Source organism: Arachis hypogaea, chromosome 11 (assembly GCF_003086295.3).
Source record: "Arachis hypogaea cultivar Tifrunner chromosome 11, arahy.Tifrunner.gnm2.J5K5, whole genome shotgun sequence".
In the NCBI taxonomy this organism is placed as follows: Eukaryota; Viridiplantae; Streptophyta; class Magnoliopsida; order Fabales; family Fabaceae; genus Arachis; species Arachis hypogaea.
In genome coordinates, this window is record NC_092046.1 from 49,531,531 (window position 1) to 49,603,619 (window position 72,089).

The 72,089-nt window shown below is 39.7% G+C and overlaps 1 protein-coding gene and 1 non-coding gene across 2 annotated transcripts; one reads left to right on the forward strand and one right to left on the reverse strand.

Moving 5' to 3' along the window:
• The first annotated feature begins 1,985 nt into the window (after window positions 1–1,985).
• Window positions 1,986–2,089, forward strand: LOC112724238 (small nucleolar RNA R71). Its single transcript, XR_003163411.1, has one exon. It is a non-coding gene; the product is annotated as a small nucleolar RNA R71 (small nucleolar RNA).
• Window positions 2,090–14,972: 12,883 nt separating this feature from the next.
• On the reverse strand, window positions 14,973–15,710 carry LOC112721350 (uncharacterized). The gene is made up of 2 exons (XM_025772417.1): window positions 15,540–15,710; window positions 14,973–15,245 (listed from the first exon to the last, which is right to left on the reverse strand). Exons 1-2 carry the CDS (start codon window positions 15,708–15,710, stop codon window positions 14,973–14,975), a joined length of 444 nt encoding a protein of 147 aa, XP_025628202.1.
• Window positions 15,711–72,089: the final 56,379 nt, after the last annotated feature.

Consider the following 72,089-nt stretch of genomic DNA (forward strand, 5'->3'; position numbering starts at 1 on the left):
TGATTGTGAACACTTGAGGGAGCTGGGAAGGAATGGTTTTGAGGCCAGGTGGGATTGGCAGATAATGACTTGATATCACTTTATCTCCCGAAGAGAAACCTTCAGTGGGAATTTTCTTGTTTCTCCACCCTCTTGGCAATTTCTTTACAATTCTTCCCTTTCTCTTGAGGATTTCTTCATTGACCCTTATGCCAGGAGGATCCTTCTGATCTGTTTCTATTGATTCTTGTGGCTTTAACTCTTGCAATTCTTGTTTTCCTTCCAAGGACTGTTTCAGAGTTTCAGCTGCTGGATTGCTTTCCTCCAAACACAGATGGCTACTATCATCCTTAGGCTTTTCAGGTTCTGGTTCAGGCTCAGATGCATGTTTGAAAACATTGAAAATGAGCTGTTCATCATGTATTCTCAAAATTAGCTCTCCTTGTTCTACATCTATGAGCGCTCTAGCAGTGGCTAGAAATGGCCTTCCCAGAATGATAGGGTGTAGGTAGCTTTCCTCCATGTCCAAAATGACAAAGTCTGTGGGGAAGAAATAATTTCCCACTTTCACCAGCACATTCTCAACTACCCCTTCAGCTTGCTTCTGAGTTTTGTCAGCCAGTTGTATGATTACATCAGTGGATCTCACCTCATTCAGTTGTAGCCTCTTCATAAGAGTCAGAGGCATCACATTTATGCTAGCTCCTAGATCACAGAATCCTTTGTCAATTTTTGTTTCCCCTATAATGCAGGGGATATGAAAACTTCCTGGGTCTGTTTTCTTAGAGACTATGTCCTTCTTGATGAGGGCACTGCATTCTTTGTTCATGATTACAGTTTGTCCTCCCTTCAAAACTCTTTTCTTGCTCAGCAATTCCTTTAAATACTTGATATGTGTAGGCATCTGCTGGAGAATCTCAAGGAAGGGAATATTGATATGGAGAGACTTAAATGTCTCTAAAAACCTTGAATAGGTTTTCCCTTTCTCACCTCCTCCTAACCTCTGAGGAAATGGTGCTTTTGGTTGGTATGTTTCCAGCATGCCTTTTTGCAGTTCCTTGGCTTGCTCAGTTTCACTTTCCTGCTTAGCTTCTTCCACACCTTCCTTCAAGATTTCTGGCTCCTGTTCTGAGGGTCTGATTCCTTCTTCTTCTGAGACTTCCTTCAATATGGTGATGACCTTGCATTCTTCCCATCTCACTCCCTTTTGTTCCCCTTTAGGATTCTTTTCTGTGTCACTAGGGAACACTGCAGTTGATTTGGGGGCCTGTTGAGATAGCTCTCCTACTTGAGACTCCATCCTCTTGAGTTTTTCACCATGGTTCCTTAAGGTAGATCTCACATCATCCCTAAAGCTTTTCAACTCACTTATGTCCTGACCCATGTTTGCCAGCATTCCTTCTATCCTGTTTAATTGATCTTGAAATTGTTGGTTCGGATTAGGTTGGGTAGGTTGATTATTTTGGCCATGATATGATGGTTGGGAGTAAGTGTTTTGTGTGGCTTGGTATGATCTTTGGTTGGAGTTTTGGTATGTGGACTTGTTATGTTGGTTTTGCTGGTTTTCCCACCGAAAGTTTGGGTGGTTTTTCCAGCCTGGGTTGTAAGTGTTGGGATGTGGATCATATGGTTGCCTTTGTTGATTTCCTACATAATTGGCCTCTTCCCAATCACCTCCTTCAGTGCTTACTTCCTCCTGATCTTGTGTGTGTATTGCAGCCACTTGCTTTGTTTCTAATTTCCTGGTGAGCTCTGCTAGTTGCTTGGCAAACACCTTGTTTTGGGCTAAAATTGTATCAACATGGTTCAGCTCCATGACTCCCTTAGTGTTGTGTCTCTCTGAAGCATAGTAGTACTCATTCTCAGCCACTGTCTCAATCACTTCAATGGCTTCTTCCACAGTCTTTTTCCTGTTCAATGAACCTCCTGATGAATGGTCTACAGCCTTCCTTGATTCATAAGAAAGTCCATTATAGAAAATATGCAATTGCACCCAGTCATGGAACATGTCTGGTGGGCATTTCCTTGTCAAATCCTTGAATCTCTCCCATGCCTCGTAGAGAGTTTCACCATCTTGTTGTCTAAAAGTCTGAACCTCAGATCGAAGCCTATTGACCTTTTGTGGGGGGTAGAAACGTGCCAGAAACTTACTTTCCACCTCATCCCAGGTTGTTAGGCTCCCCTTTGGGAATGATTCCAGCCACTTAGCTGCCTTGTCCCTAAGTGAAAATGGGAACAAGAGCAGTTTATAGGTATCTTCCTGGACTCCATTGGACTTCACAGTGTCACAAATTCTCAGGAATTTTGTGAGATGTTGGTTTGGATCTTCATTAGCACTCCCACCAAATGAACAATGATCCTCCACAAGTGATATTAGCTGTGGTTTGAGTTCAAAATTGTTGGCTTGAATGGGTGGTTTCTGAATGCTGCTACCACAATTCCCAGAGGTTGGGTTTATGTATGAACCAAGAACCCTCCTCTCAGGAATGGCATTGTTTCCATCAGCCCTCTCATGGTTGTGAACTTCTCTATCCATGTTGAGATCTAAAGCTTCCTCAAAATTGTCCTCAGATTCTCCTTCAGATTCCTCTTCTCTCAGTACTCTCTTCCCTCTTGCTTCCCTTCTAAGTCTATGAAGGGTCCTCTCTGGTTCGGTATAATGAGGAGTTGATGTCTCTCCTCTCCTACCTGTCATACAAAAACACAACACAGGCAACAAACAAGTGAAATACTCTTGGTTAATGGAAGAGTATGGTTAGAGCAGTTGAGGAATTAATTCAAATAGTTAGTGAGTCAGTGAGTTAGTTGCTTGAATTTAAAGGCATAAAGAAAGAAAGCATGTAACAGAGTGCAGAAATTAAAATTCAACAAGTAACTTGAACTGAATTAACAAAGCAAGAAAGATGCTCAATCTAGTTAACTTCCAATTTGAGAATTGTCAATCGAAAACCAATCCCCGGCAACGGCGCCATAAACTTGATGTGCATAAACTTGATATGCTACGATTTAGGAAATTGCACGATCGGCAAAATTCCTTCCGGCAAGTGCACCGGTTATCGTCAAGTAAAAACTCACAATAGAGTGAGGTCGAATCCCACAAGGATTGGTTGAGTGAGCAATTCGGATTAGAAGTATGTTCTAGTTGAGCGGAATCAATATTTAGATGAGAATTGCGGAATGTAAAATTGCATGAATTAAAGAGCGAGAAGCTAAATTGCTGAAATTAAAAGGGATGGGGGTGATTGCATGAATTTAATTGCAGAATGTAAAGAGAAAGTGGTAAATCAGGAATGGGGAGTTCATTGGGTGTTAGGAGATATTGAGATCTCCGAATCAAAACAACTCTTATCCCTTCCTCAACCAATGCATTCATTGAATTTTGCTTGGCAATCTTATATGATTGGATCCCAATCCCTTGGCTCACCAATTCTCTCTAAAAACAAACAAATTCCCAATCCCTTGGTTTAAATGTTCATAAGAAGAGATGATGCTCGATCACTGATTATACCACACAGTTTCATGAACCACAATTTGGTAGGATTACATGTCACAATATCCATCCAAACCCCAATCCAATTCACTGTGAGAAAGCTTCTCTAGCATGAATCCTCCATTCCTTTCCCAAGGTTCCGAAGGATTTCAATTATGGGTAGTTTCTTTCCCAAGACAACTACCCAATGGAATTTGATCGAGAAGCTTTCTAACAAAATTCAAGAGAAAAGATTGAAGAAGAAGATAAAACTATTATTGATTCATTGAATTACAATAGAGCTCCCTAACCCAATGAAAGGGGTTTAGTGAGTCATAGCTCTGAATTCAATTCCAAAACTAAAAGAAAATGATCCAAAGTTCTCTCTCTCTCTCCCAGTCCCAACTAACTTAAATTCTATCCTATTTATACACTTTCTAAATTGAGCTTCTGTTGTGTTTCTTGGGCTTTGAGGCCTTTCCCTGATTTCCTTTTGCTTTGGGTTTATGGTCCATAATCCTGATGAGGCAGTGATCCAATTCTGTAACATTCATTGAGCAAACTTAGTGATAAATAAGTAATGACACAAGACTCAACAAATTTAAGCTCCAGACTCATCAATTCTTCAGGCCCAATCCCATAAACCATGATATTCAATTGGGTTTCATACCATAATACGTTTAAGTTAATGTTTGTGCTCAAATGCTAACTTAAACTTCAATATATTTGGCCCAGAAACCCCTTTCAAAAAGTGGCGTTTAAGTTGAAGTTTAAGTTTCAGTTTAAGGTTAAACTGAAACTTAACCGTGGAAATGAGAAAGCAACCCTGGAGGAGAGAAATAGTCGAACACGTTTAAGCTCCAGTTTAAGGTTAAACTGGAGCTTAAATGTGGAAATGCTCCTGGTGCCTTTCTTACTTCTGGCGTTTAACCTCCAGTTTAAGGTTAAACTGGAGGTTAAACGTGGAAATGCTTCTTGGTGAGAGATTGTGTCGAACACGTTTAAGCTCCAGTTTAAGGTTAAACTGGAGCTTAAACGTGGAAATGCTCCCTTGGTGAAATTCTCATTCTGGCGTTTAACTTCCAGTTTAAGGTTAAACTGGAGGTTAAACGCCAGTTCCAGCATTTCTTAGCCTTCATGATTCTGGCGTTTAAGCTCCAGTTTAGGCTTAAACTAGAACTTAAACGCCATTTCCAGCATTATATGGCTTGGTAGTTTAAGTTCCAGTTTAAGCTTAAACTGGAACTTAAACTCCACATGTGATATTCAAACTTCCTTTATTGATTTTGTTGCTTCCTTGCCTAGCCTCTTCTTCCCTGAAATCATCCAAACAATTGCATCAAAGTCTTGCAAAATTTCATGAGAAATCTTCCATTCATAGCATTCAAGTAATATAACTAAAAACTCATGGAATTTGCATCAAAATCATACTGTTTGGATGGTTCATTGCTTTGTTATTCATTTAACCATTCTTGGTTACTTTAGGCTCAAGAAAATGCATAAAACAACTAAAACTAACAGAAAAATGCTAGTGAAACTAGCCTAAGATGCCTTGGCATCAATATACCTTCAAGTAGATTTTCAATCCTTGAGATTCTTTCATCAAATGATGATAGGTCAGGTGGAAGAGGTTGTTCTGGCCTTGATATAAATGTGGAGAGGTGTTGTTATTGGGATGTTGATATGGTCTAGATGTGAAGTGTTGGTGGGCTGCATTGTTTGGATTTGGGCGTCTTTGATCAAGGCTTTGGTCTTGTTGATTTCCCCACCCAAAGTTTGGGTGATTCCTCCATCCAGGGTTGTAAGTCTTGGAGTATGGATCATGGTTCTGCCTAGGTGAATTCCCAATGTAGTTGGCTTGCTCCTGACTACCCTCTGCTTCTTCATTCACTCCTTCTTGTGTTGTTGATGAAGTGGAGATTGCTGCTACTTGGTTCCTCTCCATCTTCTTGGTGAGGTCAGCCAGCTACTGGGTAATGAGCTTATTTTGGGCCAGCAGAGCATCTACATTGTTTAGCTCCATTACTCCTCTTGTGTTCCCTCTTTCGGAAGCATAGAAGTAGTCGTTCTCTGCTACTGTTTCAATGACATCTATGGCTTCCTCAATAGTCTTCTTCTTGTTCAAAGATCCTCCGGATGAATGGTTTACGGCCTTCTTTGACTCATAAGACAACCCTTCATAGAAAATGTGCAGCTGCACCCATTCATTGAACATATCTGGTGGGCACCTCCTTGTTAGGTCTTTAAACCTCTCCCATCCTTCATATAGAGTCTCACCATCTTTTTGCCTGAAAGTTTGGACCTCAGCTCTCAGCCTATTGATTCGTTGAGGAGGGTAAAATCTTGCTAAGAATTTGTTCACCACGTCTTCCCAAGTTGTCAAGCTTTCCCTTGGGAAAGATTCCAGCCACTTGGCTGCCTTATCCCTGAGTGAGAATGGAAATTAGAGCAGTCTATAGGCGTCAGGATGAACACTATTAGACTTCACTGTGTCACATATTCTCAGGAAGGTGGTTAAATGTTGATTTGGGTCCTCTTGGACACTTCCTTCGAACGAACAGTTGTTCTGCATAAGGGAGATGAGCTGTGGCTTCAGTTCAAAATTGTTGACATGGATGGTTGGCTTTTGAATGCTACTTCCACAGTTTCCTGGGTTTGGATTGATGTAAGAGCCTAAAACTCTTCTATCCTCCCCAGCATGATTTGCTCGACCTCTTCCGCCATGGCTGTGAGCCTCTTCTTCGTGATGGTTTTCCATGTTTTCTTCCATGTTTGGTTCAAAGTATTCCTCAAAGTGTTCCTCCTCTTCTTCAGCACCAACTACACGTTTGTCTCTTGCCTCCCTCCTTAGTCTAAGGAAGGTTCTCTCAAGTTCAGAATCAAAGGAAGTTGAAGCCCCGCTTCTTCTCCCTGTCATACAACCAACAAGTACAAGCAAAGAGAATAGGTGCAGAAAGTATATCTGTCAGAATTACTGTTAGTGTGAGTGATGCAATATATCAAACAGTTAGTGGGTTAGTGCGATGAAGTGTAAATAACAAAGAAAAAGTAGGGGGAAGGGAAGAAATTAACTAAAACAGGAAGTAAATGACTCAAACAGAAATTTAAATCAAACAAAAATAAAATGCTCAATCTAGTTATCCTCCAATCTAATCATTGTTGATGTACAATCAATCCCCGGCAACGCCCCCATAAACTTGATGCACAGAAAACTTGTCTCATAACAAATTTCCTTCGGCAAGTGTACTGAATTTGTCGTCAAGTAAAAACTCACAATAGAGTGAGGTCGAATCCCACAAGGATTGATTGATCAAGCAACTTTAATTAGAGGAATATTCTAGTTGAGCGAATCAGAAATTGAGTTGAGAATTGTAGAAAATTAAATGGCGGAAAAGTAAATGGCAGAAAGTAAATTGTAGAATCTTAAATGGGAATGGGGAAATTGCTCATAAATGTAAATGACAGAAATTAAAGAGAATGGGTAAGATCAGAAATAGGGAGTTCATTGGGCTTAGGAGATGTTGCATTCTCCGGATCAATCTCATTTTCATCTCTTCCTCAATCAATGCACTCATTGATCTCCTTGGCAATCTTAAGTGATTGAATTACAATTTCTTGTAATTGAATCTCTCAAATCTTGATCAATAGCCAATTCCTTGGTCAATTGCTCATGAGAAGAGATGAAGTATGGTCACTGATTATACCACATGCATTTCCCAAATCAAGCATTGAGAGGATTATAGTCACATATCCATCCAAACCCAATTTGGTCCAGCATGAGAAAGCATTTCTAGCTTGATCTCTTCATTCCTCTTTCAAGGTTCTGAAGAGATCCATGTATGAATAGTTTCTTTTCCAAGATCACTACCCAATTAGATGAAGATCAAAAGCTTTCAAGTAAAATCAAGAGAAAAGATAGAAGAAGGATAATGAAAACTAGTATTGATCCATCAAATTACAACAGAGCTCCCTAACCCAATGAAAGGGGTTTAGTTGTTCATAGCTCTGGAAAATGAAAACAAAGATGGAGAATACATGATGAAAACTAGAAGTACAGAGAAAGTAAATACAGAGAGTAGTTCTATGCCAAGAGGCTCCCTATAATTTCCAACTCCCTGGAACTCCCAAAATAATTCAAAGCTACTCCTATATATACTACTCTTCTCATCTTCTAGTTGGCTCTTCAAGTCTTGGGCCTTTGGATCTTGAGTTTGAAGCAGTTCTTTTCTTCATTTGGGCTTGGCTTTACTTGCAGAGAGAAAGTGTGAAGTGGGCAGAGACTTTAGCTTAGGGCGTTAGGGGTGTTAACGTTTAGTGAAAATATGAGTTCGAGAACGGTAGTGACAATCAACTTTCTCACTAACATTCCTAAGTAAAAGCCACGTTAACTTCAATGTTAGTGGCACAAACGTTGCCACTAACGTTGCCTCTAGGTCCTTCGCACACGTTATTGGGACTTAACTTTCCCAATAACGTTGAAAAGCCCCCTTTGCTCCTACGTTAGAGCCCACGTTAACTTAGTTAACGTGGCTCTTTAACGTGGGCTTGCCATCCTTCGAGAATGTTAGTGACATTCAACATTGTCACTAACGTTCCAATGTGCCCCCATGTCTCACGTTAGAGCCCACGTTAACTTAGTTAACGTGGCTCTTTAACGTGGCATTGCTTAGCCATCCCCAACGTTAGTGACAATGTTGAGTGTCACTAACGTTGTCTCATCATTTACTCATCCACATTAGCTTCCACGTTAACTAAGTTAACGTGGGAGTTAACGTGGCTCACAGTGGCTTGTGTGGCTCCTTCTAACGTTAGTGACAATGTTGAGTGTCACTAACATTGGCCATCACCTTCTTCTTTCACGTTAGCCTCCACGTTAACTAAGTTAACGTGGAAGTCAACGTGGCTCCTTGGGGTTGTGTGGTTGCTTCCAACGTTAGTGACAATGTTGGGTGTCACTAACGTTGTTGACCACCCTTGCCTCTTCACGTTAGGTCCCACGTTAACCAAGTTAACGTGGGAGTTAACGTGGGATTGTGCACTTAGGCCAACGTTAGTGACAATGTTGAATGTCACTAACGTTTTCTTCCTTTCCCCCTTTTAACGTTAGAGGCCATGTTAACTAAGTTAACGTGGACTCTAACGTGGCCACTTATGAGCATTGGCCAACGTTAGTGATAATGTTAAGTGTCACTAACGTTGGCTCGAATTTCCTTCTTCACATTAGAGTTCACGTTAACTTAGTTAACATGACTCTTAACGTGGGTAATGATGGCTTCGAGAGCGTTATTGGCAGTCACTTTTCTCATTAACTTTGCAAGTTACCTCCCATTCCTTGCTTCCTTTGGTCCTGAAATCAGGCAATAGAGTGCATCAAAGTTCTAGTCCAAGTCATGGGTAATGCAGCATATAATTTGTCACTAAACTCATGCAAAATCCTCATGAAATCATGTAAAATGCACAATGTATGCTTGAATCCAGGTGTAAGTGAATATCTACCCAAAACTAGCTTATTTCCTAAGAAAATGCATGAAACTACCCTAAAAACAGTAAAGAAAAGGTCAGTGAAACTGGCCAAAATGCCTTGACATCATACCCATGGACCAAAGAGGCAAGATTAAGCCTTCCCTTCAAGCTAATGGATCCTATAACACTACAAGAAAATAAGCTTTCTGCCACGCTTTTAAAGCGTGCCGAAAAGTGCTAAAAAGGGTGCCGACAGCTTTTCGCCACGCTTTTTGAGCTATCGGCACGCTTTTAAAAGGGTCACATCTGCGAGCGTACCGGTTGCTCTATCGCCATGCTTTTGTGGATCTATCGGTACACTTTCTTTTTTGCCACACTTTTAACTCTCGCCACGCTTAAAAGCGTGGCCATATGTATTAACCTATCGGCACGTTTTAAAAGCGTACCAAAAAGTAAAAGATATGACTACGCTTTTGAAGCGTGCCAACAGTAAAAGATATGGTGTTGCTTTTGAAGCGTGCCAATAGTCAAAGAATCATGGACCTATTGCCACGCTTTAAAAGCGTGGCTATATCTCTATCAAATTAAAAAAAAAAATTTTATGCTTTTACAGTACTCTAATGTACTCCAAAAATAATTAAAAATATTAATAAAAATCTGTGAATATCATTTAAAAAAAATTAATTAATGAAAATTAGTATTACATTAAGAAAATTCAAATCAAATTAGCTATATCAATCTCTTATAACCAAAGTAGTTATAAAATACATTGGGATAAAAAATTATCAATACATATAAAACTTATTAAAAGTCATTAACTTATTCTATCTCTTTGTCATTTTTTGTGTAGAAATAAAGAAATTAAGAAATAAATATCAATAATCCAAACATAATATTGTTGAGTTTCGCAGTTTATAGTCAAAAAGTCATGATGTTGAATCTTGTAGCTCACAGCATTGTGCTTTAGAGAAAGGAGATGGCCCTCTTGGAAGAACTTCTATCATTTTTGTAGCACTTGAGGATTTTATATTCTTCATGCATGACTATCGATGCAGTTTCTTTACTTCCCATTCTTCTTACCTGCAACAAGTTTAAAAGAAATGCCATGAAAACACACTCAACCATTTTATCTTCAATAATGATTTCAACAAGTCTAAGCACAATTACACAAAACATACTACAATTTTGTATTGTAACTATAAGCTTGAAAATGTTGTTATACCTTCACAACTATGCAGGAGCAACCAGTTACCTTCCTAGCTTTTCCTTCTGAATCAATCTTGCATAACTGCAAGGAGGGCGAAAAAGATTTATTTAAAGGAAACAGAAGTTTGAGAGGATATGAATTGCACGGCAGAACAAAGTTTCAAAGACTTATCCCAGCCTATTCTCCAAGAGTCTTTGCACTTGGAACTGTCAGCAAACTAACATTATGCTCAGCAGGAGCTGCTGGCTCGGTAGCCACAACAGTTTTCAGATATGAAATCTATGAAAAAAGTGACATTTTTTATGAATCTATGAGAAAATTGAATAAATAAGACATTAGATAAATAAAATGGAACATACCCAGACATCCTTGTTGATAGAAAAAAAGAGCAATCTCTTCTTCACTGTACAGGGAAACAAAACAACAATAATATACCGAAAAATCAAATCTTGTGCTATGAAGCTTTACAACAAATATTTTCGTAATTTCCACAGAATAAACATTGACAGTACAAGCATATGATAGTACCAGCTACTCATTCAGGACTTGACAAGAAAATCTGAGTCAGCAGAACACACTCCTAATAACTCATCATGTGACAAAATAAAACACAGGTTTTCATTACAATTTTCCAAGAAAATATGTATGTGCATCATTGAATTTTCTGACATTTTGCAAAAATGTAACCATTTTGTGACAGTTTCTAGCATGTATACACAGGTATGGCACCTTGGAGCCATAACTTAGCTTTATAGCATGCATGCATCAATTATGGAAATCGATAGAATTAACACCTAGTATTTCTCCAACAACCAAATTAATCCATAGAATTAAGAGCTATATAGTTATATATACTACAAACAAGCCAATGACAACTGTTTCTCAATCAAATAAGAATTACTAAGATTAAATTTAATCACAAAATAGTAGTGTTAGTCACATATTGAGACAATTACAATTCGGTATTAATAGTCTCCATTGAACAATTCAATTACTACGCATGAATCAAGAACAAACAGAGAAAGACACACCAAAAAAAAGAAACATACATACAATGTAGTATGTATACCCCATATACATGCTTTTCATAAAAAGAGGTTCGCTTTTTACAAATGAAATCAATGAGAAAAAGTTAAGAGAAAACCAATGCTACTACTTTTTCTTCAATTCCATAGTGGAACCTTTAATTAATTTGGACCCTGTTGTGTGCACATATGCTTCTACTATCACACATATTTCTATATATACTAACAAATATTACACTAAACTAAATATATAAAATCTACCTGCAAGACATCTTGTTGTGGAGAAGAAGGCAACATAGTAGAAAGAAGCTCAATGCTATTTCTAGCAACATCAAAAGCTTCCTTAGTTTGTTCAGGAGTAAAACTCTGCACAGGAATATCATCATGCTGAGTCTGGTGTGGAAGATCAAGTTCAGCCTCAGACACCAAACGTAGAGGAGTGAAAATAGGCGCCAAGCTCCCGTTGTCATGGCTAGGGAATCGAATACCCCTTGATTTCAGACTCTGAACCACAAAATAGAAACAAGCAATCAACAATAACACTAACAATAACCCACACTAGCAAATTCAACAGCTAGAGCTAGTAACTAACCCAATCAATTTAGCCTAGGAAAAAGAACTTTGTATACCTATATATACACACAGAAAAAGAACTCAAAAAAACCAACCAAATTTCACAGAAATAAAAAAGAGGAAGTAGAGGAAAATAGAGACTAGAGATAAGCAAATGCAAGCAAATTAAGAAGACCTCTTTCTCATTGAACATTGGAATCTAGATGAGAACCACAGGGAAATTGGAGCTTCCAAGTTCAAGATCATCCTGGATGGGTTCATACTTGTAACGCTACTCTGGTTTCTTCCAGAAGAGCTTGACCAAGATGATGATGATTCCCATGTACAGTCTCTCCAGATGCAGCTGCTCCCTTCTTCCTTGGTGCAGCTTCAGTACCTAGTTAAACAGAAACAAGATTGCATTAACGAAATGATGATTGACGGAAAACACAACTACTAAAGATCTGAAAATAGATCGTGGAGGTACCTTCTCTGAAGCCGCTCTTGAATTGGCAAGGCACGTGACGGAGGTACCTCATCCTGCCAGTGCCGGTGGTCTTTCTGCGGATGGCCTTCACGCTCCAGTTATCTGTAATAAAAAACACAGACTATCAACTACAGTCAACAAGTCTCACATTGAAGGAAACATCATTTCAGGTTCTGTGATTAACCATGATTGAACTACTAATCATAGACATCCCAATATATATATAATTTCATTACAATTTACAAAGTACAAACAACACACCATAGTAATTTTCCATACAATGAAGCCTCAATTTTCCACCAAAAACACCAAACGAAAGAAATCTCAATTTCACCAAAAACACCACACACAATGAACACCAGAAACCCTCCAATTTTCCACGTCACATGAATTTCACCAATTGAAACCACAAACACAAATTACTAAAAAGCAGTATTCATCAGAGATACACGCATTCAAATAATAATAGCAAGAAGAAGTGAGATTAGGATGAAGAAAAGAATACCTAACAATATTCCTATGTTGCATTTCCTTGAGGAGAGAAATCTCGCGAATTGCAGTGCTAGGAACGCCTTCATCCTCATGCTCAAGGTGAATCTTCTTGAGAGCGATGGTCTCATTGGTAACGCGGTCGCGAGCCTTGAGAACGACGCCGTAGGTTCCTTCCCCAATCTTCTCAACCTTCTCGTACTGCAATGAATGAAGCAAGCAAAAAGCGATGAATTGGAATATGAGGAAAAAGATAGAATCGGTGAATGAAGTGAGGATTAAAACTAAAATGTGTAGAATCAGGAATCATGAATGGAAGAAATTAGGGTTTACATTCATCTTGCGTGCAGTGGGGGAACCGCAGGCGGAGCAGCGACTCTTTTGGAGGTGAAAGCTGCGGTGGCCGCACCTCACACAGAGGGTGTGAGTCTTGTTCCTCCTCTTCAATTGACTCGTGGTACTTCCTCTTCTTCTCCGAAGCTTCGATTGCGGAATCGGCGGAGGGCTTCTCCTCTAAGGTTTTCCTCTTCCTCTTCTCCTCCCCGATGGAGGTTCCGAATCCAACGAGGGTGCGTAGACAGAGCAGCGCCGATTCCTGGGTGCGTAGATGGAGCAGCGTTGATGGTGCAAGAGACCGTTGAGAAACAATTAGGGTGCGACAGAGAGAGGGCTGGGTGTGAGGGTTAGATGAAGGCGAGCTGGGTGGTGCGACGGTCATCGCAATCGGCAGTGATGAACAGCCGCTGGGTGCGACGGCTTCTAGCTAGGGTTAAAGGAGATTTGGAGATAAAAGTGAAATGTATGTATGACGGCTGTTATCACTTCTGCTAGGTTAAAAGTGAACTTAAAAAAATGTTTAAGTGTGGAAAAAAAAAGGTGGGAAATTAAAATTTTGGGGACCTCTATTGGTATGTTTTTGAAGGGTACCTAAATAAATATGAAAATTAAATTTTGGGGGATAAAACTTTACCGGCACGCTTTTGTAGGGTGCCAAAATAAACACAGCATATGGGCACGCTTTAAAAAGGTGACTATTGAAAGACAAACTAGCCACGCTTTTTAAGCGTGCCGGTTTCTCTCTATGGCCACGCTTTTCAAGCGTGGCAAAATAAAGCGTAGCCAAATTTCAAATCAGTGGCCACCCTAAAAAAAGTGCCGATTTCCTTCTATGGCCACGCTTTTTAAGCGTGGCAAAAAAAGCGTGGCCAAATCACAAATCAGTTACCACCCTCGTAAAAGCGTGGCCATTGACCACTTTTGGGCACGCTTTAAAAGTGTGGCAAGAAAAAAGGGTGCCGACAGGCCTTTTTTCTTGTAGTGTAACATCAAAGTGCCCAAAATCTCAACATTTTCACCCAAAAATTTTGAAATAAAGGGTTGGGAAAACTGGAAGGATATTGTGGCTTACCTCTTGAACAATGTTATGGACTTTGTAGAGCTCGATGCTGTGGTTGCGTGGCCGTAAACGGTGTGGCGATCGAAACTCTGGATCGAAAGTTATAGTGGATTGAACAAAGAGCAAGGGTTTGAACTTTGAGAGAGTTCTTCCCCCTTTTCTTTGCTATGTTTCAGCGTGTTTGGCTTAAGGGAAGGGGAAGAAGAGCTGTGCTCTTTTTGTTTTAATGGGTTAGGTTGGGCCAAGGGCCCAATACGGGCCCAGTTGGTCCGGTTTGGCCCGTTCGGCCTAATCTTTGGCCAACTTCTTTAAAGTTAGTGTCGAAATTCTCGTTTTAATTTTTTCTATCATATTAAATCATAAAAGTCACATTTCTAATTTTCTAGAATAAATTTTAATTTATGAATTAATTATCCATTAATTAACCGGATTTTACATTCTACCCACATAAATAGGAATTTTACCCACAAAATTCGGATTTAGTTACCTAAGAATAGGTGCGGGTAGTTTGTTTGCATTTCCGATTCAAGTTCCCATGTATGCTCCTCAATACCGGCTCGACTCCACGCCACTTTAACTAATAAAACCACTTTTCCTAGTAACTGTTTAATACTCGTGTCGTCAATTCTAACCGGAGTCACCTGAAGTGTCAAATCTTTCCTTAACTAAACCGATTCAGGTTCTAACACATGGCTAGCATCAGGAGTATACTTCCGAAGCTGCGACACGTGAAATACGTCGTGCATGTTCGAAAGGTGAGGTGGTAGAGCTATCTGATACGCCACCGGTCCAACCCTCTCAAGAATTTGAAACGGACCGATGTATCGAGGATTCAGTTTCTTCGTCTTAATCGCTCTACCTACTCCTATTATTGGAGTAACCTTAAGGAAAACATGGTCTCCTTCCTAAAACTCTAAAGGTTTCCACCTCTGATCTGCGTAACTCTTCTGACGACTCTGAGCAGTGACCATACTATCTCGAATTTTCTTAACTTGTTCTATAGTTTCAGCTATCATCTCAGGCCCCAATAAGCTATTCTCCCCAGCTTCATACCAGCATAGCAGAGATTGACACTTTCTCCCATACAGAGCCTTATATGGATCCATTTCGATGCTCGCATGACAGATGTTGTTGTATGCAAACTCCGCTAGCAGCATATACCGATTCCAGCTCGTCGACTGGTCCAAAACACAAGCCCTCAACACATCTTCTAAGGTTTGAATTATCCTATTAGACTAACCATCTGTTTGAGGATGGTAAGCTGTACTCAAGCTTAATTGGGTTCCAAAAGCTCTCTGAAATGCATCCTAGAACCTTGAAGTGAAACGAGGATCTCTGTCAAAAAATATAGTAGCAGGCACACCATGAAGTCTCACAATCTCCTTTATGTATAAATGTGCTAGCTCCTCAAGGGTATAGTTCATCCGAATGGGCAAAAAGTGAGACAACTTCGTCAGTCGGTCAACAATCACCCAGACAGCATCAAAACTGGCTCTAGTTCTCGGCAAGCTCGATACAAAGTCCATCGCAATGCTCTCCCATTTCCATTGCGGAATCTCCAAGGGTTGCAAAGTCCCGGAAGGTCTCTGGTGTTCAATCTTCACTTTCTGATAAGTTAAGCACTTTGAAACATGTTCCGCCATGTCATTTTTCATACCAGGCCACCAGAACATACCTTTTAGATCTTGATAATCTTGGTGCTTTCCGGATGAATAGAAAACTCACTACTATGTGCTTCCTTCAAGATATCCTGCCGTAAGGTTCTGACATCCGGCACAATAATTTGGTCCTTGAACCTCCATAATCTGTTTTTATCCTCTGACACTCTCTATCGCATTCCTTGCTCAATATCCTGTAATACCTTCTGCAATTCCTTGTCATCCTACTGAGCTTTTACAATCTCAGATTTAAAATTACTTGAAATTTACAGCTGACCCAAACATAGAGTACTGGACACTTCTTGAACACCTATCTTCAAGATCTCGAATGCTTTAGGTAACTCCTCTTCTCTAAGCATCATCCAAGCAGCACACAATGATTTCTAACTTAAGGCATCCGCCACAACATTTGCTTTTCCTGAATGGTAATTCAGCTCAAAGTCGTAGTCTTTCAACAACTCCATCCACCTCCTTTGCCGCATATTAAGCTCTTTCTAATCAAAGAGATATTTCAAGCTCTTATGATCAGAAAAAACTTGAATTTAACCCCATAGAGGTAATGCCTCCACACCTTCAATGCAAACACAACCGCAGCAAGTTCCAGGCCGTGCGTCGGGTAATTAACTTCGTGAGGTCTCAACTACCGTGAGGCATACGCCACCTCATTACAGTGCTACATCAGCACATACCACAGACCCTTTAGTGAGGCATCACAGTACACCTCAAATGGTTCATTCGGTTCAGGTAATACCAACACAGGCGGAGTGGTCAACTTTTGCTTCAGCGCTTGAAAACTCTCTTCGCACTCAGAAGTCTAAACAAATTGCACATCTTTGGGGGTTAACTTTGTCAATGGCAAAGCTATTTGAGAAAAGCCTTTGATGAATCTCCAATAACAGCCAGCTAAGCCTAGAAAACTCCTTATCTCAGTTACTGAGGTTGGTTATCCCCACTCCATCACTTCTTTCACCTTAGAAGGATCTACTACTATCCCTTGTTTACTCATTATATGGCTCAGAAACCTCACCTCACTCTTCCAAAACTCACATTTGGATAACTTGGCGTACAATTTTCTCTCTTTCAAGATTTGTAATACAGTCCGCAAGTGTTCGACATGCTCTTCCTTGGTCTTAGAATAAATTAGTATGTCATTAATGAAGACGACAACAAACTTATCCAAGAACGGGCAAAAACTTCTGTACATGTAGTCCATAAACACTACAGAAGCGTTCATCAACCCAAAAGACATCACAATGTATTCATAATGACCATAACAAGTCCTGAAAGCAGTCTTAGTGATGTCTTCATCTCTTACCCTTATCTGGTGATAACCGAATCGTAAATCAATCTTAGAGAAAACTCTGGCTCCTTGAAACTGATCCATGAGATCTTCAATCCTCAGCAGTGGGTACTTATTCTTTACTGGGACCTTATTCAGTTGCCTGTAATCTACACAGAAATGCATACTCCCATCTTTCTTCTTCACTAGTAACACCGGCACTCCCCACAGAGAAACACTAGGTCAGATAAAGCGTTTACCCATTAAGTCTTCCAATTGAGCCTTGAGCTCAGCCATTTCTAAAAGCGACATTCTATAAGGGGCAATCGAGATCGGCCCTGACCCAGGTACCAACTCAAATGCAAATTCAACCTCTCGGGTAGGAGGGAATTCATCAATGTCGTCCGAAAACACTTCAGGAAATTCACAAACAATCGGAACCTGCTCTAAGCTTTGTTCACCTCCCGAAACACCCGTAGTTAATAACATAATACCATGACATTTACACCCAGAACAGTTTACTGTCATAGACCTCAAATAGTAACTATTCACCACTACCGGTCCTTCCGATCCTTCCGGCATAAAATACAACACCTTCTCAGAACAATCAAGCAAGACATGATTCTTAGATAACCAATCCAATCCCAAAATGAGATCTAGACCAATCATCGGTAAGCAAATCAAGTCATGAACGAAGTCACATTATTGAACCTGAAATGAGACTTGTGGACATCCTAACCTAGTCAGAATGGCTTCATGAGTGGCATTATGCACCTTCAAATCATAACCTAGGACCACAATTTTTAATCCTAACTCACTAGCCTTTTCAAATACTATGAATGAATGAGTAGCTCCAGAATCGAATAAAGCATTCAAAGTTTTACCGGCTACTTCACATTTACCTCGCATAAGCAGCTTATCAGATCTATCGGCACCTATAGTTGAGGTAGTAAACACCCGACCAGGCTGTTGTGCTCTCTCAGTACCTTGCCTCTGCTTCTCTGGATAGGTTGAGGCTCTATGCCCTGCCTACCTACATGAATAGCACAAGCCCCAACCAGCCTTGCATGGGATTCCAAGATGATGACTCTCGCATCTAGCACAAGCGTGGTCATTTAGAGGCTGCTTCCTAAACCTTCTCCTTGAGCAATTGTTGTTGTTAGACTTTCTGAAACTAGCCTGACATTAAGTCTGCTGTGGTACAAAGCCTCCACACTTGAATGTCTGACCCATAGGAGCAAAGGTCCTTCCTTGGTTCTGCTGGAAAGGTCCCCTATGACTTTATTTTTCTGCCAGTGCCCTTTTCACACAGTCTTCAGCCACTCTGCTCTTATTCACCAACTCTGAGAAAGTCCTGATCTCCATCAGTCTTACTAAATTGAAGATATCACTCCGGAGCCCGCCTTCAATCTTAATGCACTTCCACTCCTCAAAGTCTTCAAGAGCTCCTTGACAAATGCGAGAAAATCTGCATAGTTCCTCGAACTTGTTAGTATACTCAGACACGGACATAGCACCCTACTTCAGCTACTGTAACTCAAGTTTCTTTTCCGTCCTGAGAGAATCTGGGAAGTATTTCTTATAAAATTCAACCTGGAAAGCATCCCAGGATATAGGATCATCAGCATGTTACAGGAGGTATCGTGTAGCCTGCCACCAATGCAATGCTTTCCCAGTGAGCTAGTAGGTAGCAAACTCGACACACTGCCCTTCAAGCACCTGCTGTGCTTGCAGCGCTCGCTCCATGGCCTGAAACCAAGTATCGGTTTCATTCAGATTGGTGGTTTCCTTGAAAACAGGAGGATTAACTTTCAGGAATGCTGACAGTGTCATTGGCCTATTTTCACCATTTCTCCCATTACCATTATTGTTCATTTGCTGCCCCAGCGCCTCAACAGTGGCATGCATAGTAGCAGCCATATTCTCTAATACAGCCATAAAGTTCACCGGGTTATTTGTGTTGGTTTTTGGCCCCTGAGTACTAGAACGACCCCTCCCATGGCTTCAACCGCGTCCACGAGGCGCCATCTGGTACTAATACACACCAAACAATCAATATCAAGTTGATCAGTCTCAATATCGGAAGTCTAGTACTTCAAAGTCCCAAATGCATGCTCATGAACATTTATGCCAGTTATATCAGTCAGATATCCTAATAGCACATAAACACACACATAGAGAATGCACAGAAGCATAGTCAATCCGTCCTTCAGGCTCTACAGGAACAAACGGCTCTGATTCCATAATATAATACCCTACCACGCAGATCCTTATGCTTAAGTCATAAGACAGAGGTGGCGAGGTATTACGACCTCTAAAAGTAAAATTATATATACAACAATAGTGAAAAAGATTTTAACTAAGAGCCTTTGAAGAAAAAAGGGATAAAGCAAAATCGTTAAATTGAAAAGCGCAACACTCACGATGCGATAAAGTAAGCGAAGAAGATAAAGTAAGCTAACACAGATATATGTACAATAGAGTGCCAAAATGCAGATAACGAAGCTCAAAACTCAGTTCGTGAAGATAACTAGTCCGAGCATATAAGTATACATACATACAGACATATATATATATATATATATATAACCTAAAAGACAGAGTTACAGAACCTGTTTCTCCAAAATAACCTCTAAGACGAGTTAATACATCATATACATCGAAGTGGAGATAATAAGTATCTAAACAAATACAGATAGCGAAAATAAAGCCCCGAGAGATAACGATGTTCACTAAGTCAGAAGCTTCCACCATTCCTCAGCGCGGAGCCTCACGTCCTGCATCTGAAAATCATAAAATCCGCATGGGTAAGTGATGAGCGGATAATTTATACGCTTTTTGGCATTGTTTTTAGGTAGTTTTTAATATGTTTTAGTCACTTTTTATTATATTTTTATTAGTTTTTAAATAAAAATCATATTTCTAGACTGTACTACGAGCTTGTGTATTTTTTTGTGATTTCAGGTATTTTCTGGCTGAAATTGAGGGAGCTGAGCAAAAATCTGATTCAGGCTGAAAAAGGACTGCAGATGCTGTTGGATTCTGACCTCTCTGCACTCGAAATAGATATTCTGGAGCTACAGAAGTCCAAATGGTGCGCTCTCAATTGCAATGGAAAGTAGACATCCAGGGCTTTCCAGCAATATATAATAGTCCATACTTTGCTCAAGGATGAACGACGTAAACTGGCATTCAACGCCAGTTCCATGTTGCATTCTGGCGTTAAACGCCAGAAACAGGTTACAAGTTGGAGTTAAACGCCAGAAACAGGTTACAACCTGGTGTTTAACTCTAGAAATAGCCTAGGCACATGTAAAGCTCAAGTCTCAGCCCCAGCACACACCAAGTGGGCCCCAGAAGTGGATTTCTGCACTATCTATCTTAGTTTACTCATTTTCTGTAAACCTAGGTTACTAGTTTAGTATTTAAACAACTTTTAGAGATTTATTTTAGACCTCATGACATTTTAGATCTAAACTTTGTACTCTTTGATGGCATGAGTCTCTAAACTCTATTGTTAGGGGTGAGGAGCTCTGCTGTGTCTCGATGAATTAATGCAATTATTTCTGTTTTCTATTCAAACACGCTTGTTTCTATCTAAGATGTTCATTCGCACTTCAATATGATGAATGTGATGATCCATGACACTCATCACCATTCTCAACCTATGAACGCATGCCTGACGACCACTCCCGTTCTACCTTCGATTGAATGAGTATCTCTTGGATTCCTTAATCAGAATCTTCGTGGAATAAGCTAGAATCCATTGGCAGCATTCTTGAGAATCTGGAAAGTCTAAACTTTGTCTGTGGTATTTCGAGTAGAATTCAGGGATTGAATGACTGTGACGAGCTTCAAACTCACAAGGGTTGGGCGTAGTGACAAACGCAAAAGGATCAATAGATCCTATTCCAGCATGAGTGAGAACCGACAGATGATTAGCCGTGCGGTGACAGCACACCTGGACCATTTTCACTGAGAGGAGGGATGGTAGCCATTGACAACGGTGATCCACCAATACACAGCTTGCCATAGGAGGAACCTTGCGTGCGTGAAGAAGAAGACAGGGGAAAAGCAGAGATTCAGAAGACAAAGCATCTCCAAAACTACAACATATTCTCCATTACTGCATAATAAGTATTTATTTCATGCTCTTTTATTTTTCACAATTCAAACTGATAATCATAATTAATCTCCTGACTATGATTTACAAGGTAACCATAGATTGCTTTAAGCCAACAATCTCCGTGGGATCGACCTTTACTCACGTAATGTATTACTTGGACGACCCAGTGCACTTGCTGGTTAGTTGTGCGGAGTTGTGAAAAGTGTGAATCACAATTTCGTGCACCAAGTTTTTGGCGCCGTTGCCGGGGATTGTTCGAGTTTGGACAACTGACGGTTTATTTTGTTGCTTAGATTAGGAAAAATTTTTCTTTTTGGTTTAGAGTCTTCTATTATTGTTTTTGGTTGAAATTTCTTTTTTAAATCCTTATTTTTTCTTTTTAAATTTTTTGAAAATTTTATAAACTGATAATTGAGTTTTTTCTGTTTGAGTTTAGTTTCATATTTTAAGTTTGGTGTCAACTGCATGTTTTTATTTTCTTTTAAATTTTCGAATTTGTGTTCATTGTTCTTTCTTAATCTTCAAGTTGTTCTTGTTTATTTTCCTTGTTTGATCTTTGGTTTGTCTTGTTTTGTGTCTTTTCTTGTTTTTCTCGTGCTTTTTCAAATTTTTAGTTTCAAAAATTTTTATTTATTAAATACCTTGTTAAAACACGTTAAATTTATAGCTCAATTGGCTAGAGTGTTGTGCTTATGTTCTTGGTAATTGGCTATCTTCCTTTTAAAACTTTTTCAAAAATAATTTTTCTTTGATTAAATCTTGTGTCAATTTTTAAGTTTGGTATTCTCTTGTTAATTTTCCTTTAGTTTTCGAAAATTTCATTGTGGTTTTCTAAAAATTTTAAGTTTGGTGTTCTATCTCCATGTTCTTATTGTTCTTGTGAGTCTTCAAGGTGTTCTTGAGTCTTCCTTGTGTTTTGATCTTAAAATTTTTAAGTTTGGTGTTCCTTGGTGTTTTTCCTCCAAAATTTTCGAAAATAAGGAGCATTAGATCTAAAAATTTTAAGTTGTGTGTCTTTTGTGTATTTTTCTTTTTCATCATAAAATTCAAAAATAAAAAAAATATCTTCTCTAACTATTTTTGAGCAAATATTTCGAAATTTTTTCAAAAAAAATTCAGATTTTTATTTTAAAATTTCTATTTTACCTTATCTTAGTTTTAAAATTTTCAAAATTCAAATTTTTTTCAAAAAAATCATATCTTTTTCAAAATTTTATCTTATCTTATTTCAAATTTCAAATTTCAACTTTCAAAATTTCAAAATCTAATTTTCAAATTTAAAAATTAAATCTTTTCAAAAATTAAATCTTTTTCAAATCCTTATCTTATATTGTTGACTTTTTTGAAAATTCAAAATTCAATTTTCAAATTTCAACTTTCAAATTTCAACTTTCAAATTTCAAATTTCAAATTTCAAATTTCAAATTTCAAAATTTAATTTTCAAATTTAAAATTTAAATTTCAAACATTTTAATTTAAATTCCTTATCTTCTCTTACCTAGCTTATCTTATCTTTTCTAAATCTCAAATCTTAAAATCAAATCTTTTTCATATCTTTTATTTTATTTTGTTTTATTTTCTTACAAGTATCTTTAATTTTAAAACATATCTTTTTCAAAACTTCCTAACCAATTTCTCTCTCTTCATTTTTTTCGAAAATCCTCACCCACATCTTTTTCAAATCTTTTTAATTAATTAATTTAGTCTTCAATTTTCTTTTATTTCTTTTTTTTTTCTAATTTTCGAAAATATAGTCAATTTTTCATTTATTTTATTTTATTTTATTTCATTTTAATTTCGGTTTTCAAAAAAAAAAATTTTGTAATCCGCAGCATCTCCCTTTCTCCATCATGGACCAAAGTGGAAATGAACAGTCCAGAAGGACTCTGGGGTCATATACTAACCCCATTACTACTGCATATGGGAGTAGCATCTGTATACCTCCCATCAAAGCAAGCAATTTTGAGCTAAATCCTCAGCTCATTCTCATGGTGCAGTAAAACTGCCAGTATTCCGGTCTTCCACAAGAAGAACCTACTGAGTTTCTGGCACAATTCTTACAAATTGCTGACACAGTACATGACAAAGAGGTAGATCAGGATGTATACAGACTGTTACTATTTCCGTTTGCTGTAAAAGATCAAGCTAAAAGGTGGTTAAATAACCAACTCACAGCAAGCATAAGGACATGGAAACAATTATCAAACAAATTCCTGAATCAATATTTCCCTCCAAAAAGGATGACACAGCTAAGGCTGGACATCCAAGGTTTTAAACAAGAGGATGATGAATCCCTTTATAATGCCTAGGAGAGGTACAGAGGGATGCTAAGGAAATGCCCCTTTGAAATGTTTTCAGAGTGGGTGCAATTAGACATCTTCTACTATGGGCTTACGGAAGGAGCTCAGATGTCCCTAGACCACTCAGCTGGTGGATCTATACACATGAGGAAAACTATTGAAGAGGCTCAAGAGCTTATTGATATAGTTGCTAGAAACCAACATCTGTACATAAGTAATGAGTCCTCCATAAAAGAAGAAGCCAAAGCAGTGTCTACTGAACTTGGTCCTCCAGAACAAGTTGCTGAAATCAATCAACAATTGTGCTTTCTAACAAAACAGCTAGCAGAATTTAAGGAGATGCTACAAGACACTAAAAATTCGAATAAAAATATAGAGGCACAATTGAATCAGACAAAACAGCAGTTATCAAAGCAGATAACAGAAGAGTGCAGAGCTGTTCAATTAAGAAGTGGAAAAACATTAAATACCTCACTTCAGACCAGTAGGAAGCTAAGAAAAGAACAACTGACAGAGGATGAGCAAAATATTATTCAAAATCCCTCTGAGGACAGTAAGGGCCCAGAGAGGAAAAACTCTAGCGTTCAAACACCAGAAAAGGATGCAAGGTTGGCATTAAACGCCCAACCCACGCGCAGTTCTGGCGTTCAAACGCCAGGAACAGGCAAGGAGCTGGCGTCAAACGCCCAATGGAAGCTCAGTTCTGGCGTTCAAATGCCAGAAATAGGTAGGAAGTTGGCGTCCAACGCCAATCAAGCTTCCAACCCTGGCATTCAAACTCCAGTGAGGGATCAGACATACACAAGTGCTGATAACAACCCCTCTAAAAAGGCTTCTCCAACCACTTCTGTAGGAAATAAACCTGCAGGAACCAAGGTTGAGGAATACAAAGCCAAGATGCCTTATCCTCAAAAACTTCACCAAGAGGAGCAGGATAAGCAATTTGCCCGCTTTGCAGACTATCTCAGGACTCTTGAAATAAAGATTCTGTTTGCAGAGGCACTTAAGCAAATACCCTCTTATGCCAAGTTCATGAAAGATATCTTGAGTCATAAGAAGGATTGGAGAGAAACTGAAAGGGTTTTCCTCACTGAAGAATGCAGTGCAGTCATTCTGAAAAGCTTCCCAGAAAAGCTTAAAGATCCCGAGAGCTTTATGATACCATGCATATTGGAGGGTAATTGCACCAAGACAGCTTTATGTGATCTTGGGGCAAGCATCAACCTAATCCCTGCATCCACTATCAGAAAGCTTGGCTTGACTGAAGAGGTCAAACCAACCTGGATCTGTCTTCAACTTGCTGATGGCTCCATTAAATACCCATCAGGCATAATTGAGGACATGATTGTCAAGGTTGGGCCATTTGCCTTCCCTACTGACTTTGTAGTGGTGGAAATGGAGGAGCACAAGAGTGCAACTCCCATTCTAGGAAGACCATTCCTAGCAACTGGACGAACCCTCATTGACGTCTAAAAAGGGGAGATAACCCTGAGAGTCAACGAGGATGAGTTTAAGTTGAATGTTGTCAAAGCTATGCAACATCCAGACACATCAGACGACTGCTTGAGCGTCGATATTATTGAATTCCTGATGGAAGAGGTCAATATGACTGAGAGTCTCGAATCAGAGCTAGAGGACATTTTTAAAGATGTTCAGCCTGATCTGGAGGAACCAGAGAAGATAAAAGAACCTCTGAAAACTCCTCAGGAAGAGGAGAAACCTCCTAAACCTGAGCTCAAACCACTACCACCATCCCTGAAATATGCATTTTTGGGAGAAGGTGACACTTTTCCTGTAATCGTAAGCTCTGCTTTAGAGCCACAGGAAGAGAAAGCACTAATTCAGGTGCTAAGGACACACAAGACAGCTCTTGGGTAGTCCATAAGTGATCTTAAGGGCATTAGCCCAGCCAGATGCATGCACAAGATCCTATTGGAGGATGATGCTAAGCCAGTGGTTCAACCACAGAGGCGGCTAAATCCTGCCATGAAGGAGGTGGTGCAGAAAGAGGTTACTAAGTTACTAGAGGCTGGGATTATTTATCCTATTTCTAATAGCCCTTGAGTGAGCCCTGTCCATGTTGTCCCTAAGAAGGGAGGTATGACAGTGGTTCATAATGAAAAAAATGAACTGATTCCTACAAGAACAGTTACAGGGTAGCATATGTGTATTGACTACAGAAGGCTCAATACAGCCACCAAGAAGGATCACTTCCCTTTACCATTCATAGACCAGATGCTAGAAAGACTAGCAGGTCATGAATACTACTGCTTTTTGGATGACTATTCAGGTTACAATCAAATTGCAGTAGATCCTCAGGACCAAGAGAAAACAACATTCACATGTCCATCTAGAGTATTTGCATACAGAAGAATGCCTTTTGGTCTGTGCAATGCACCTGCAACCTTTCAGAGGTGCATGCTCTCTATCTTCTCTAATATGGTAGAGAAATTTCTGGAAGTCTTCATGAATGACTTCTCAGTATTTGGAGACTCATTTAGCTCCTGTCTTAACCATCTAGCACTTGTTCTGAAAAGATGCCAAGAGACTAACCTGGTTTTAAACTGGAAAAAATGTCACTTTATGGTGACTGAAGGAATTGTCCTTGGGCATAAAATTTCGAACAAGGGAATAGAGGTGGATCAAGCTAAGGTAGAGGTAATTGAAAAATTACCACCACCCACCCATGTTAAGGCAATCAGAAGCATTCTGGGACATGTAGGATTCTATAGGAGGTTTATAAAGGATTTTTCAAAAATTGTAAAACCTCTGAGCAATCTGCTAGCTGCTGACACGCCATTTGTGTTTGACACAGAGTGTCTGTAGGCGTTTGAAACCCTGAAAGCTAAGCTGGTCACAGCACCAGTTATTTCTGCACCAGACTAGACATTACCATTTGAACTAATGTGTGATGCTAGTGACCATGCCATTGGTGCAGTACTGGGACAGAGGCATAACAAGCTTCTGCATGTCATTTATTATGCTAGCCGCATTTTAAATGATGCCCAGAAAAATTACACAACCACAGAAAAAGAATTGCTTGCAGTGGTTTATGCCATTGACAAGTTTAGATCATACTTAGTAGGATCAAAAGTGATTGTGTATACTGACCATGCTGCTCTTAAATATCTACTCACAAAGCAGGATTCAAAACCCAGGCTTATAAGATGGGTGTTGCTTCTGCAAGAGTTTGATATAGAAATAAGAGACAGAAAAGGGACAGAGAATCAAGTAGCTGATCACCTGTCCCGGATAGAACCAGTAGCAGGAGCATCCCTCCCTCCTACTGAGATCTCTGAAACCTTTCCGAATGAGCAATTGCTTGCTATTCAGGAAGCTCTGTGGTTTGCAGACATTGCAAACTATAAGACACAAGGTTCTCCTTCTGTAACCACGGAGAGGAAGCATGAAAAGCTTCTCTCAATACAGAGTCAAACAAAACTACCACATTCAAACTCTAAGTTTGGTGTTGGGAGGCCACAACCAAACTCTAAGTTTGGTGTTGAGAGGCCCCAACCCTGCTCTGATTATCTGTGAGGCTACATGAGAGCTCACTGCCAAGCTATTGACAATAAAGAAGCGCTTATTGGGAGGTGGTGCACGAATTGTGAATCACACTTTTCACAACTCGTACCACTAACCAGCAAGTGCACTGGGTCGTCCAAGTAATACCTTACGTGAGTAAGGGTCGAATCCCACGGAGATTGTTGGTTTGAAGCAATCTATGGTTATCTTGTAAATCTTAGTCAGGAAGTCAACTATGTTTATCAATTGAATTGTGAGTAACCAGTAGAGCATAAATTAAAAGTACTTGTTGTGCAGTAATGGAGAATATGTTGGAGTTTTGGAGATGCTTTGTCTTCTGAATCTCTGCTTTCCTCTGTCTTCTTGTTCACGCACGCACGTCCCCCTATGGCAAGCTGTGTGTTGGTGGATCACCGTTGTCAATGGCTACCTTCCATCCTTCCAGTGAAAACTACGCTCACGTGCTCTTTCACAGCACGGCTAATCACCGGTTGGTTCTCGATCCGGTTGGAATAGGATTTACTATCCTTTTGCGTCTGTCACTAACGCCCAGCCTTTAGGAGTTTGAAGCTCGTCACAGTCATTCAATCCTTGAATCCTACTCGGAATACCACAGACAAGGTTTAGACCTTCCGGATTCTCATGAATGCTGCCATCAGTTCTAGCTTATACCACGAAGATTCTGATTAAGGAATCTAAGAGATACTCATTCAATCGTATATAGAACGGAGGTGGTTGTCAGGCACGCGTTCATGGTTTGAGGAAGGTGATGAATGTCACGGATCATCACCTCCATCACAGTTAAGCGCGAATGAACATCTTAGATAGGAACAAGCGTGTTTGAATGGAAAACAGAAATACTTGCATTAATTCATCGAGACACAGCAGAGCTCCTCACCCCCAACAATGGGATTTAGAGACTCATGCCGTCAGAGAATACAAAGTTTAGATCTGAAATGTCATGAGATACAAAATAAGTCTCTAAAAGTTGTTTAAATACTAAACTAGTAGCCTAGGGTTACAAAATATGAGTGGACTATGATGGATGATGCAGAGGTCCACTTCTGGGGCCCACTTGGTGTGTGCTGGGGCTGAGATTTGAGTGAGTCACGTGCAGAGGCCATTTGTGGAGTTGAACGCCAGTTTTTATGCCAGTTTGGGCGTTCAACTCCAGTTTTTGATCCTTTTCTGGCGCTGGACGCCAGAATTGGGCAGAGAACTGGCGTTGAACGCCAGTTTACGTCGGCTATCCTTGTGCAAAGTATGGACTATTATATATTTCTGGAAAGCCCTGGATGTCTACTTTCCAATGCAATTGGAAGCATGCCATTTCGAGTTCTGTAGCTCCAGAAAATCCAATTTGAGTGCAGGGAGGTCAGAATCCAACAGCATTAGCAGTCCTTTTTCAGCCTGAATTAGATTTTTGCTCAGCTCCTTCAATTTCAGCCAGAAAAATACCTGAAATTACAGAAAAATACACAACTCATAGTAAAGTCCAGAAATATGAATTTTTACTAAAAACTACTAGAAATAGACTAAAAACTAACTAAAACATACTCTAAACTATATGAAATTATCCCCAAAAAGCGTATAAAATATCCGCTCATCACAACACCAAACTTAAACTGTTGCTTGTCCTCAAGCAACTAGACAAATAAAATAGAAGACTAATAGGTTGAGAAGCAATAATATCTCAGAGTTTTTGATTGAAGCTCAGATTCTAATTAGATGAGCGGGACTAGTAGCTTTTTGCTTCTGAACAGTTTTGGCATCTCACTTTATCCATTGAAGCTCAGAGTGATTGGCATCTATAGGAACTCAGAATTCAGATAGTGTTATTGATTCTCTTAGTTCAGTGTGATGATTCTTGAACACAGCTTCTTTATGAGTCTTGGCCGTGGCCCTAAGCACTTTGTTTTCCAGTATTACTACCGGATACATAAATGCCACAGACACATAACTGGGTGAACCTTTTCAGATTGTGACTCAGCTTTGCTAAAGTCCTCAATTAGAGGTGTCCAGAGTTCTTAAGCACACTCTTCTTTTTGCTTTGGACCTTGACTTTAACCGCTCAGTCTCAAGTTTTCACTTGACACCTGCACGTCACAAGCACATGGTTAGGGACAGCTTGGTTTAGCCGCTTAGACCAGGATTTCAGTCCTTTAGGCCCTCCTATCCACTGATGCTCAAAGCCTTGGGATCCTTTTTAATTGCCCTTGCCTTTTGGTTTTAAGGGTTATTGGCTTTTTCTGCTTGTTTTTTTTTTTTTCTGCAAGCTTTGTTCTTTGCTGCTTTTTCTTGCTTCAAGAATCATTTTTATGATTTTTCAGATTATCAATAACATGTCTCATGTTCATTATTCTTTCAAGAGCCAACATATTTAACAGTCTTAAACAACAAATTCAAAAGACATATGCACTGTTCAAGCATTCATTCAGAAGACAGAAAGCATTGCCACCACATTTAACCAATTAGAATTTGTTTTATTTAAACTCGAAATTTTATTGCTTCTTATTCAAAAGATCTACTATTTTATTCATGTTTAATGATGATGAGAAAAATAAACTATAGCTTAATTGGAGATAAAATCAAAATAGATACTAATTACTACTATATGACTTCTAAGGTACTTTTATAAGGACACTGTCACAGAGTTAAGGCAGAAATTGGAAATTAACAACCTTTATTCTGGGGGTATGGGGGTTCCTCTGATCCTTGGGAGGCTTGGTATCACAGAAGATTTTTGGCGCTTCAGTTCCCTTAAGTCACGTCCCTGCTCCTCTTGTTCTTTAAGCATATGGGTCAGCATTTGACTGTGTTCCTTCTGTTGTTTTATTATTTGCTCCATAGCTTCCTGTATGTTGGTGACAGACGTCTCAAGATATTCCCAATATTCCGCTTGAGGAATCTCTGGGAGGAATTCCTGTGCTCTCTTCTTGATATGTTCCTCCTGTGCTTGTTGTCTCTCCATTGATGCTTTGGTGATTGACTTTTCAATTAGGATATATTCAGTTATTCCCATCTTGACTCCAGCGTCCTTGCAGAGCAGAAAAATCACGCTTGGATAAGCCAACCTGGCCTTTCTTGAATTTTTGTTAGCAATCTTATAGAGCTCTGTTGAAATCAGCTGATGAACCTCCACTTCCTTTCCCATCATGATGCAATGAATCATCACTGCTCTTTTAACTGTGACTTCAGAACGGTTGCTGGTAGGCAACAGAGAACGCCCAATGAAGTCCAGCCATCCTCTGGCAACTGGTTTGAGATCCTCCCTCTTGAGTTGATTTGGGACGCCCTTTGTGTTGGTGGTCCACCTGGCTCCAGGGATACAGATGTCCTCTAGAATCTTATCCAGGCCAATGTCTGCTCTCATCATCCTCCTGTTGAAGGAGTCTGGATCATCCTTTAGCTGAGGTAGCTTTAGTATCTCTCTGATCTTATCAGGGGTGGTATGAACAATTTTTCCCCTGACCATGGTCCGAAATTCGTAGCAGGCAGTTCCAGATAGTCTTTGCTTGTCAGTCTGCCACATATTAGCATAGAACTCCTGGACCATGTTCCTTCCTACTTTCGTTTCAGGATTAGCTAGGACTTCCCAGTTCCTGATTGGAATTTGCTCTTGGATCTCCGGATATTCGTCTTCTTTCAGATCGAATCTAACTTCCGGGATCACTGATCTCAGACCCATTACTTTAAGATAATGGTCTGAATGTTCTTTAGATAAGAACTTCCCTTGATTCCAAAGTGGTTTTGGAACGCTCTCTTTCTTGCCTCTTGGAGTGTATTGTTTCCCTTTGAGAGCCATAATCTTAGTAGTGATCTCGGATAAACACACCAAACTTAGAGGTTTGCTTGTCCTCAAGCAAAAGAAAAGAAAGGAGAGGGATAGAAGGAGATTGAGGTGCACTTGTTGATGGAGGAGGGGGGAGGCCGAACCCAATTTAAAGGGGTGGGGGGTGGATTTTCGAAAAATTGGAAGAGATAAGATAAAAAGATTGAGTTGAAAAAGATAAGATAGAAGATATAGTTTGATTTTTGAAAAGATAGGATAGATTTTTGAAAAAGATAAATCGGGGTTTTTGAAAAAGATAATATGAAAAAGATATTGAAAAGATTTTAGAGTGAAAAAGATAAGATAGAAGATATAGTTTGATTTTGAAAAGATAGGATAGATTTTTGAAAAAGATAAATCTGGGTTTTTGAAAAAGATAATATGAAAAAGATATTGAAAAGATTTTAGAGTGAAAAAGATAGATTTGTTTTTGGAAAAGATTTGAAAAGAGTTGGATTGATTTTGCAAAGAGGGTGTGTGCTTATGAATTAAGATACATTTGATATTTTGAGGGTAGGATTTTTAGAAATCAGGGTTCTTGACATGTTTATGTAAATAAAATCATGTATTGAATCATAAAATTATAAATTAGAATGGAAATACGTGTGGGATTACTGGATTTGGCTCCTCCCTGTCCTCCTGGCGTTTAAACGCCCAAACACTGCCTGTTTTGGGCGTTCAGCGCCCAAATGCTGATCTCCTGGGCGTTCAGCGCCCAGTTGCTGCCATTCCTGGCGTTCAACGCCCAGTGGGTGGCCATTTCTGGCGTTGAACGCCCAAATGCTGCCATTACTGGCGTTCAGCGCCCAGTGGATGCCCATTTTGGGCGCTGAACGCCCAAAATGCCCCTTTACTGGCGTTTTCTTGCCATTGAACTCTTTTACTCTGTTTTGTGTGCCGAGGTCTTCTGTAAATGATTATTTACCTTGTTGTCAATGAACTCTATATAAAAAATAAAGATAGAAATAGGGCAAAATGCTTAGAGGATTGTTGCCCCATGGCTGGGTTGCCTCCCAGCAAGCGCTTCTTTATTGTCTTTAGCTGGACCTTGCTGAGCTTTTAATCTAGCTTCAGCCTTGAGCATTCTTGCTCAGTGTTGCCTTCAAGATAATGCTTGATTCTCTGTCCATTGACAAAGAACTTCTTATCAGAATCAATATCTTGAAGCTCCACATAACCATATGGTGACACACTTGTAATCACGTATGGTCCCCTCCACCGGGATTTCAGTTTCCTGGGGAATAGCCTGAGTCTAGAGTTAAACAACAGGACTTTTTGTCCTGGTTCAAAGATTCTAGATGACAGCTTTCTGTCATGCCATTTTTTTTATTTTTCTTTATAAAGCTTGGCATTTTCGAAAGCTGTGAATCTAAATTCCTCTAGCTCATTTAGCTGGAGCAATCGTTTTTCTCCTGCTAATTTGGCATCTAAGTTTAGGAATCTGGTTGCCCAGTAGGCCTTATGTTCCAGTTCCATGGGCAAGTGGCATGCCTTACCATACACGAGTTGGTATGGAGAGGTCCCTATAGGGGTCTTGAATGCTGTTCTGTAAGCCCACAGAGCATCATCCAAGCTCCTTGCCCAATCCTTTCTACGGGTATTTACTGTCCGTTCCAGGATTCTCTTTAATTCTCTGTTAGAGACTTCAGCTTGCCCGTTGGTTTGTGGATGATATGGAGTGGCTACTTTGTGGCGAATTCCATACCGAACCATGGCAGAGTAAAGCTGTTTATTGCAGAAGTGAGTGCCCCCATCGCTGATTAACACTCTAGGGACACCAAACCTGCTAAAGATATGTTTCTGGAGGAATTTCAGCACTGTTTTAGTATCATTGGAGGGTGTGGCGATAGCCTCAACCCATTTTGATACATAGTCAACTGCCACCAGAATATAAGTGTTTGAGTATGATGGTGGGAAAGGTCCCATGAAGTCAATTCCCCATACATCAAACAACTCTATTTCCAAGATCCCTTGTTGAGGCATGGCGTAACCATGAGGCAGGTTACCAGCTCTTTGGCAACTGTCACAATTACGTACAAACTATCGGGAATCTTTATAGAGTGTGGGCCAATAGAAGCCACATTGGAGGACCTTGGTGGCTGTTCGCTCACCTCCGAAATGGCCTCCATATTGAGATCCGTGGCAATGCCATAGGATTCTCTGTGCTTCCTCTCTGGGGACACACCTACGGATAATTCCGTCTGCACATCTCTTAAAGAGATAGGGTTCATCCCACAAGTAGTACTTTGCATCAGTAACTAATTTCTTCTTTTGTATTCTATTGTACTCCTTGGGTATGAACCTTGCAGCTTTATAGTTTGCAATATCGGCAAACCATGGTGCTTCCTGAATGGCAAATAGATGCTCATCAGGGAACGTCTCAGAGATCTCAAGAAAGGGGAGGGACGTCCCTTCCACTGGCTCTATCCGGGACAGATGATCAGCCACTTGGTTCTCTGTCCCTTTTCTGTCTCTTATTTCTATATCAAACTCTTGCAGAAGCAATACCCATCTGATGAGCCTGGGTTTTGAATCCTGCTTTGTGAGTAGATATTTAAGAGCAGCATGGTCAGTATACACAATCACTTTTGATCCTACTAAGTATGATCTGAACTTGTCAATGGCGTAAACCACTGCAAGTAGTTCTTTTTCTGTGGTTGTGTAATTTTTCTGGGCATCATTTAGAACGCGACTGGCACAATAAATGACATGCAGAAGCTTGTCATGCCTCTATCCCAATACTGCACCAATGGCATGATCACTGGCATCACACATTAACTCAAATGGCAATGTCCAGTCTGGTGCAGAAATGACTGGTGCTGTGACCAGCTTAGCTTTCAGCGTTTCAAACGCCTGCAGGCATGCTGTGTCAAACACAAATGGCGTGTCAGCAGCTAGCAGATTGCTTAGAGGTTTTGCGATTTTTGAAAAATCCTTTATAAACCTCCTATAGAATCCTGCATGCCCCAGAAAGCTTCTGATTGCCTTAACATTGGCAGGTGGTGGTAATTTTTCAATTACCTCTATTTTTGCTTGATCCACCTCTATTCCCTTGTTTGAGATTTTATGCCCAAGAACAATTCCTTCAGTCACCATGAAGTGACACTTTTCCCAGTTTAAAACTAGGTTGGTTTCTTGGCATCTTTTCAGAACAAGTTTCAGGTGATCAAGGCAGGAGCTGAATGAGTCTCCATATACTGAGAAGTCATCCATGAAGACTTCCAGAAATTTTTCCACCATATCAGAGAAAATAGAGAGCATGCATCTCTGGAAGGTTGCAGGTGCATTGCATAGCCCAAAGGGCATCCTTCTATAAGCAAACACTCCGGATGGACATGTGAATGTTGTTTTCTCTTGATCCTGGGGGATCTACTGCAATCTGGTTATAGCCTGAGTAGCCATCCAAAAAGCAGTAATAATCATGACCTGCTAGTCTCTCTAGCATCTGGTCTATGAATGGTAAAGGAAAATGATCCTTTCTGGTGGCTGTATTGAGCCTTCTGTAGTCAATACACATGCGCCACCCTGTAACTGTTCTTGTAGGAACCAGTTCATTTTTTTCATTATGAATCACTGTCATGCCTCCCTTTTTTGGGACGACTTGAACAGGGCTCACCCAGGGGCTATCAGAAATGGGATAAATAATCCCAGCCTCTAGTAATTTGGTGACCTCTTTCTGCACCACTTCCTTCATGGCTGGATTTAGCCGCCTCTGTGGTTGAACCACTGGTTTGGCATTATCCTCCAGTAGGATTTTGTGCATGCATCTAGCTGGGCTTATGCCCTTAAGGTCACCTATGGACCACCCAAGAGCTGTCTTGTGTGTCCTTAGCACTTGAATAAGTGCTTCCTCTTCCTGTGAATTTAAAGCAGAGCTTATGATCACTGGAAAGGTGTCACCTTCTCTTAGAAATGCATATTTCAAGGATGGTGGCAGTGGCTTGAGCTCTGGTTTAGGAGGTTTTTCCTCTTTCAGAAGAAAGTTCAGAGGCTCTTTCATGTCCCCTGAATCCTCCAAATCAGGCTGAACATCTTTAAAGATGTCTTCCAACTCTGATTCGAGACTCTCAGCCATGTTGATCTCTTCTACCAAAGAGTCAATAAGGTCAACTTTCATGCAGTCTGTTGATGTGTCTGGATGCTGCATGGCTTTGACAGCGTTCAACTTGAACTCGTCATCGTTGACTCTCAGGGTTATTTCCCCCTGTTGGACGTCAATGAGGGATCGTCCAGTTGCTAGGAAGGGTCTTCCTAGAATGAGAGTGGCACTCTTGTGCTCCTCCATTTCCAGCACAACAAAGTCAGTGGGAAAGGCGAATGGCCCAACTCTGACAATCATGTCCTCAATCACGCCTGATGGGTATTTAGTGGAACCATCAGCAAGTTGGAGACATATCCGGGTTGGTTTAACTTCTTCAGTTAAGCCAAGCTTCCTGATAGTGGATGCAGGTATTAGGTTGATGCTTGCCCCAAGATCGCATAAAGCTGTCTTGGTGCAATCACCTTCTAATATGCATGGTATCAGAAAACTCCCAGGGTCTTTAAGCTTTTCAGGAAAGCTTTTCAGAATGACTGCACTGCATTCTTCAGTGAGGAGAACTCTTTCTGTTTCTCTCCACTCCTTTTTATGACTCAAGATCTCTTTCATGAACTTGGCATAAGAAGGTATTTGCTCAAGTGCCTCTGCAAATGGAATCTTTATTTCAAGAGTCCTCAGATAATCTGCAAAGCGAGCAAATTGCTTATCCTGCTCCTCTTTCCGGAGTTTTTGAGGATAAGGTATCTTGGCTTTATATTCCTCAACCTTAGTGGTTAAAGAAGCCTTTTTAGAGGGGTTGTTGTCAGCACTTGTGTGTGTCTGATCCCTCACTGGCAATTGAATGCCAGAGTCAGAAGCTGGAGTGACGTTAGACGCCAGCTCACTGTCTGTTCCTGGCGCCTGAACGCCAGAAATGTGCCCCTGTTGGGCGTTCAACGCTGGATTCTGCCCCATTTAGGCGTTCAACGCCAGATTCTTGCCCATTTCTGGCGTTGAACGCCAATCCTGCCTTGTTTCTGGCGCTGAACGCCAGTTTTGGGCATGGTCTGGGCGTTCAGCGCCAGCCTTCCACCCATTTTCTGGCGTTTTAGTGCCAGAATTATTTTTCCCTGGGCTCTTACTGTCCTCAGGGGAATGTTTGGTGGGTTGCTCATTTCTTGAATTTTTGATGCCTTGAGGTGGGGTATTTAATGTTTTCCCACTTCTTAATTGAACTGCTTGGCATTCTTCTGCTATTTGCTTTGATAGCTGCTGCTTTGTTTGCTTAAACTGTTCTTCCATATGTATATTAGCTATCCTTGTCTCCTGTAACCTGTCTTTGAATTCAGCTAGCTGCTTTGTTAGAAAATCTAATTGCTGATTGAATTCAGCAGCTTGTTTTACAGTACTGAATTCAGCAGTTACTGTTTTAACCTCTTCATTCATGGAAGGGTTGCTGCTTAGATACAGATGCTGATTCCTGGCAACTGTATCAATGAGCTCTTGAGCTTCTTCAATTGTCTTTCTCATATGGATAGATCCACCAGCTGAGTAATCTAAAGATATCTGAGCTCCTTCTGCAAGCCCATAGTAGAAGATGTCTAACTGAACCCACTCTGAAAACATTTCAGAAGGGCATTTTCGTAGCATCTCTCTGTATCTCTCCCAGGCATCATAAAGAGATTCATTATCTCCTTGTTTAAAGCCTTGGATGTCCAGCCTTAGCTGTGTCATCCTTTTTGGAGGAAAATATTGATTCAGGAATTTTTCTGTCAGCTGTTTCCATGTTCTTATGCTGGCCTTAGGTTGGTTATTTAACCACCTCTTAGCTTGATCTTTTACAGCAAATGGAAACAGTAATAGTCTGTAGACATCCTGATCTATTTCCTTATCATGTACTGTGTCAGCAATTTGTAAAAATTGTGCCAGAAACTCTGTAGGTTCTTCCTGTGGAAGACCGGAATACTGGCAACTTTGCTGCACCATGATAATGAGCTGAGGATTCAACTCAAAGCTACTAACTCCAATGGAGGGTATGCATATGCTACTCCCATACGAAGCAGTAGAGGGGTTAGAATATGACCCCAAAGTCCTCCTGGACTGTCCATCTCCACTTATGTCCATGATGGATATATGGATATAACTTGGACTAATTTATCTTTTTATTTATTTTATTTTATAAGAAGTAAATACTTAAATAAAATAAAATAACTAAAAAGAATTTGAATTTTGAAATAATAAAAGTTTTTTTTTTCGTAAAAAAAATTAAAAATAATTAGTTAAAAAAAAAGGAAATTTTTAAAAAAAAGAGGGAAGATATTTTCGAAAATTAGAGAGAGAGAGTTAGTTAGGTAGTTTTGAAAAAGTTAAGAAACAAACAAAAAGTTAGTTAGTTAGTTGAAACAAATTTTGAAAAGATAAGAAGTTAGGAAGTTAGAAGAGATATTTTGAAAAGATATTTTTGAATTTAGTGAGGAGAGAGAAAAACAATAAGATAGTACAAGATTTAAAATTTTTAGATCTAATGCTCCTTGTTTTTGAAAATTTTGGAGGGAAAACACCAAGGAACACCAAACTTAAAAATTTTAAGATCAAGACACAAGGAAACTCAAGAACACTTTGAAGACTCACAAGAACACAAGAACATGAAGAAAGAACACCAAACTTAAAATTTTTAGAAAACCAAACCAAAATTTTCGAAAATCAAAGGAAAATCAACAAGAAAACACCAAACTTAAAGTTTGGCACAAGATTTAATAGAAAAAAAAATATTTTTGAAAAAGAAGGTTTTGAAAAGAGTATAAAAGATTCTAACCCAATTACCAAGAACACAGATTAACGCTCTAGCCAAATGAGTTATGGGACCTTCAAAAATTTTAAGAAAGATTATTTTTGAAAACACCAAACTTAAAGTTTGGCACAGGATTTAATAGAAAAATTATTTCTGAAAAAGGTTTTTAAAAAATATGATAGCCAATTATCATGAACATAAACACCACGTTCTAAATAACTAAGCTATAAGTTTAAAGTATTTTAACAAGGGATAAATAATAAAAGACTCTAAACCAAAAAAAGAAAGATTTTTCCTAATCTAAGCAACAAAATAATCCGTCAGTTGTTCAAACACGAACAATCCCTGGCAACGGCGCCAAAAACTTGGTGCACGAATTGTGAATCACACTTTTCACAACTTGTACCACTAACCAGCAAGTGCACTGGGTCGTCCAAGTAATACCTTACGTGAGTAAGGGTCGAATCCCACGGAGATTGTTGGTTTGAAGCAATCTATGGTTATCTTGTAAATCTTAGTCAGGAAGTCAACTATGTTTATCAATTGAATTGTGAGTAACCAGTAGAGCATAAATTAAAAGTACTTGTTGTGCAGTAATGGAGAATATGTTGGAGTTTTGGAGATGCTTTGTCTTCTGAATCTCTGCTTTCCTCTGTCTTCTTGTTCACGCACGCACGTCCCCCTATGGCAAGCTGTGTGTTGGTGGATCACCATTGTCAATGGCTACCTTCCATCCTTCCAGTGAAAACTACGCTCACGTGCTCTGTCTCAGCACGGCTAATCACCGGTTGGTTCTCGATCCGGTTGGAATAGGATTTACTATCCTTTTGCGTCTGTCACTAACGCCCAGCCTTCAGGAGTTTGAAGCTCGTCACAGTCATTCAATCCTTGAATCCTACTCGGAATACCACAGACAAGGTTTAGACCTTCCGGATTCTCATGAATGCTGCCATCAGTTCTAGCTTATACCACGAAGATTCTGATTAAGGAATCTAAGAGATACTCATTCAATCGTATATAGAACGGAGGTGGTTGTCAGGCACGCGTTCATGGTTTGAGGAAGGTGATGAATGTCACGGATCATCACCTCCATCACAGTTAAGCGCGAATGAACATCTTAGATAGGAACAAGCGTGTTTGAATGGAAAACAGAAATACTTGCATTAATTCATCGAGACACAGCAGAGCTCCTCACCCCCAACAATGGGGTTTAGAGACTCATGCCGTCAGAGAATACAAAGTTTAGATCTGAAATGTCATGAGATACAAAATAAGTCTCTAAAAGTTGTTTAAATACTAAACTAGTAGCCTAGGGTTACAAAATATGAGTGGACTATGATGGATGATGCAGAGCTCCACTTCTGGGGCCCACTTGGTGTGTGCTGGGGCTGAGATTTGAGTGAGTAACGTGCAGAGGCCATTTGTGGAGTTGAACGCCAGTTTTTATGCCAGTTTGGGCGTTCAACTCCAGTTTTTATCCTTTTCTGGCGCTGGACGCCAGAATTGGGCAGAGAACTGGCGTTGAACGCCAGTTTACGTCGTCTATCCTTGTGCAAAGTATGGACTATTATATATTGCTGGAAATCCCTGGATGTCTACTTTCCAATGCAATTGGAAGCATGCCATTTCGAGTTCTGTAGCTCCAGAAAATCCAATTTGAGTGCAGGGAGGTCAGAATCCAACAGCATTAGCAGTCCTTTTTCAGCCTGAATCAGATTTTTGCTCAGCTCCTTCAATTTCAGCCAGAAAAATACCTGAAATTACAGAAAAACACACAAATCATAGTAAAGTCCAGAAATATGAATTTTTCCTAAAAACTACTAGAAATAGACTAAAAACTAACTAAAACATACTCTAAACTATATGAAATTATCCCCAAAAAGCGTATAAAATATCCGCTCATCAGGAGGCAACCCAATTTTTACTTATCTATGTTAATTTTTTGTTTTCCATTTTTATTTTATGTTTTCTTTAGGATGATGATCATGTGGAGTTACAAAAATCAAAGCAAAGTAAAAAACAACATTAAAACAGTTCACCCTAGAGGAAGAGCTTACTGGCGTTTAAACGCCAGTAAGAAGCATCAGACTGGCGTTTAACGCCAGAAAGAATCATCAAGTTGGCGTTAAATGCCAGAAACAAGCACCAAGTTGGCGTTCAACGCCAAGAAAGGGGAAAAGCTGGCATTTAACGCCAGAAACAAGCAGCAGTCTGGCGTTAAACGCCAGGATTGCACACCAAGGGCGTTTTGCATGCCTCAATAGAGCAGGGATGCTAAGTCCTTGATCCCTCAGGATCTGTGGACCCCACAGGATCCCCACCTACCTCACCATTCCAATTTAAACCATTCCCCTCCCAAACCCACCCATTCACACACCTCCATCTCCTTCACTTCTCCTTCTACTCCCTTCTTTCTTCTTTTGCTCGAGGACGAGCAAACCTTTTAAGTTTGGTGTGGAAAAAAACTTTACTTTTTATATTTCCATAACCATTTATGGCACCTAAGGCTGGAAAAACCTCTAGAAAGAGGAAAAGAAAGGCAGTTGCTTCCACCCCCGAGTCATGAGAGATGGAGAGGTTCATCTCCAGGGTCCATAGTTTAGTGGTAGAGCATTTGACTGCAGATCAAAGAGCTATGAGGAAGGAGCAACAAAGACAAGGAAGAGACATAGAGGAGCACAAGAGCACCATTGGTTCTTCAAGAAGAGGAAGACGCCACCCTCACTAAGGTGGACCCGTTACTTAATCTCCTTGTTCTTATTTCTCTGTTTTTTGTTTACTATGCTTTATGTTTATTTATGTTTGGATCTTATTACATGATCACTAGTATCAAGTGTCTATGTCTTAAAGATATGAATGTCCTATGAATCCATCACCTTTCTTAAATGAAAAATATTTTCTGAAAAAGAAAAAGAAGTACATGAATTTTGAATTTTAAAATAGTTTAATTATTTTGATGTGGTGGCAATACTTTTTGTTTTCTGAATGAATGCTTGAACAGTGCATATGTCTTTTGAATTTGTTGTTTATGAATGTTAAAATTGTTGGCTCTTGAAAGAATGATGAAAAAGGAGAAATGTTATTTGATAATCTGAAAAATCATAAAAATGATTCTTGAAGCAAGAAAAAGCAGTGAAAAACAAAGCTTGCAAAAAAAAATATGTGCAAAAAAAAAAAAAAGAAGAGAGCAAGAAAAAGAAAAAGCAAGCAGAAAAAGCCAAAAGCTCTTTAAACCAAAAGGCAAGAGCAAAAAGCCAATAGCCCTTAAAACCAAAAGGCAAGGGTAATAAAAAGATCCAAGGCTTTGAGCATCAGTGGATAGGAGGGCCTAAAGGAATAAAATCCTGGCCTAAGCGGCTAAACCAAGCTGTCCCTAACCATGTGCTTGTGGCGTGAAGGTGTCAAGTGAAAACTTGAGACTGAGCGGTTAAAGTCGAGGTCCAAAGCAAAAACAGAGTGTGTTTAAGAACCCTGGACACCTCTAATTGGGGACTTTAGCAAAGCTGAGTCACAATCTGAAAAGGTTCACCCAGTTATGTGTCTGTGGCATGTATGTATCCGGTGGTAATACTGGAAAATAGAGTGCTTAGGGCCACGGCCAAGCCTCATAAAGTAGCTGTATTCAAGAATCAACATACTGAACTAGGAGAATCAATAACACTATATGAATTCTAAGTTCATATAGATGCCAATCATTCTGAACTTCAAAGGATAAAGTGAAATGCCAAAACTGTTCAGAAGCAAAAAGCTAATAGCCCCGCTCATCTAATTAAGGCTGATCTTCATAGATGTTTTTGGAATTCATTGTACATTCTCTTCTTTTTATCCTACTTTGTTTTTAGTTGCTTGGGGACAAGCAACAATTTAAGTTTGGTGTTATGATGAGCGGACAATTTATACGCTTTTTGGCATTGTTTTTAGGTACTTTTTAATATACTTTAGTCACTTTTTATTATATTTTTATTAGTTTTTAAATAAAAACCATATTTCTGGACTGTACTATGAGTTTGTGTATTTTTTTGTGATTTCAGGTATTTTCTGGCTGAAATTGAGGGAGCTGAGCAAAAATCTGATTCAGGCTGAAAAAGGACTGTAGATGCTGTTGGATTCTGACCTCCCTGCACTCGAAGTGGATTTTCTCGAGCTACAAAATTCTAAATGGCGCGCTCTCAATTGCATTGGAAAGTAGACATCCAGGGCTTTCCAGCAATATATAATAGTCCATATTTTGCTCAAGGATAAACGACGTAAACCGGCGTTCAACGCCATTTCCATGTTGCATTCTGGCGTTAAACGCCAGAAACAGGTTACAACCTGGCGTTTAACTCTGGAAACAGCCTAGGCACGTGTAAAGCTCAAGTCTCAGCCTCAGCACACACCAAGTGGGCCCCAGAAGTGGATTTCTGCACTATCTATCTTAGTTTACTCATTTTCTGTAAACCTAGGTTACTAGTTTAGTATTTAAACAACTTTTAGAGATTTATTTTGGATCTATGACATTTTAGATCTGAAGTTTGTACTCTTTGAAGGCATGAGTCTCTAAACTCCATTGTTGGGGGTGAGGAGCTCTGCTGTGTCTCGATGAATTAATGCAATTATTTATGTTTTCTATTCAAACATGCTTGTTTCTATCTAAGATGTTCATTCGCACTTCAATATGATGAATGTGATGATCAGTGACACTCATTACCATTCTCAATCTATGAACGCGTGCCTGACAACCACTCCTGTTCTACCTTCGATTGAATGAGTATCTCTTGGATTCCTTAATCAGAATCTTTGTGGTATAAGCTAGAATCCATTGGCATCATTCTTGAGAATCCGGAAAGTCTAAACCTTGTCTGTGGTATTCCGAGTAGGATTTAGGGATTGAATGACTGTGACGAACTTCAAACTTACAAGGGTTGGGCATAGTGACAAATGCAAAAGGATCAATAGATCCTATTCCAGCATGAGTGAGAACCGACAGATGATTAGCCGTGCGGTGACAGCGCACCTGGACCATTTTCACTGAGAGGACGGATGGTAGCCATTGACAACGGTGATCCACCAACACACAGCTTGCCATAGGAGGAACCTTGCGTGCGTGAAGAAGAAGACAGGGGAAAAGCAGAGATTCAGAAGACAAAGCATCTGCAAAACTCCAACATATTCTCCATTACTGCATAACAAGTATTTATTTCATGCTCTTTTATTTTTCGCAATTCAAACTGATAATCATAATTAATCTCCTGACTAAGATTTACAAGGTAACCATAGATTGCTTCAAGCCAACAATCTCTGTGGGATCGACCCTTAATCACGTAAGGTATTACTTGGACGACCCAGTGCACTTGCTGGTTAGTTGTGCGGAGTTGTGAAAAGTGTGAATCAGAATTTCGTGCACCAGTAAGAACCATAGGTTCTCAGCATGGTAACATTACCCACATATCTAACATAAAATGTCCTGGGAAAGCCGAAGGCAATCTAGAACTCCAAACAAATAATTAAAGCTTATAAACATAACTAAACCATGGAAAGTAAAAGGGCAACTAACTAAGGGTCTTTGGTCTATCTAAAACTCCCCAATCCAACTCCTCTGAACCTACCAGCTGCCACCAGAACCAGTTGTTACAAACACATTTATTACAGACAGGAAAATCACAGGTAGAAAACATATACAGCAGATAAGCACTTAGCAAGTAGTTATGCAGTCAATTAGGCATTCCAAATAGAACACACTGATGAGCGGATATTTTATACGCTTTTTGGGGTTAATTTCATATAGTTTTTAGTATGTTCTAGTTAGTTTTCAGTTTATTTTCATTAGTTTTTAGGAAAAATTCATATTTCTGGACTTTACTATGAGTTGTGTGTTTTTCTGTAATTTCAGGTATTTTCTGGCTGAAATTGAGGGAGCTGAGCAAAAATCTGATTTAGGTTGAAAAAGGACTGCTGATGCTGTTGGATTCTGACCTCCCTATACTCAAAATGAAATTTCTGGAGCTACAGAACTTAAATGGCGCGCTTCCACTTGTGTTGGAAAGTAGACATCCAGAGCTTTCCAGCAATATATAATAGTCTATACTTTGCTCAAGGATAGATGACGTAAACTGGCGTTCAACGCCAGCTCTCTACCCAATTCTGGCGTCCAGCGCCAGAAACAAGCTGCAAGTTGGAGTTCAACGCCAGAAAAGGATCCAAAGCTGGCGTTGAATGCCCAAAACAGCCCCAGGCACGTGAAAGCTTTAGTCTCAGCCCCAACACACACCAAGTGGGCCCTAGAAGTGGATTTCTGCACTATCTGTTATAGTTTACTCATTTTCTGTAAACCTAGGTTACTAGTTTAGTATTTAAACAACTTTTGGGGATTTATTTTGTATCTCATGACATTTTAGATCTCAACTTTGTAACTTTTGACGGCATGAGTCTCTAAACTCCATTGTTGGGGGTGACGAGCTCTGCTATGTCTCGATGAATTAATGCAAGTATTTCTGTTTTTCGTTCAAACATGCGTGTTCCTATCTAAGATATCCATTCGCGCCTCATTATGGAGAAGGTGATGATCTGTGACACTCATCACCTTCCTCACTCCATGAACGTGTGTCTGACAATCACTTCCGTTCTACATCAGATTGAATGAATATCTCTTAGATTCCTTAATCAGAATCTCCGTGGTATAAGCTAGATTGATGGCAGCATTCATGAGAATCCGGAAAGTCTAAACCTTGTCTGTGGTATTCCGAGTAGGATTCTGAGATTGAATGGCTGTGACGAACTTCAAACTCACGAGTGCTAGGCATAGTGACAGACGCAAAAGGATAGTAAATCCTATTCCGGTATGATTGAGAACCTGCAGATGATTAGCCGTGCGGTGACAGCGCACTTGGACCCTTTTCACTGGAAGGATGGATGGTAGCCATTGACAACGGTGATCCACCAACATACAGCTTGCCATAGGAGGACGTGCATGCGTGAATCAAAAACAGAGAAAAGTAGAATTTCAGAAGACAAAACATCTCCAAAACTCCAACATATTCTCCATTACTGCATAACAAGTAACTTTTAATTTATGCTCCCTTGTTCATTTGCAAGTCAATTGATAACCACCAATTAATATCCTGACTGAGAATTGCAAGATAACCATAGCTTGCTTCAAACCAACAATCTCCGTGGGATCGACCCTTACTCACGTAAGGTATTACTTGGACGACCCAGTGCACTTGCTGCTTAGTGGTACGAGTTGTGAAACGTGTCATTCATAATTCGTGCACCAAGTTTTTGGCGCCGTTGCCGGGGATTGTTCGTGTTTGAACAACTGACGGTTTATTTTGTTGCTTAGATTAGGAAAAATTTTTCTTTTTGGTTTAGAGTCTCTGATTATTGTTTTTGGTTAAAATTTTAGAATCCTTATTTTCTCTTTCAAAAAAAAATAATTTCTCTATTAAATTTTGTGCCAAACTTTAAGTTTAGTGTTTTCTTGTTGATTTCCCTTTGGTTTTCGAATATTTTAGTTTGGTTTTCTAAAATTTTAAGTTTGGTGTTCTTTCTTCATGTTCTTGTGTTCTTGTGAGTCTTCAAAGTGTTCTTGAGTTTCTCTTGTGTCTTGATCTTAAAATTTTTAAGTTTGGTGTTCCTTGGTGTTTTCCCTCCAAAATTTTCAAAAACAAGGAGCATTAGATCTAAAAATTTTAAATCTTGGGCTATCTTATTGTTTTTCTCTCTCCTCTTTAAATTCAAAAATAACTTTTCTCTCTATTTTAAAGCAAATTTTCGAAATTTTCCTTTAAAATTCAGATTTTTATTTCAAAATTTAAAACCTTTTTCAAAAATCATCATATCTTTTTCAAAACTTCCTGACCACTTTCTCTCTCCTCATCTTTTCGAAAATCTTCACTTATTTTTATTTATTTTATTTTAATCTATTTTATTCTCGAAATAATTAAATAAATAAATAAATAAATAAAAAACAATAAAAATAATAAATTTTTACATCATCTCCCTTTCTCCGTCATGGACCTAAGTGGAAATGAACAGTCCAGGAGGACTCTGGGGTCATATGCTAACCCCTTTACTGCTTCATATGGGAGTAGTATCTGCATACCCTCCATTGGAGTCAGTAGTTTTGAGTTGAATCCTCAGCTCATTATCATGGTGCAGCAAAATTGTCAGTATTCCGGTCTTCCACAGGAAGAACCTACAGAGTTTCTGGCACAGTTTTTACAAATTACTGACACAATACATGATAAGGAGGTAGATCAGAATGTCTACAGATTATTACTGTTTCTATTTGCTGTAAAGGACCAAGCCAAGAGGTGGTTAAATAACCAACCTAAGGCTAGCATAAGGACATGGAAACAGCTGACAAAAAAATTCCTGAATCAATACTTTCCTCCAAAACGGATGACCAGCTAAGGCTGGACATCCAAGGCTTTAAACAAGGAGATAATGAATGTCTTTATGATGCCTGGGAGAGATACACAGAGATGCTACGAAAATGCCCCTCTGAAATATTTTCTGAGTGGGTTCAGTTAGACATCTTCTATTATGGGCTTACAGAAAAAGCTTAGATTTCTCTAGATTACTCAGCTGGTGGATCTATCCACATGAGAAAGACAATTGAAGAAGCTCAAGAGCTCATTAATACAGTTGCCAGAAATCAGCATCTGTACCTAAGCAGTGACCCTTCTATGAAAGAAGAGGTTAAAACAGTAACTGCTGAACTCAGTCCTGTAGAACAAGCTGCTGAATTCAATCAGCAATTGGACTTTCTAACACAACAGTTAGTCGAATTCAAAGATAGAATACAAGAGACAAGGATGGCTAATATAAATATGGAAGAACAATTGAAGCAAACAAAACAGTAGCTATCAAAACAAATAACAGAAGAATGCCAAGCAGTTCAATTAAGAAGTGGGAAAACATTAAATACCCCACCTCAATGCAGCAAAGAGCTAAGGAATGAGCAAACCACCCAAAATTCACCTGAGGACAGTAAGAGCCCAGGGAAAAGTAATTCTGGCACTAAAACACCAGAAATCTGGTGGAAAGCTGGCGCTGAACGCCCAGACCATGCCCAAGACTGGCGTTCAACGCCAGTAACAAGCAAGGACTAGCGTTCAACGCCAGAAACAAGCAAGGATCTGGCGTTGAACGCCCATAATGGGCACAGTTCTGGCGTTCAGACGCCAAGAACAAACAAGGAGTTGGCGTCTAACGTCACTCCAGCTTCTAACTCTGGCACTCCATTGCCAGTGAGGGATCAGACACACACAAGTGCTGATGACAACCCCTCTAAAAAGGCTTCTTCAACCACTTCTGTAAGCAATAAATCTACAGCAACTAACGTTGAGGAATATAAAGCCAAGATACTTTATCCTCAAAAACTCCGGAAAGAGGAGCAGGATAAGCAATTTGCTCGCTTTGCAGATTATCTCAGGACTCTTGAAATAAAGATTCCATTTGCAGAGCACTTGAGCAAATACCTTCTTATGCCAAGTTCATGAAAGAGATCTTGAGTCATAAGAAGGATTGGAGAGAAACTGAAAGAGTTTTCCTCACTGAAGAATGCAGTGCAGTCATTCTGAAAAGCTTTCCTGAAAAGCTTAAAGACCCTGGGAGTTTTCTGATACCATGCACATTAGAAGGTAATTGCACCAAGACAGCTTTATGTGATCTTGGGGCAAGCATCAACCTAATACCTGCATCCACTATCAGAAAGCTTGGTTTAACTGAAGAAGTTAAACCAACCCGGATATGTCTCCAACTTGCTGATGGCTCCATTAAATACCCATCAAGCGTGATTGAAGACATGATTGTCAGAGTTGGGCCATTCGCCTTTCCCACTAACTTTGTAGTGCTGGAAATGGAGGAGCACAAGAGTGCTACTCTCATTTTAGGAAGACCCTTCCTAGCAACTGGACGAACTCTCATTGATGTCCAACAAGGGGAAATAACCCTGAGAGTCAATGATGATGAGTTTAAGTTGAATGCTGTCAAAGCCATGCAGCATCCAGACACATCAAAAGACTGCATGAAAGTTGATCTTATTGACTCTTTGGTAGAAGAGATCAACATGGCTGAGAGTCTCGAATCAGAGTTGGAAGATATCTTTAAAGATGTTCAGCCTGAATTGGAGGATTCAGAGGAGATGAAAGAGCCTCTGAAATTTCCTCTGGAAGAGGAAAAACCTCCTAAACACGAGCTCAAACCATTACCACCATCCCTGAAATATGTATTTCTGGGAGAAGGTGATACTTTTCCAGTGATCATAAGCTCTGCCTTAAATCCACAGGAAGAGGAAGCACTTATTCAAGTGCTAAGGACACACAAGACAGCTCTTGGGTGGTCCATAGGTGACCTTAAGGGCATAAGCCCAGCTAGATGCATGCACAAAATCCTATTGGAGGATAATGCTAAACCAGTGGTTCAACCACAGAGGCGGCTAAATCCAGCAATGAAGGAAGTTGTGCAGAAAGAGGTCACCAAATTACTAGAGGCTGGGATTATTTATCCTATTTCTGATAGCCCCTGGGTGAGCCCTATCCAAGTCATCCCAAAAAGGGAGGCATGACAGTGATTCATAATGAAAAAAATGAACTGGTTCCTACAAGAACAGTTACAGGTTGGCGCATGTGTATTGACTACAGAAGGCTCAATATAGCCACCAGAAAGGATCATTTTCCTTTAGCATTCATAGACCAGATGCTAGAAAGACTGGCAGGTCATGATTATTACTGCTTTTTGGATGGCTACTCAGGCTATAATCAGATTGCAGTAGATCCCAGGATCAAGAGAAAACAGCATTCACATGTCCATCTGGAGTGTTTGCTTATAGAAGGATGCCATTTGGGCTGTGTAATGCGCCTGTAACCTTCCAGAGATGCATGCTCTCTATTTTCTCTGATATGGTGGAAAAATTTCTGGAAGTCTCCATGGATGACTTCTCAGTATATGGAGACTCATTCAGCTCCTGTCTTGATCACCTGAAACTTGTTCTGAAGAGATGCCAAGAGACCAACCTAGTTTTAAACTGGGAAAAATGTCACTTCATGGTGACTGAAGGGATTTCCTTGTGCATAAAATCTCAAACAAGGGAATAGAGGTGGATCAAGCAAAAATAGAGGTAATTGAAAAATTACCATCACCTGCCAATGTTAAGGCAATCAGAAGCTTTCTGGGGCATGCAGGATTCTATAGGAGGTTTATAAAGGATTTTTCAAAAATCGCAAAACCTCTAAGCAATCTGCTAGCTACAGACACGCCATTTGTGTTTGACACTGAGTGTCTGCAGGCGTTTGAAACGCTTAAAGCTAAGCTGGTCACAGCACCAGTTATTTCTGCACCAGACTGGACATTACCATTTGAGCTAATGTGTGATGCCAGTGATCACGCCATTGGTGCATTATTGGGACAGAGGCATGACAAGCTTCTGCATGTCATTTATTATGCTAGTCGCGTTTTAAATGATGCCCAGAAAAATTACACAACCACAGAAAAAGAATTACTTGCAGTGGTTTATGCCATTGACAAGTTCAGATCATACTTAGCAGGATCAAAAGTGATTGTGTATACTGACCATGCTGCTCTTAAATATCTACTCACAAAGCAGGATTTAAAACCCAGTCTCATCAGATGGATGTTGCTTCTGCAAGAGTTTGATATAGAAATAAGAGACAGAAAAGGGACAGAGAACCAAGTGGCTGATCACCTGTCCCGGATAGAGCCAGTAGAAGGGACGTCCCTCCCCTCTCTTGAGATCTCTGAGACTTTTCCGGATGAGCATTTATTTGCCATTCAGGAAACACCATGGTTTGCCGATATTGCAAACTATAAAGCTGCAAGGTTCTTACAAAAAGAGTACAACAGGCAACAAAAGAAAAAATTAATCACGGATGCAAAGTACAACTTGTGGGATGAACCCTATCTCTTTAAGAGATGTGCAGACGGAATAATCCGTAGGTGTGTTCCTAGAGAAGAAGCACAGAGGATCCTATGGCATTGCCATGGATCTCAATATGGAGGCCATTTCGGAGGTGAGCGAACAGCCACCAAGGTCCTCCAATGTGGCTTCTATTAGCCCACACTCTATAGAGATTCCCGAGAGTTTGTACGTAACTGTGACAGTTGCCAAAGAGCTGGTAATCTGCCTCATGGTTACGCCATGCCTCAACAAGGAATCTTGGAGATTGAGTTGTTTGACGTATGGGGAATTGACTTCATGGGACCTTTCCCACCATCATTCTCAAACACTTATATTCTGGTGGCAGTTGACTATGTATCAAAATGGGTTGAGGCCATTGTCACACCCACCAATGATACTAAAACAGTGCTGAAGTTCCTCCAGAAACATATCTTTAGCAGGTTTGGTGTCCCTAGAGTACTAATCAGTGATGTGGGCACTCACTTCTGCAACAAACAGCTTTACTCTGCCATGGTCCGGTATGGGATTCACCACAAGGTGGCGACTCCATATCATCCACAGACTAATGGACAAGCTGAAGTCTCTAACAGAGAGCTAAAAAGAATCCTAGAATGGACTGTAAGTACCCGTAGAAAGGATTGGGCAAGAAGCTTGGATGATGCTCTGTGGGCATACAGAACAGCATTCAAGATTCCTATAGGGACCTCTCCATACCAACTTGTGTATGGTAAGGCATGTCACCTGCCCGTGGAACCGGAACATAAAGCCTACTGGGCAACCAGATTCTTAAACTTTGATGCCAAATTAGCTGGAGAAAAAAAATTGCTCCAGCTAAATGAGCTAGAGGAATTCAGATTCACTGCTTTCGAAAATGCCAAGCTTTATAAAGAAAAATAAAAAAATGGCATGACAGGAAGCTGTCATCTAGAATCTCTGAACCAGGACAAAAGGTTCTGTAGTTTAACTCTAGGCTCAGGCTATTCCCCGGGAAACTGAAGTCCCGGTGGAGGGGACCATATGTGATTACAAGTGTATCACCATATGGTTATGTGGAGCTTCAAGATATTGATTCTGATAAGAAGTTCATTGTTAATGGACAGAGAATCAAGCACTATCTTGAAGGCAATGTTGAGCAAGAGTGCTCAAGGCTAAAGCTAGAATAAAAGCTCGGCAAAGTCCAGCTAAAGACAATAAAGAAGCGCTTGCTGGGAGGCAACACAGCCATGGGGCATCACTTCCTCTAAGCATTTTGCTCTATTCTTGATTTTATTTGTTTATATAAAGTTCACTGATCCTAAGAAAAAGAGTCAATTGTATAAGTTCACAGGGTTACAGAAGGATTCTGCAGACAAAACAGAGAAAAAGAGCTCACTGGCAAGAAAATGCCAGTAAAAGTCTGTTTTGGGCGTTCAATGCCCAACAGAAGCATCCACTGGGCGTTGAACGCCAGTGAGGATAGCCATCTGGGCGTTAAACGCCAGAAAGAAGCTCTTTCTGGGCATTTAACGCCAGATTTACAGCATTCTGGGCGTTCAAAAAAATGCCCAGTAACAAAGGACTTCCTGGCGTTCAACGCCAGAAAGAAGCAGCAGCTGGGGTTGAACGCCCAGGAGAGGCAGCATTTGGGCGTTGAACGCCCAAAACATGCAGCGTTTGGGCATTCAAACGCCAGGATGGTGGGGAGGAGGTAAATACATTTTTTCTTCATATTTTTCATTTTAATTTTGATTTTCATGCTTCAATTCATGATTTCTTACATAAACATGTTAAGAACCCTGATTTCTAAAATTCCTAATTTCCAAAAATCCTATTTTAAAAATATCAAATGTATCTTAATCCATAAGCACCAACCCTTTTTATCCAATTCAACTCTTTTTCAAAATTTTCAAAACAAATCCATCTCTTTTCATTCAAAAATCTTTTCAACTAATTAATATCTTTTTCAAATCTCCACATTATCTTTTTCAAAATTTAGATTTATCTTTTTCAAAAATCTTTTATATCTTTTCAATTTTAAACTATATCATCTCTTATCATATCTTCTATCCTATCTTTTCCAAATCAATCTTTTTTATCATATCTCTTCTAAATTTTCGAACCCACCCCCCTCCCTTTAAATATGGGTTCGGCCTCCCTCCCCTTCCATCGACAAGTGCACCTAGCTCTCCTTCTATCCCTCTCCTTTCTTTTCTTTTGCTTGAGGACAAGCAAACCTCTAAGTTTGGTGTGTTTATCCGTGATCACTAAGATCATGGCTCCTAAGGGAAAACAACCCACTTCAAGAGGCAAGAAAGAGAGTGTTCCAAAACCACTTTGGAATCAAGGGAAGTTCTTATCTAAAGAACATTCAGACCATTATTACAAAATAATGGGTCTAAGATCAGTGATCCCGGAAGTTAGATTCGATCTGAAAAAAGACGAATATCCGGAGATCCAGGAGCAGATTCGAATCAGGAATTGGGAGGTCCTAGCTAATCCTGAAACAAAAGTGGGAAGGAATATAGTCCATGAGTTCTATGCTAATATGTGGCAGACAGACAAGCAAAAACTATCTGAAACTGCTTTCTATGAATACCGGACCGTGGTCAGAGGAAAGATTGTTCATACCAACCCTGACAAGATCAGGGAGATCTTAAAGCTACCTCAGCTGAAAGATGATCCAGATTCTTTCAACAGGAGAATGATGAGAAAAGACAAGGGCCTGGATAAGATTCTAGAGGATATATGTATCCCTGGAGCCAGGTGGACCAGCAGCACGAAGGGTGTCCCAAATCAACTCAAAAGAGAAGATCTCAAACCAGTCGCCAAGGATGGCTGGACTTCATTGGGCATTCTCTGCTGCCCACTAGCAACCGTTCTGAAGTCACTGTTAGAAGAGCAGTGATGATCCATTGTATCATGATGGGAAAAGAAGTGGAAGTTCATCAACTGATTTCAACTGAATTCTACAAAATTGCTAACAAAAATTCTAAAGAGGCCAGGTTGGCTTACCCAAGCTTGATTTCTCTGCTCTGCAAGGACGCTGGAGTAAGGATGGGAATAACTGAGTATATCTCAGTCGAGAAACCAATCACCAAGGCATCAATGGAAAAACAACAAGCACAGGATGATCCCATCAAGAAGAAAACACAGGAATTTCTCCCAGAAATCCCTCAATCTGAATACTGGGAGTATCTTGAAATATCAGTTACCAAATTGCAAGAAGCTATAGAACAAATAATAAAAGAACAGAAGCAACAAAGTCAAATTCTTTGCTATTTGATTAAAGAACAAGAGGAGCAAGGGCGTGACTTGAGGGAATTGAAGCGCCAGAAGTTATCTCTTGAAGGACCAAGCACCCCACACATCCGAGGAACATCCACTTCCCAGAACAAAGGTTGTTAAATTCCAATTTCTGCTTTAACTCTGTGATAGTTGTCGTTATAGGAGTTTACCTTAGGAGTCATATAGTAGTAATTAGTATCTATTTTTATTTTATCTCCAATTAAGTTATAGTCTATTTTTCTCATCATCAGCAAACATGAATAAAATAGTAGATCTTTTGAATAAGAGGCAATAAAATTTCGAGTTTTTAATAATAAAAATTTTAATTAGTTACATGTGGTGGTAATGCTTTCTGTCTTCTGAATGAATGCTTGAACAGTGCATATGTCTTTTGAATTTGTTGTTTAAGACTGTTAAATATGTTGGCTCTTGAAAGAATGATGAACATGAGACATGTTATTGATAATCTGAAAAATTATAAAAATGATTCTTGAAGCAAGAAAAAGCAGCAAAGAACAAAGCTGGCAGAAAATATATATATATATATATATATATAGAAAGAAAAAGAGAAAGCAAGCAGAAAAAGCCAATAGCCCTTAAAACCAAAAGGCAAGGGTAATAAAAAGGATCCCAAGGCTCTGAGCATCAGTTGATAGGAGGGCCTAAGGGAATAAAATCCTGGCCTAAGCGGCTAAACCAAGCTGTCCCTAACCATGTGCTTGTGGCGTGAAGGTGTCAAGTGAAAACTTGAGACTGAGCGGTTAAAGTCAAGGTCCAAAGCAAAAAGAAGAGTGTGCTTAAGAACTCTGGACACCTCTAATTGGGGACTTTAGCAAAGCTGAGTCACAATCTAAAAGGTTCACCCATTTATGTGTCTGTGGCATTTATGTATCCGGTAGTAACACTGGAAAACAAAGTGCTTAGGGCCACGGCCAAGACTCATAAAATAGCTGTGTTCAAGAATCATCATACTGAAATAGGAGAATCAATAACACTATCTAAATTCTAAGTTCCTATAGATGCCAATCACTCTAAGCTTCAATGGATAAAGTGAGATGCCAAAACTGTTCGGAAGCAAAAAAAAGCTACTAGTCCCGCTCATCTAATTAGAATCTGAGCTTCACTCAAAAACTCTGAGATATTATTGCTTCTCAACCTATTAGTCTTCTATTTTATTTATCTAGTTGCTTGAGGACAAGCAACAGTTTAAGTTTGGTGTTGTGATGAGCGGATATTTTATACGCTTTTTGGGGTTATTTTCATATAGTTTTTAGTATGTTCTAGTTAGTTTTTAGTTTATTTTCATTAGTTTTTAGGAAAAATTCATATTTCTGGACTTTACTATGAGTTGTGTGTTTTTCTGTAATTTCAGGTATTTTCTGGCTGAAATTGAGGGAGCTGAGCAAAAATCTGATTCAGGCTGAAAAAGGACTGTTGATGCTGTTGGATTCTGACCTCCCTGCACTCAAAATGGCATTTCTGGAGCTACAGAACCCAAATGGCGCGCTTCAATTGTGTTGGAAAGCGGACATCCAGAGCTTTCCAGAAATATATAATAGTCCATACTTTGCTCAAGGATAGATGATGTAAACTGGCGTTCAACGCCAGCTCTCTGCCCAATTCTGGCGTCCAGCGCCAGAAACAAGCTGCAAGTTGGAGTTCAACGCCAGAAAAGGATCCAAAGCTAGTGTTGAACGCCCAAAACAGCCCCAGGCACGTGAAATCTTTAGTCTCAGCCCCAGCACACACCAAGTGGGCCCCAAAGTGGATTTCTGCACTATCTGTTATAGTTTACTCATTTTCTATAAACCTAGGTTACTAGTTTAGTATTTAAACAACTTTTGGGGATTTATTTTGTATCTCTGACATTTTAGATCTGAACTTTGTAACTTTTGACGGCATGAGTCTCTAAACTCCATTGTTGGGGGTGAGGATCTCTGCTGTGTCTCGATGAATTAATGCAAGTATTTCAGTTTTCCGTTCAAACATGCGTGTTCCTATCTAAGATATCCATTCGCGCCTCATTATGAGAAGGTGATGATCCATGACACTCATCACCTTCCTCACTCCATGAACGTGTGTCTGACAGTCACTTCCGTTCTACATCAGATTGAATGAATATCTCTTAGATTCCTTAATCAGAATCTCCGTGGTATAAGCTAGATTGATGGCAGCATTCATGAGAATCCGGAAAGTCTAAACCTTCTCTGTGGTATTCCGAGTAGGATTCTGGGATTGAATGGCTGTGACGAACTTCAAACTCACGAGTGCTGGGCGTAGTGACAGACGCAAAAGGATAGTAAATCCTATTCCGGTATGATTGAGAACCTGCAGATGATTAGCCGTGCAGTGACAGCGCACTTGGACCCTTTTCACTGGAAGGATGGATGGTAGCCATTGACATCGGTGATCCACCAACATACAGCTTGCCATAGGAGACGTGCATGCGTGAATCAAAAACAGAGGAAAGCAGAATTTCAGAAGACAAAGCATCTCCAAAACTCCAACATATTCTCCATTACTGCATAACAAGTAACTTTTAATTTATGCTCCCTTGTTCATTTGCAAGTCAATTGATAACCACCAATTAATATCCTGACTGAGAATTGCAAGATAACCATAGCTTGCTTAAACCAACAATCTCCGTGGGATCGACCCTTACTCACGTAAGGTATTACTTGGACGACCCAGTGCACTTGCTGGTTAGTGGTACGAGTTGTGAAACGTGTTATTCATAATTCGTGCACCAAGTTTTTGGCGCCGTTGCCGGGGATTGTTCGCGTTTGAACAACTGACGGTTTATTTTGTTGCTTAGATGAGGAAAAATTTTTCTTTTTGGTTTAGAGTCTTTGATTATTGTTTTTGGTTAAAATTTTAGAATCCTTATTTTCTCTTTCAAAAAAAATAATAATTTCTCTATTAAATTTTGTGCCAAACTTTAAGTTTGGTGTTTTCTTGTTGATTTCCCTTTGGTTTTCGAAAATTTTAGTTTGGTTTTCTAAAAATTTTAAGTTTTTCTTCATGTTCTTGTGTTCTTGTGAGTCTTCAAAGTGTTCTTGAGTTTCTCTTGTGTCTTGATCTTAAAATTTTTAAGTTTGGTGTTCCTTGGTGTTTTCCCTCCAAAATTTTCAAAAACAAGAAGCATTAGATCTAAAAATTTTAAATCTTGGGCTATCTTATTATTTTTCTCTCTCTTCTTTAAATTCAAAAATATCTTTTCTCTCTATTTTAAAGCAAATTTTCGAAATTTGCCTTTAAAATTCAGATTTTTATTTCAAAATTTAAAACCTTTTTCAAAAATCATCATATCTTTTTCAAAACTTCCTGACCACTTTCTCTCTCCTCATCTTTTCGAAAAACTTCACTTATTTTTATTTATTTTATTTTAATCTATTTTATTCTCGAAATAATTAAATAAATAAATAAATAAATAAATAAAATAATAAAAATAATAAATTTTTACATCATCTCCCTTTCTCCGTCATGGACCTAAGTGGAAATGAAGAGTCCAGGAGGACTCTGGGGTCATATGCTAACCCCTCTATTGCTTCATATGGGAGTAGTATCTGCATACCCTCCATTGGAGTCAGTAGTTTTGAGTTGAATCCTCAGCTCATTATCATGGTGCAGCAAAATTGCCAGTATTCCGGTCTTCCACAGGAAGAACCTACAGAGTTTTTGGCACAGTTTTTACAAATTGCTGACACAGTACATGATAAGGAGGTAGATCAGGATGTCTACAGATTATTACTGTTTCCATTTGCTGTAAAGGACCAAGCAAAAAGGTGGTTAAATAACCAACCTAAGGCTAGCATAAGGACACGGAAACAGCTGACAGAAAAATTCCTGAATTAATACTTTCCTCCAAAACGGATGACACAGCTAAGGCTGGACATCCAAGGCTTTAAACAAGGAGATAATGAATCTCTTTATGATGCTTGGGAGAGATACAGAGAGATGCTACGAAAATGCCCCTCTGAAATGTTTTCCGAGTGGGTTCAGTTAGACATCTTCTATTATGGGCTTACAGAAAAAGCTCAGATTTCTCAAGATTACTCAGCTGGTGGATCTATCCACATGAGAAAGACAATTGAAGAAGCTCAAGAGCTCATTGATACAGTTGCCAGAAATCAGCATCTGTACCTAAGCAGTGACCTTTCTATGAAAGAAGAGGTTAAAATAGTAACTGCTGAACTCAGTCCTGTAGAATAAGCTGCTGAATTCAATTAGCAATTGGACTTTCTAACACAACAGTTAGCCGAATTCAAAGATAGACTACAAGAGACAAGGATGGCTAATATAAATATGGAAGAACAATTAAAGCAAATAAAACAGCAGCTATCAAAACAAATAACAGAAGAATGCCAAGCAGTTCAATTAAAAAGTGGGAAAACATTAAATACCCCACCTCAAGGCAGCAAAGAGCTAAGGAATGAGCAAACCACCCAAAATTCACCTAAGGACAGTAACAGCCCAGGGAAAAGTAATTCTGGCGCTAAAACGCCAGAAATCTGGTGGAAGGCTGGCGCTGAACGCCCAGACCATGCCCAAGACTGGCGTTCAATGCCAGTAACAAGCAAAGACTGGCGTTCAACGCCAGAAACAAGCAAGGATCTGGCATTGAATGCCCAAAATGGGCAGGATCTGGCGTTGAACGCCCAAAATGGGCACAGTTCTGGCGTTCAGACGCCAGGAACAGACAAGGAGTTAGCGTCTAACGTCACTCTAGCTTCTAACTCTGGCACTCCATTGCCAGTGAGGGATCAGACACACACAAGTGCTGATGACAACCCCTCTAAAAAGGCTTCTTCAACCACTTTTGTAAGCAATAAATCTACAGCAACTAACGTTGAGGAATATAAAGCCAAGATACCTTATCCTCAAAAACTCCGAAAGAGGAGCAGATAAGCATTGCTCGCTTGCAGATTATCTCAGGACTCTTGAAATAAAGATTCCATTTGCAGAGGCACTTGAGCAAATACCTTCTTATGCCAAGTTCATGAAAGAGATCTTGAGTCATAAGAAGGATTGGAGAGAAACTAAAAGAGTTTTCCTCACTGAAGAATGTAGTGCAGTCATTCTGAAAAGCTTTCCTGAAAAGCTTAAAGACCCTGGGAGTTTTCTGATACCATGCACATTAGAAGGTAATTGCACCAAGACAGCTTTATGTGATCTTGGGGCAAGCATCAACCTAATACCTGCATCCACTATCAGAAAGCTTGTTTAACTGAAGAAGTTAAACCAACCCGGATATGTCTCCAACTTGCTGATGGCTCCATTAAATACCCATCAGGCGTGATTGAAGACATGATTGTCAGAGTTGGGCCATTCGCCTTTCCCACTGACTTTGTAGTGCTAGAAATGGAGGAGCACAAGAGTGCTACTCTCATTTTAGGAAGACCCTTCCTAGCAACTGGACGAACTCTCATTGATGTCCAACAAGGGGAAATAACCCTGAGAGTCAATGATGATGAGTTTAAGTTGAATGCTGTCAAAGCCATGCAGCATCCAGACACATCAAAAGACTGCATGAAAGTTGATCTTATTGACTCTTTGGTAGAAGAGATCAACATGGCTGAGAGTCTCGAATCAGAGTTGGAAGATATCTTTAAAGATGTTCAGCCTGAATTGGAGGATTCAGAGGAGATGAAAGAGCCTCTGAAATTTCCTCTGGAAGAGGAAAAACCTCCTAAACACGAGCTCAAACCATTACCACCATCCCTGAAATATGTATTTCTGGGAGAAGGTGATACTTTTCCAGTGATCATAAGCTTTGCCTTTGGTGCGCAGAAATTGTGATTACACTTTGATTATGTAAAATTCATTGCTCTTTCTTTCCCTGGTAATGGCGCCAAAAACATGATACCAATACCATGGTTCACAACTTCGCACAACTAACCAGCAAGTGCACTGGGTCGTCCAAGTAATACCTTACATGAGTAAGGGTCGAATCCCACAGAGATTGTTGGCTTGAAGCAAGCTATGGTCATCTTGTAAATCTCAGTCAGTACGGTCAAATGTGATTGGATTAGATAATTAAAAGATAAATAATAAAGGATAGAAAACTAATGTAATTCCTTAGTGAGAATTTCAGATAAGCGTATGGAGATGCAATCGTTCCTCTGAACCTCTGCTTTCCTGCTGTTTTCATCCAATCAGTCTTACTCCTTTCCATGGCTGGCTTTATGTAATGCATCACCATTGTCAATGGCTACTTTCGGTCTTCTCTCGGGAAAATGATCCAAATGCCCTGTCACGGCACGGCTAATCGTCTGGAGGCATCACCCTTGTCAATGGTTTACATCATATCCTCTCAGTGAAAATGGTCAACGCACCCTGTCACGGCACGGCTATTCATTTGTCGGTTCTCGGTCATGCTGGAATAGGATTTACTATCCTTTTGCGTTCTGTCACTACGCCCAGCAATCGCGAGTTTGAAGCTCGTCACAGTCATTCAATCATTGAATCCTACTCGGAATACCACAGACAAGGTTTAGACTTTCCGGATTCTCTTGAATGCCGCCATCATTCTAGCTTACACCACGAAGATTCTGATTAAGAGATCTAAGAGATACTCATTCAGTCGAAGGTAGAACGGAAGTGGTTGTCAGGCACGCGTTCATAGGGAATGATGATGATAGTCACGTTCATCACATTCAGGTTGAAGAGCGAATGAATATCTTAGAAGTGAAATAAGATGAATTGAATAGAAAATAGTAGTACTTTGCATTAATCTTTGAGGAACAGCAGAGCTCCACACTTAATCTATGGAGTGTAGAAACTCTACCGTTGAAAATACATAAGTGATAATGGAGTTCATTGGTCTCGGCCCCAGAGGGGAACCGGAGTAACCAAGACTACTATGATCCGAAGATAAAACTCAGGATGTCAAATACAATAGTGAAATGTCCTATTTATAATAAACTAGCTACTAGGATTTACAGAAGTAAGTAATTGATGCATAAATCCACTTCCGGGGCCCACTTGGTGTGTGCTTGGGCTGAGCTTTGAGTGTTGCACGTGTAGAGGTCTTTCTTGGAGTTGAACACCAGCTTTTGTGCCAGTTTGGGCGTTCAACTCTGGTTTTGAATCCTTTTCTGGCGCTGGACGCCAGAATTGGGCAGAGAACTGGCGTTGAACGCCAGTTTGCATCATATAAACTTGGCCAAAGTATAAACTATTATATATTGCTGGAAAGCCCTGGATGTCTACTTTCCAACGCAATTAGAAGCGCGCCAGTTTGAGTTCTGTAGCTCCCGAAAATCCATTTTGAGTGCAGGGAGGTCAGAATCCAACAGCATCAGCAGTCCTTCTTCAACCTCTGAATCTGATTTTTGCTCAAGTCCCTCAATTTCAGTCAGAAAATACCTGAAATCACAGAAAAACACACAAACTCATAGTAAAGTCCAGAAATGTGAATTTAACATAAAAACTAATGAAAACATCCCTAAAAGTAACTAGATCCTACTAAAAACATACTAAAAATAATGCCAAAAAGCGTATAAATTATCCGCTCATCACAACACCAAACTTAAATTGTTGCTTGTCCCCAAGCAACGGAAAATCAAATAGGATAAAAAGAAGAGAATATACTATAAATTCCAAACTATCAATGAAACATAGCTCCAATCAAATGAGCGGGACTTATAGCTTTTTGCCTCTTGAATAGTTTTGGCATCTCACTTTATCCATTGAGGTTCAGAATGATTGGCATCTATAGGAACTCAGAGTTTAGATAGTGTTATTGATTCTCCTAGTTCAGTATGATGATTCTTGAACACAGCTGTTTTATGAGTCTTGGCCGTGGCCCTAAGCATTTTGTTTTCTAGTATTACCACCGGATACATAAATGCCACAGACACATAATTGGGTGAACCTTTTCAGATTGTGACTCAGCTTTGCTAAAGTCCCCAATTAGAGGTGTCCAGGGTTCTTAAGCACACTCTTTTTTTGCTTTGGACCTTGACTTTAACCGCTCAGTCTCAAGTTTTCACTTGACACCTTCACGCCACAAGCACATGGTTAGGGACAGCTTGGTTTAGCCGCTTAGACCAGGATTTTATTCCTTTAGGCCCTCCTATCCACTGATGCTCAAAGCCTTGGGATCCTTTTTATTTGCCCTTGACTTTTGGTTTTAAGGGTTATTGGCTTTTTGCTCTTGCCTCTTGGTTTTAAGAGCTTTTGGCTTTTTCTGCTTGCTTTTTCTTTCTATTTTTTTTTTCGCCTTTTTTTTTCAGCAAGCTTTGTTCTTTGCTGCTTTTTCTTGCTTCAAGAATCATTTTTATGATTTTTTAGATTATCAAATAACATGTCTCCTAGTCATCATTCTTTCAAGAGCCAACATATTTAACATTCTTAAAACAACAACTTCAAAAGACATATGCACTGTTCAAACATACATTCAAAAAACAAGAAGCATTGTCACCACATCAATATAATTAAGCTAAGTTCAAGGATAAATTCAAAACTCATGTACTTCTTGTTCTTTTGAATTAAAACATTTTTCATTTAAGAGAGGTGATGGATTCATAGGACATTCATAACTTTAAGACATAGTTATTAACTACTAATGATCATGTAATGAAGACACAAACATGGATAAGCACATAACATAGAAAACAAAAAGCAGAAGAAGTAAGAAAAAGGAATGAATCCACCTTAGTGATGGTGGCGTTTCCTTCTTGAGGAACCAATGATGTCCTTGAGCTCTTCTATGTCTCTTCCTTGTCTTTGTTGCTCCTCCCTCATTGCTTTTTGATCTTCCCTTATTTCATGGAGCATGATGGAGTGCTCTTGATGTTCCACCCTTAATTGTCCCATGTTGGCACATAATTCTCCTAGGGAGGTGTTCATTTGCTCCCAATAGTTTTGTGGAGGACAATGCATTTGAGGCATCTCCGGGATCTCATGGTGATGAGCTTCCTGCGCTTCTTGAGCTCCATGAATGGGCTCTCTTGCTTGCTCCATCTTTTTCTTAGTGATGGGCTTCTCTTCCTTAATAGGAATGTCTCCTTCTATGAAAGCTCCAGCTGAGTAACATAGATGGTAGATAAGATGAGGAAAAGCTAGCCTTGCCATGGGGGATGACTTTTCGGCTATTTTGTAGAGTTCATTAGAGATGACTTCATGAACTTCTATTTCCTCTCCAATCATGATGCTATGAATCATGATGGCCTGATCCACAGTAACTTCAGATCGGTTGCTAGTGGGAATGATTGAGCATTGAATGAACTCCAACCATCCTCTAGCCACAGGCTTGAGGTCCAATCTTCTTAGTTGAACCGGCTTGCCTTTGGAGTCAATCTTCCATTGAGCTCCTTCCACACATATGTCCATAAGGACTTGGTCCAACCTTTGATTAAAGTTGACCCTTCTAGTGTAGGGGCGTTCATCTTCTTGCATCATGGGCAAGTTGAACACCAACCTCACATTCTCCGGACTAAAATCTAAGTATTTTCCCCGAACCATTGTAACGTAGTTCTTTGGATCCGGGTTCTTACTTTGATCATGGTTCTTGGTGATCCATGCATTGGCATAGAACTCTTGAACCATTAGGATGCCGATTTGTTGGATGGGATTTGTTAGAACTTCCCAACCTCTTCTTTGAATTTCATGTCGAATCTCCGGATACTCATTTCTTTTGAGTTTGAAAGGGACCTCGGGGATCACCTTCTTCTTGGCCACAACATCATAGAAGTGGTCTTGATGGGCTTTGGAGATGAACCTTTCCATCTCCCATGACTCGGAGGTGGAAGCCTTTGTCTTCCCTTTCCCCTTTCTAGAGGATTCTCCGGTCTTAGGTGCCATCAATGGTAATGGAAAAACAAAAAGCTTATGCTTTTACCACACCAAACTTAGAATATTGCTCGCCCTCGAGCAATAAAAGAAAGAATAGAGGAAGAAAAGAAGAAAATATGGAGAAGAGGGGTGAAGTGTGTTTCGGCCAAGTAGAGAGGAGAGGGTTGTGTTGTGTGAAAATGAGGAAGAATGGAGGGCTATATATAGGGGAGGGAGGGGAGTTAAGGTTCGGCCATTTATGGTGGGTTTGGGTGGGAAATTGGTTTTGAATTTTGAAGGTAGGTGGAGTTTATGAGGTAGGTTTATGGGGAAGAGTGGATGGATGTGAGTGGTGAAGAGGTGAGGGGGAAGAGAGATTGAGGTGATTGGTGAAGGGTTTTTGGGGAAGGGTGTTTATGGGATTGTGTGAAAGAGAGGTGAGAAGAAGTGAGTGGAGGTAGGTGGGGATCCTGTGGGGTCCACAGATCCTGAGGTGTTCAAGGATTTACACCCTTGCACCAAATTAGGCATGCAAAATGCCCTTGCACGCAACTCTGGGCGTTCAGCGCCAGGTTGGTGCCAATTTTGGGCGTTCAACGCCCATTTGCTGCCATTTCTGGCGTTGAACGCCAGAACCATGCTTGTTCTGGGCGTTCAGCGCCAGGATGCGGCCCATTTTGGGCGTTCAGCGCCAGAACCATGCACTGTTCTGGCGTTGAACGCCAGACAGATGCTCCTTCAGGGTGTGATTTTTCTTCTGCTGTTTTTGATTTTGTTTTTTATTTTTTTGTTTATTTTGTGACTCCAAATGATCATGAACCTATAAAGACATATAACTAAGAAAAATATAGTTAGATAAATAAAAATTGGGTTGCCTCCCAATAAGCGCTTCTTTAATATCAATAGCTTGATAGTGGGCTCTCATGGAGCCTCACAGATGTGCAGAGCTTTGTTGAGACTCTCCAACACCAAACTTAGAGTTTGGATATGGGAGTTCAACACCAAACTTAGAGTTTGGTTGTGGTCTCCCAACACCAAATTTAAAGTTTGACTGTGGAGGCTTTGGTTGACTCTGCTTTGAGAGAAGCTCTTTATGCTTCCTCTCCATGGATGCAGAGAGAGATCCTTGAGTTGTAAACACAAGGGTATCCTCATTTAATTGAAGGATCAATTCTCCTCTGTCCACATCAATCACAGCTCTTGCTGTGGCTAGGAAAGGTCTTCCTAGGATGATGGATTCATCCTCTTCCTTTCCAGTATCCAGGACTATGAAATCAGCAGGGATGTAAAGGCTTTCAACCTTTACTAATACGTCCTCTACTTGTCCATAAGCCTATTTTCTTGAATTATCTGCCATCTCTAATGAGATTTTAGCAGCTTGCACCCCATAGATTCCCAGTTTCTCTATTACAGAGAGGGGCATGAGGTTTATTCCTGAACCAAGGTCACACAGAGCTTTAAAGATCATGGTGCCTATGGTACAAGGTATTATGAACTTTCCAGGATCCTGTCTCTTCTGAGGCAATGTCAGTTGATCCAGATCACTTAGTTCATTGGTGAACAAGGGAGGTTCATCTTCCCAAGTATCAATGCCAAATAATTTGGCATTCAGCTTCATGATTGCACCAAGAAACTTGGCAGTTTGCTCTTCAGTAACATCCTCATTCTCTTCAGAAGAGGAATACTCATCAGAGCTCATGAATGGCATAAGGAGGTTCAATAGAATCTCTATGGTCTCTAGATGAGCCTCAGAGTCCTTTGGTTCCTCAGAGGGAAACTCCTTATTGATCACTGGGCGTCCCAGGAGGTCTTCCTCCTTGGGATTCACGTCCTCTCCTTCCCTTACAGGTTCGGCCATGGTGCTTATGTCAATGGCCTTGCACTCTCCTTTTGGATTCTCTTCTGTATTGCTTGGGAGAGTACTAGGAGGGATTTCAATGATCCTTTTACTCAGCTGGCCCACTTGTGCTTCCAAATTTCTAATGGAAGACCTTGTTTCATTCATGAAACTCACAGTGGCCTTAGATAGATCAGAGACTAAGTTTGCTAAATTAGAAGTATTTTGTTCAAAGTTCTCTGTCTGTTGCTGAGTGGATGATGGAAAAGGTTTATTATTGTTAAACCTGTTTCTTCAACCATTATTAAAGCCTTGTTGAGGCCTTTGATCCTTCCAAGAGAGATTTGGATGATTTCTCTATGATGGATTATAGGTGTTTCCATAAGGTTCACCTAAGTAGTTCACCTCTGCTATTGCAGGGTTCTCAGGATCATAAGCTTCTTCTGCATAAGAAGCTTCTTGAGTACTGTTGGATGCAGCTTGCATTCCATTCAGACTCTGAGAAATTATATTGACTTGCTGAGTCAATATTTTGTTCTGAGCCAATATGGCATTCAGAGTATCAACTTCAATAACTCCCTTCTTCATAGGCGTCCCATTACTCACAGGATTCCTCTCAGAAGTGTACATGAACTGGTTATTAGCAACCATGTCAATGAGTTCTTGAGCTTCTGCAGGCGTTTTCTTTAGGTGAATGGATCCACCTGCAGAAGTATCCAATGACATCTTTGATAGCTCAGATAAACCATCATAGAAGATATCCAGGATGGTCCATTCTGAAAGCATGTCAGAAGGACACTTTTTGGTCAACTGTTTGTATCTTTTCCAAGCTTCATAGAGGGATTCACCTTCTTTCTATCTGGAGGTTTGAACATCAGCTCTAAGCTTGCTCAGCTTTTGAAGAGGAAAGAACTTGGCTAAGAAAGCCATGACCAGCTTATCCCAAGAGTTCAGGCTGTCTTTGGGTTGAGAGTCCAACCATATTCTAGCTCTGTCTCTTACAGCAAAAGGGAAAAGCATGAGCCTGTAGACTTCAGGATCTACTTCATTAGTCTTAACAGTATCACATATCTGCAAGAATTCAGTTAAGAACTGAAAAGGATCTTCAGATGGAAGTCCATGAAACTTGCAGTTCTGCTGCATCAGAGAAACTAGCTGAGGTTTCAGCTCAAAGTTGTTTGCTCCAATGGCAGGAATGGAGATGCTTCTTCCATGTAAATTGGAATTTGGTGCAGTAAAGTCACCAAGCATCCTCCTTGCATTATTATTATTTTCGGCTGCCATCTCCTCTTCCTGTTCGAAAATTTCTGAGAGGTTATCTCTGGATTGTTGTATTTTAGCTTCTCTTAATTTTCTCTTCAGAGTTCTTTCAGGTTCTGGATCTGCTTCAACAAGAATGTTCTTGTCCTTGCTCCTGCTCATATGACAAAGAAGAGGGCACAGAAAAGTAATAATAACAATAGGGGTCCTTTTTACCATAGTATAGAGGTCCCAGTGTGAGTTAGAAGAAAAGAAGAAGAAATTTGAACACAGATGGAAGAGGGGGTTTGAATTTGGGTGAGATGAAGTGTTAGTAGATGAATAGATAATTAGAATGAGATGAGAGAGGAAGAATTTCGAAAATAATTTTTTGAAAAAGAGTTAGTGATTTTCGAAAATGGTTTTTGAAAAAGGTTAGTAATTTTTTTTGAAAATTAAAATAAAAAAATAATTAGTTAATTAAAAAGAAATTTTGAAAAAGAGGGAAGATATTTTCGAAAATTAGAGAGAGAGGGAGTTAGTTAGGTAGTTTTGAAAAAGGTAAGAAACAAACAAAAAGTTAGTTAGTTATTTGAAACAAATTTTGAAAAGATAAGAAGTTAGGAAGTTAGAAAAGATATTTTGAAATCATATTTTTGAAAAAGATAAGATAAGAAGATATTTTTAAAAAGATATGATTGAAATGGGTTTTTGAAAAAGATTTGATTTTTGAAATCACAATTAATGACTTGATTCACAAGAAATCACAAGATATGATTCTAGAACTTAAAGTTTGAATCTTTCTTAACAAGCAAGTAACAAACTTGAAATTTTTTGAATTAAAACATTAATTGTTATTGTTATTTTCGAAAATTTGATATAAAAATAAGAAAAAGATTTTTGAAAAATATTTTTGGAATTTTTGAAAATAACTAAGAAATTTGAAAAAGATTTGATTTTTGAAAAAGATTTTGAAAAGGATAAGATTTTCAAATTGAAAATTTGATTTGACTCATAAGAAACAACTTGATTTTAAAATTTTTTGAAAAAGTCAACTCAATTTTCGAATTTGATGAGAGAAAAAGGGAAATATATTTTTTTGATTTTTGAATTTTTAATGAAAAACATGAAAATGATGCAATGCATGAGAATTTTAGATCAAAACAATGAATGCATGCAAGAATGCTATGAATGTCAAGATGAACACCAAGAACATATTTTTGAAAATTTTTTAATGCAAAGAAAACATGCAAGACAACAAACTTAGAATTCTTTAATGCTTAGACATAAGGAATTCAGGAATGCATATGAAAAACAAGAAAAGACACAAAACATGCAAATGCAAAGATCAAACAAGAAGACTTACCAAGAACAACTTGAAGATCATGAAGAACACTATGAATGCATGAATTTTCGAAAGAATGCAAGATGCACATGCAATTGACACCAAACTTATAACATGACTCAAGACTCAAACAAGAATACAAAAAATATTTTTGATTTTTATGATTTTCTATTTTTTTTGGATTTTTTTTTCGAAAATTATTTGAAAAACAAAAATAAGGATTTCAAAATCTTTAATATGAATTCCAGGAATCTTGTGCTCTCTAGTCTAAAGCTCTAATCAAAGGGTCAGACATGGCTTAATAGCCATTCAAGCTTTAGAATGGATTTACATCCATTGAGGTGATTAGTTGAAGACCAATCCCAAAGGGGTTTGGGTATGGCTTTTCAGCCAGATAGGATTCAACATGTTACCATGAAACTCTAGAATTCATTCTTGAAAGTTTTGAAGCCATAGAATAATTTATTTTTGAAAATATTTTTTTTAAATATTTTTTTTTTTCGAAAACAGATGAGAAAATTTTTTTGAAAGATTTTTGAAAAATTTTTGAAAAGAAAACAAAAAGAAAATTACCTAATCTGAGCAACAAGATGAACCGTCAGTTGTCCAAACTCGAACAATCCCCGGCAACAGCACCAAAAACTTGGTGCGCAGAAATTGTGATTACACTTTGATTATGTAAAATTCATTGCTCTTTCTTTCCCTGGTAATGGTGCCAAAAACATGATGCCAATACCATGGTTCACAACTTCGCACAACTAACCAGCAAGTGCACTGGGTCGTCCAAGTAATACCTTACGTGAGTAAGGGTCGAATCCCACGGAGATTGTTGGCTTGAAGCAAGCTATGGTCATCTTGTAAATCTCAGTCAGGTAGGGTCAAATGTGATTGGATTAGATAATTAAAAGATAAATAATAAAGGATAGAAATACTTATGTAATTCCTTAGTGAGAATTTCAGATAAACGTGTGGAGATGCAATCGTTCCTCTGAACCTCTGCTTTCCTGCTGTCTTCATCCAATCAGTCTTACTCCTTTCGATGGCTGGCTTTATGTAATGCATCACCATTGTCAATGGCTACTTTCGGTCTTCTCTCGGGAAAATGATCCAAATGCCCTGTCACGGCACGGCTAATCGTCTGGAGGCATCACCCTTGTCAATGGTTTACATCCTATCCTCTCAGTGAAAATGGTCAACGCACCCTGTCACGGCACGGCTATTCATCTGTCGGTTCTCGATCATGCTGGAATAGGATTTACTATCCTTTTGCGTTCTGTCACTACGCCCAGCAATCGCGAGTTTGAAGCTCGTCACAGTCATTCAATCATTGAATCCTACTCGGAATACCACAGACAAGGTTTAGAATTTCCGGATTCTCTTGAATGCCGCCATCATTCTAGCTTACACCACAAAGATTCTGATTAAGAGATCTAAGAGATACTCATTCAGTCGAAGGTAGAACGGAAGTGGTTGTCAGGCATGCGTTCATAGGGAATGATGATGATTGTCACGTTCATCACATTCAGGTTGAAGAGCGAATGAATATCTTAGAAGCGAAATAAGATGAATTGAATAGAAAACAGTAGTACTTTGCATTAATCTTTGAGGAACAGCAGAGCTCCACACCTTAATCTATGGAGTGTAGAAACTCTACCGTTGAAAATACATAAGTGATAATGGAGTTCATTGGTCTTGGCCCCAGAGGGGAACCGGAGTAACCAAGACTACTATGATCCGAAGATAAAACTCAGGATGTCAAATACAATAGTGAAATGTCATATTTATAATAAACTAGCTACTAGGGTTTACAGAAGTAAGTAATTGATGCATAAATCCACTTCTGGGGCCCACTTGGTGTGTGCTTAGGCTGAGCTTTGAGTGTTGCACGTGTAGAGGTCCTTCTTGGAGTTGAACGCCAGCTTTTGTGCCAATTTGGGCGTTCAACTCTGGTTTTGGATCCTTTTCTGGCGCTAGACGCCAGAATTGGGCAGAGAACTGGCGTTGAACGCCAGTTTGCGTCATCTAAACTTGGCAAAAGTATGGATTATTATATATTGATGGAAAGCCCTGGATGTGTATATTCCAATGCAATTGGAAGCGTGCCATTTTGAGTTTTGTAGCTCCAGAAAATCCATTTTGAGTGCAGGGAGGTCCGAATCCAACAGCATCAGCAGTCCTTCTTCAACCTCTGAATCTGATTTTTGCTCAAGTCCCTCAATTTCAGTCAGAAAATACCTGAAATCACAGAAAAACACACAAACTCATAGTAAAGTCCAGAAATGTGAATTTAACATAAAAACTAATGAAAACATCCCTAAAAGTAACTAGATCCTACTAAAAACATACTAAAAACAGTAACAAAAAGCGTATAAATTATCTGCTCATCAGCCTTAAATCCACAGGAAGAGGAAGCACTTATTCAAGTGCTAAGGACACACAAGACAGCTCTTGGGTGGTCCATAGGTGACCTTAAGGGCATAAGCCCAGCTAGATGCATGCACAAAATCCTATTGGAGGATAATGTTAAACCAGTGGTTCAACCACAGAGGCGGCTAAATCCAGTAATGAAGGAAGTGGTGCAGAAAGAGGTCACCAAATTACTAGAGGCTGGGATTATTTATCCTATTTCTGATAGCCCCTGGGTGAGCCCTGTCCAAGTCGTCCCAAAAAAGGGAGGCATGACATTGATTCATAATGAAAAAAATGAACTGGTTCCTACAAGAACAGTTACAGGGTGGTGCATGTGCATTGACTACAGAAGGCTCAATAAAGCCACCAGAAAGGATCATTTTCCTTTACCATTCATAGACCAGATGCTAGAAAGACTGGCAGGTCATGATTATTACTGCTTTTTGGATGGCTACTCAGGCTATAATCAGATTGCAGTAGATCCCCAGGATCAAGAGAAAACAGCATTCACATGTCCATCTGGAGTGTTTGCTTATAGAAGGATGCCATTTGGGCTGTGTAATGCGCCTGTAACCTTCCAGAGATGCATGCTCTCTATTTTCTCTGATATGGTGGAAAAATTTCTGGAAGTCTCCATGGATGACTTCTCAGTATATGGAGACTCATTCAGCTCCTGTCTTGATCACCTGAAACTTGTTCTAAAGAGATGCCAAGAGACCAACCTAGTTTTGAACTGGAAAAAATGTCACTTCATGGTGACTGAAGGGATTGTCCTTGGGCATAAAATCTCAAACAAGGGAATAGAGGTGGATCAAGCAAAAATAGAGGTAATTGAAAAATTACCACCACCTGCCAATGTTAAGGCAATCAGAAGCTTTCTGGGGCATGCAGGATTCTATAGGAGGTTTATAAAGGATTTTTCAAAAATCGCAAAACCTCTAAGAAATCTACTAGCTTTTGACACGCCATTTGTGTTTGACACTGAGTGTCTGCAGGCGTTTGAAACGCTGAAAGCTAAGCTGGTCACAGCACCAGTTATTTCTGCACCAGACTGGACATTACCATTTGAGCTAATGTGTGATGCCAGTGATCACGCCATTGGTGCAGTATTGGGACAGAGGCATGACAAGCTTCTGCATGTCATTTATTATGCTAGTCGCGTTTTAAATAATGCCCAGAAAAATTACACAACCACAGAAAAAGAATTACTTGCAGTGGTTTATGCCATTGCAAGTTCAGATCATACTTAGTAGGATCAAAAGTGATTATGTATACTGACCATGCTGCTCTTAAATATCTACTCACAAAACAGGATTCAAAACCCAGGCTCATCAGATGGGTGTTGCTTCTGCAAGAGTTTGATATAGAAATAAGAGACAGAAAAGGGACAGAGAACCAAGTGGCTGATCACCTGTCCTGGATAGAGCCAGTAGAAGGGACGTCCCTCTCCTCTCTTGAGATCTCTGAGACTTTTCCGGATGAGCATTTATTTTCCATTCAGGAAACACCATGGTTTGCCGATATTGCAAACTATAAAGCTGCAAGGTTCATACCCAAAGAGTACAACAGGCAACAAAAGAAAAAATTAATCACGGATGCAAAGTACTACTTGTGGGATGAACCCTATCTCTTTAAGAGATATGCAGACGGAATAATCCGTAGGTGTGTTCCTAGAGAAGAAGCACAGAGGATCCTATGGCATTACCATGGATCTCAATATAGAGACCATTTCGGAGGTGAGCAAACAGCCACCAAGGTCCTCCAATGTGGCTTCTATTGGCCCACACTCTATAGAGATTCCTGAGAGTTTGTACGTAATTGTGACAGTTGCCAAAGAGCTGGTAATCTGCCTCATGGTTACGCCATGCCTCAACAAGGAATCTTGGAGATTGAGTTGTTTGACGTATGGGGAATTAACTTCATGGGACCTTTCCCACCATCATTCTCAAACACTTATATTTTGGTGGCAGTTGACTATGTATCAAAATGGGTTGAGGCCATTGCCACACCCACCAATGATACTAAAACAGTGCTGAAGTTCCTCCAAAAACATATCTTTAGCAGGTTTGGTGTCCCTAGAGTACTAACCAGTGATGGGGGCACTCACTTCTGCAACAAACAGCTTTACTCTGCCATGGTCCGGTATGGGATTCGCCACAAGGTGGCGACTCCATATCATCCAGAGACTAATGGTCAAGCTGAAGTCTCTAACAGAGAGCTAAAAAGAATCCTAGAACGGACTGTAAGTACCCGTAGAAAGGATTGGGCAAGAAGCTTGGATGATGCTCTGTGGGCATACAGAACAGCATTCAAGACTCCTATAGGGACCTCTCCATACCAACTTGTGTATGGTAAGGCATGTCACCTGCCCGTGGAACTGGAACATAAAGCCTACTAGGCAACCAGATTCTTAAACTTTGATGCCAAATTAGCTGGAGAAAAAAGATTGCTCCAGCTAAATGAGCTAGAGGAATTCAGATTCATTGCTTTCGAAAATGCCAAGCTTTATAAAGAAAAATAAAAAAAATGGCATGACAGGAAGCTGTCATCTAGAATCTTTGAACCAGGACAAAAGGTTCTGTTGTTTAACTCTAGGCTCAGGCTATTCCCCGGGAAACTGAAGTCCCGGTGGAGGGGACCATATGTGATTACAAGTGTATCACCATATGGTTATGTGGAGCTTCAAGATATTGATTTTGATAAGAAGTTCATTGTTAATG

Coding starts and splice junctions, on each gene's coding strand:
- LOC112721350 (XM_025772417.1), bottom strand. CDS start 15,710: ATGGCGGAACATGTTTCAAAGTGCTTAACTTATCAGAAAGTGAAGATT. Junction 15,246..15,539: donor CCAGTTTTGATGCTGTCTGG/GTGATTGTTGAC, acceptor GTTTTGGACCAG/TCGACGAGCTGGAATCGGTA.